The sequence below is a fragment of the Lycium barbarum genome, chromosome 10, assembly GCF_019175385.1.
Source record: "Lycium barbarum isolate Lr01 chromosome 10, ASM1917538v2, whole genome shotgun sequence".
Taxonomy (NCBI): Eukaryota; Viridiplantae; Streptophyta; class Magnoliopsida; order Solanales; family Solanaceae; genus Lycium; species Lycium barbarum.
The window spans coordinates 106,444,693-106,505,640 of record NC_083346.1 but is presented as its reverse complement, the minus strand read 5'-3'; the positions used below and the strand labels follow the sequence as shown (position 1 = coordinate 106,505,640).

At 35.5% G+C, this 60,948-nt stretch overlaps 1 protein-coding gene across 2 annotated transcripts; it reads right to left on the bottom strand.

The window, feature by feature from the left end:
- Positions 1-605: 605 nt before the first annotated feature.
- On the bottom strand, positions 606-20,968 carry LOC132613794 (DExH-box ATP-dependent RNA helicase DExH5, mitochondrial). 2 transcript variants are annotated; one of them, XM_060328024.1, is made up of 19 exons: positions 20,460-20,968; positions 16,764-16,918; positions 16,593-16,680; positions 16,123-16,344; positions 14,432-14,527; positions 13,000-13,188; positions 12,744-12,903; positions 12,538-12,668; positions 6,108-6,275; positions 5,761-6,033; positions 5,130-5,324; positions 3,734-3,937; positions 3,486-3,555; positions 3,248-3,396; positions 2,819-3,124; positions 2,326-2,385; positions 2,094-2,246; positions 1,852-1,962; positions 606-1,665 (listed from the first exon to the last, which is right to left on the bottom strand). In XM_060328024.1, exons 1-19 carry the CDS (start codon positions 20,790-20,792, stop codon positions 1,210-1,212), a joined length of 3,519 nt encoding a protein of 1,172 aa, XP_060184007.1. In that variant the 5' UTR covers positions 20,793-20,968; the 3' UTR covers positions 606-1,209. The 2 variants fall into 2 exon arrangements, with proteins under 2 accessions (XP_060184007.1, XP_060184008.1); XM_060328025.1 differs by having other exon boundaries at positions 20,456-20,583.
- Positions 20,969-60,948: the final 39,980 nt, after the last annotated feature.

The window sequence follows — 60,948 nt, the reverse complement described above, 5'->3', positions numbered from 1 at the left end:
GAACTGAAAAGTCAATCCCAGAAAAGATCCCTTCCCCTCACATTCAAATATGATGAAATATGAAGTCGAATTAAATCCCCTTTGTCAAAATGTTACCATGTAAATAATGTTAAAATGATTTTTTTGATTATGTATAAAGTTTGCATAACCTTGACAAAAATAAAGATTCAAGTGCAGCTGTAAAGGGGGGTTACAATTGCTTCAGATCACAAGTTCTAATACAAAGTGTGACATACTATTAATTTTTAACATTCTCTTTGCTTAAATTCCTTGGTTACGCTCCTGGTGGATGTGGTACCTGACTAAAAGAATGAAGCTGAACTCTTTGGAAATGCTAACAGTGGGAACTGCAAATCGTAATAACTTGAACGTGCAAAACAACCACTTGCACTACAGGTTCGCGCAAGTACAAGAATTTTAAGCACATAGCCTATTGGCAGGACTGGAATAAGATACTACGCTGGATGCTCTCGACTCATTGGCTCCAGCTTGAAATTTGTGCGCACGCGCACACATTAAAACAGTTCTAAACTATGAACATAATTATTCTAGATTCACAGCTATTGCAGTAAGGGAATAATAAATGTAGTCACATACTCCGCGGATATTGCTCAAGGCTCTTGATTCGCCTCTGCAGGCAGATCTTGAGCAATCAAATAGTCCCAGATGTGTAACCAAACAGGGAATCCAGATCACTGAAGTTACAAAGTACTAAGAGCGGCCATTAATAGCAAAATAGAGTTTTTTTTTTTTAAACCATTAATATATACAAAGGACAAAGATAACTTAATCGTTAAGTGCAACAATACCAGAGCATTTGATCTGCTTCGCAAAAAAATGAAGCATTTCTTCATCGCAAAGATATTGTAATTTCAGGTGCATTGGCTGGATGAGCAGACTGAACAGCTGCAAAGGCAAAATCGGGACAGGTCAAAAGAAGCCAAGCCCATCCAAACTTGTTCCCCTCCCTCGGATTTAGCTTTATTTCCAGATTTCAGAGGCAGTTTATTTTGCTGCTGAGCCTACTGCGTTCATGAGACTCAAGAATCAGCCGTTCATGGGTTCCAGGATATCATGTTCACATACAACTGTAAAGCTGACAAAACGGATGCTCCTATGAACTCATCCCAAGCGAAACCCAGGACACGAGGCTGTCCCAAGCAACACTGGATGCCAATTTTGTGATGTCCACTTTAACTCCCAACTCATCTATGCTTTCTTGCTCTTTTTCAGTAACTGTGACATCTGCTCGATGTAATTAGGACCTGCACGGTGCCCTTCCAACAACCAGTTCAGAGCCTCAGCTGCTGCATCTTTTTCAGCTTGCTTTTTGTTGTTGCAAGGTCGTCCCATTATCTGCACTCCATTGAACTCCACAGTTGCTCGAAACTGACTGTTATTAAGTTGCACTGTCTTGTAGGTTGGTGTTGCATATCCTGCTCGATTCAGCAACGTCTGTAGCTGAGACTTAGCATTGTCACCTCCTGGACCACTTTCTGTCCTTGACATTTGAGCTGGCGGTAGTGCTCCAGCACCTGGCTTGGAAGGAAGTAAAATCTGACGACTAAAAACGAATCTGCCATCGCATTGATCCTCTGAGATAAGCAACCGCACTGCTGACAGAAGTTCATGATAACTATGTACATCCATCCTAGGATTCAGGAGCTGTATATGTCGATTGCCAACTTCAGTTAAATATTATTTCAAAAAATGTTAACAAAATCTGTGTTTCTTCAGATTTGACAAGGCACAAATGAAAATGGCATTCGATGTGTAATGAACCAATTCTTTAGCAGAATTGACGATAAAGTGAGGTAGTACGATAAAGTGAGGTAGTAAACTATCACTTACTTTAGTCTGAATTAACTCGTCAAGCTCTCTTCTTAGACTTGTGTACATTTCTGCTATAGTAGGGCTCATAAAGAACTCTAAGTATCCACCCAACATTTTCAAGTGACCGTCCTGTAAAATGGAAGTAAATGATTTCAATCAACCCCGAGGATATGTAGCAGGTTAATTTACACTTGGCATTAACCTGTACACAATTTCTCCTTCAGGTTCTAGGATCAACAAAGGAAAGATGAGGAGCTCACCACTTCCCCTTTTGAGATGGCTCCTCCAAATAGAAGCAGCACTGAGTCGGAGATAGCTGTAGAATCCCGGAGAAAAACAGAGTTTACTTTTATCTTTTCATTGAAAACGAGCCATGGATATGGTATCCTGGAGTCCCGGGCATTAACAGAGTTCTTTGCACAACACCAGAAAGAGAGTAAGTTCAATGTGACTTTTATCAAGGAAAACCAAATACGCAGGTCGCATACTCACCGAGTGTAAAAACACCTGACCATCTTCCATTGTTTTCAAGGAAAACGACTTTTCATTATGCTGCAAAAAGCAATAATATCAGTAACACCATTGGAAGCAAGGACACTGCAAGGATTCTTCATTTGGGGTTTTACTGAAGTTAAAAATCATCCATGAGGGCACTTTCACTAATATGGACTTATACATTTATAATTATGGATAAACGCTAGTGTCCAGGTTATTTCAAAATGGATAAAAAGGCAGAGACTAAGATGGGCAAAGGGCAGCCCGGTGCACTAAGCTCCCGCTATGCGCGGGGTCCGGGGAAGGGCCGGACCACAAGGGTCTATTGTACGCAGCCTTACCTTGCATTTCTGCAAGAGACTGTTTCCACGGCTCGAACCCGTGACCTCCTGGTCACATGGCAGCAACTTTACCAGTTATGCCAAGGTAAATACAAATAAGATCTCTAGATACAATACTGAAACAAAGAAAGAAAGACACCAGGTTTTACCAGTACAGAACAGATTCCAGGATACAACCCGTAGCAGATAATCGCTCGAAGGAGATGCTCGTCATAACTCCAAGAATTATATATGGTAATGTTGCTGTCAACAAGACCAGTCTCATTCAGCAAAGAGTAAAACTCCCCGCGAAGGGAATCAATAGCTTTCATAGACTGTGCAGACAGGAAATTTTTCCAGCAGTACTCATATCCAGCTAGGTCTCTTTCAGCATCCCTCCAACCCTCATATGCTCGAACAAGAGCAAGATGGTCACTAAAATCACGTGAAAAATGAGCCTTAGCAGCCTCTGCAAGCTGAAAAAAATAGCTAGCATGTCTCAAAACCATTACTAGTCTCTCAAGGGAAGTTACGTCCGAACCAACTAGTGGAGACGAAGCAAATAACGATTTAACAGCAAAGCGGAAGTTTTGACTTACATCTTTCTTGTCAAGCGGTGTCAAGAAGGGATCTCGGACACTAAGACCAGCAACGATAGTTAATATCGGGTCCAAACAATTCAAAATAGCCCCAAGTATAAGCATTTTTCCGAGTTTAGGCTCCATTGGAAGCATTGTTAAGTAACGTCCTGTCATTGAACCACAACAAAGAAAACTCAGAGTACTAAAAGGTTAGACTTGAATACGATCATAATTCAATGACCGTCAAATTTCATACCTAGAACAGTCAAATTTTCACTCTCATCTAAAGCCCCAATGATTTTCAGATACTCAATGGCATTTTGAACCTACCAGCAAAACAAAAAGAATACTTCACCAACCGCAACAAGCAAAGGATGAACTTTGTACCATTCACAAGATGGTCTGAACTTATGTCAGAGGCCAGTAAACTGTAATACTGAATAAGAAAATTGCTACATATTCATTAACACACAAGTAACAGCAATAAATCTGACTGAACATTACCGCTAATAACTCAGGGGACTGCAAAGCCCTCGAGAGGAACTCAGAAATGCTACCGAGTTTTAAACTTTTGATTTGCAAACAAAGGGATTGCAAAGGAGTCCTCAGAATTTCTGGTAATTGATAATCTGCAAAAGCATCATATACACATCTGGGATAAAGATGATAGCATTCTCCAGGCTGAACACGTCCGGCTCGTCCCCTTCTCTATCAGTTCCATAAGTAAACAAACATAATACGATTAAAACTCTGTCGGTAGTACCCAAAAGATTATTAGCATGAAAGGGATAACTTCCTATTAGAGAAACAGAAAATTCTTGTGCCAAGCACATGGCATAACACAGTAAAACTTGTGATGAACAACAAAACTGGAGAGAAAAAGAAGTGAAATAATTAAATAAAATCCTTGCACCCTTACCTATAACCTACAATCTGACCAGGAATACCATGAGTTAAGATGCATAATACACCAAAGGAGCAAAGCTTCACCGAAAACCATTATACTCCAAACAATTTTCTTTACCTTTTTTTATGTCTGTGGTGTCAGAGCCAACTTGCGCTCACCTCTACTATCCCACTGGTTACCTGCTACCTCCCACCAGCACAGGTACAGAGTAAACATGCCCACCAAGGCTTAGGATATGGGGAGCAATCACCTAGTGTTTTTTGCCTCCACTGAGATATGAACCTGAGACTTTATGGTTCTCCCCTCTCACTTCATTGACCACTAGGCCACCCCTTTGGATGGAACATTTTTCTCTAGCTTAGGTTGAAGAAACATGCGTCTTTTATAAGCCTCACAGGACTCATTCTTAAAGGGCTATTACCAAACATAAACTACGAAGATTGACTCTAAGACAAGCAGGATTTCAAATAAAACTGACAAATACTAATGCCTTGGGTAGAGATCCAGCAAGCAGATCCTCATACAGTGAATTTTGCATAAGTCAAAAATTATCAGACTCCCTTGAATCGAAGGACTTCCTGAAATGAAGTAAACCTAAGGTTGAAGAAGAACTGGTCAAGTCTGAACTTCAAATTGAAATGTGCTTCAAAGGACAGAGCTATCATCAAAGAAAAGGTTCAAGTGTGAGGATTCAGAAATGTGTTATTCATATAATATTTCAACAATTTGTAGATTCACAAAGCATCTGATGATGCATTCTCATAATCACTGGTCAATAGATTATTGGATGAATTGAAGGGTTACGTGGGTCTCATTATTGCTCAGCTAGTGAATCTCTCTGTTCACAGTTATTAGGTGTTCTCCTTCCCCTCCCACACTATTACACTGAACACAAAAACTCTAACCATCAAATTACACAATTTATTATAAAGACATTCATAAACGTATCTTCCAAGCAGCTTCAGAAACAAATGGACCAGAAAAGTATCTTACCTGTTGAGCTGAAACCTTTGAAATCCAAGAAGGAAGCAAACGAGGAGTATTATTAAGTGCATCATACGATGTCTCTTTTGCCTTCCCACAGTCGATAACAAAAACTACATCATCAATTGTGATACTGGTTTCGGCAATATTTGTAGCCAACACAATCTTCCTCACTCCAGCTTCAGGCTTGTCAAATATTAACCTCTACATGGAAGCAAAACAATTGATGTGTAAGCAGTACATAAAGAACTTAGATAATAAACTGCACAATTAAATCTTGAACTCCTTTTTGTTTAGATAATAAACTGCAGAATTAAGATCTTGAACTCCTTTTTGTTTTCTGATAAGTAGGAATTAGTGAATTATAGAACCCGCTCAATCTAACAAGTCAAACGGTAAGAGAAGTCATCATTTTGATAGATTAGAGAAGCAGCAAGTGCAAGTCACCAGTTAATGGGCAGAACACCTATACCAATGACCAAACGTACAAGCAGAACAGAAACATGAATTGACTAGTAATGCTTATACTGTAATTTTAGAGTAGTAGCAGAAAACATATCCTTGAGAATTGCTTGTAACAAAGATACAGTTTACATGTAAGGCAAATGCAAGGTAAAAGCATTAATGCAAATTTCTTCACCTGCTCTGTACTAGCCATAGAACCATGGCATGCCAGCAACAAAACACGGCTTGTATTCCCCAAGATAGGATGACATTGTAGCTTATCCTTCAAAGAACTTATGTCGTCCCAGCCAGTCATAAAAACTAAAACAGCACCAGGCCTTTCATTTTCACAAATATGGCATAGAATATATTCTATAAAATTGAAGCCTATACAATCTGGATTCCAACAAGACAAAGACTCCTGTGTCTCAGGGCTAAATTCTTGGAAATCAGCAGCTCTGAGGGTGTCCTGACGACAAAGAAAATATTAGCAGAGGAGTTGTAGCAAATGAAAATTGTGGAAGTTACTTTTAAATTAGAAACCTCAACAGCAGACGCAATCTGGCTCTTCCTTTTTCTTGGAGCTTGCTTGTTCATTTTCCACACTCTCTCCTGACCATAATCATCAATCTGATTGTCCGGCGTTAACCTGTACCCCGACATCTCCAGAATATCTTCCAGGAAATGAGTACGAACTGGATGTGTAAATCCCTAATGCAGACCATGGAAAAACTTCACAACTTAGAGCGCTCCAACTATTCATGAGTTTCCTCGTCTTAAGGATAGGAAAAAGAGAAATTTCATTGATGAAGAGAACAAAATTTTGGACAAAACATCACCACTAGCACATAATACTACTGACATGTACTTAACCAAAATAACCAAAAAATAATGTGGAAAGAATGGAAGTATGGATCAAACTGCATCCAGGAAAAAAAGGGATGAATCAGGATTCATTGCTTGGTGCCTTAACCAAAAAATAGCAAACAGGAATGAAACACCAATGCTCTACCCAATAAGAGAAGAAATCAACTATGAGCCCGTTTGGATTGGCTTATAAGTTGCTGAAAACAGCTTATAAGCTGTTTCCAGCTTTTTTGAGTGTTTGGCTGGCCAGCTTATAAGCCATTTTGTGCTTAAAATAAGCCCAAAAAAATAATTGGGCCCGTTTGACTTAGCTTATCTAAAGCAGCTTATAAGCCAAAAAAAAAAAAGTTGGCAACCCCAATTTTTTTTTTTTTTTGGCTTATAAGCTGCTTATTTTAAGCCCATCCAAACAGGCTCTATATCACGCATTTCACATAGTTAGAAAAAGCCACATCCTAAACAGGAAAATTTTGATTCCTTTTAGCAACAGGAAGGTCTGTGATTCTCTAAATTTAATAAGCACCACAACATAAGATGCTGAAAGAGTCAAATCTCAACTGATATTGTCAAAAAACTTTCATGCAAGTAACCATTCTAGATTCTTTTTTTTGGATAAGGTTCATGCAAGTATCCCTTATTTCTTTTTGGTGCACCACGAGGTTCCTATATGTATAGAAAATTGGTGTTGTTAGTAGAAAATCACATCTTTTTGTAAAGTTTTCTAATTTTTGCTATATGACTTGTATACGGGTGCTTGTTGCCCTTCATTAAAAAATGAGTTTTAAGTTTTGTCCACTGTCAGTGTATCATTTATTTACACCATCAGGTAATATTAACTTGCAATAGTAGGTTACCTGCTTTTTTTTAATCCTTTTTTAATTTAATTTAAACATTGGTTTTTCTTTTTTGTAGTCTTTTTCATCTCTTTCCTTCAAATCCTGCGTCTTTCCCAGTCTGTCAAACTACCCATCCAATTTCTCTTTTCTTCTACCATGTATGCCTCTCTTTCTCCTTCAAACCCTCCGTCCCCTCCTTCTCTATCTTTTGGGTTCTATTATTTCCATGGTAGCCTCTAGGTAAAGAGGATTTCGTTATTCTTAGTTGGAAGCAACAAGGACGGTGAGAACTTAGTTGATTAGGTATATCTGCATGTTTGTTGTTTGAAACCAAATTTCTTAGTCTTAGATTACTTTATTTCGACAAATTAGTACATTTTCATACACATAAATCCAGGCTATACCAATTCAATCGTGCAATAAATGGTGAGAAACTGAGAATTATGATCGATGAATTAACAGATCCAACTTGAAAGGAAATCTGATGCCCAGCAAAAATGCTATGCTTAAAGGTGTTATGGAGAGTATTCTTAAGAATTCGCCATGAAGGACTAATTTAGTGATTTTGACGATGACGGTGAGATAGAATCATGAAAAACTAGAATTTAGGTAACTAACTTGGAAAGAAAATAATTTTGGTTACCTCTACAACGAGGATTCTAACTTGTCTTTAATTGTTTTATGTCTTCAAGAATAATTAAAAGAAAAGGTAAAAGTCTGTGGATACCTATAAAATGACTTGATAGTGTAAAAAGTTTGTACAATGAGTCAATGACAGTGCACAAAACGTTAACTCTTAAACAATTTATTGCTCTATCAAGAATAAAAGGTTCATGCTAGTAATCATTCTATATTTATACCCTCCTGACTTCTCATCGGAAAAATACTCTTACAATCTAACACAAATTTGATTTATAGCAGCATAACAAGAAGCCTAAAAGCAAGAATGCATACTACAAATAAACAGGGAGATAAATAAATGAAGAAAAACTATAGAAGCTCACCAAGCAACATAAACTTCAAACGGGAATAGAAGAATCCTTCAGCAAGAACTAAACATCCAAATGAAGGACTAACAATTATCTATGGTTGCTAAATTATCTATACATGGTGTTCATGTCAAAAGCATATGATAGAGTATCAAGATAAGTCCTTTCATGGGTGTTGGAGAGGAAAGCTATTCATATTAAATATATGAATGCCATAAATGACATGTATGAAGAAGTCTATCACTAACGTGAGAACAATGATAGGAGATACAAAAGGAGTTTCCTACAACCGTGGGTTTAAACCAGGGATTGGCAATCCTGTACTTGTTTACCCTAGTTATAAATGAGCGAAACCAACGCAGTACAACATGAAGTCCCATGGCGTATCATTACCTTTATATCAAATGGCTTAATACATAGTTACCACCTGACCTTGTAGCCAAATCCCCTTTACACACCCCTCCTTCACGGGGAACGTTTTACAGACCCAGTCTTTTTTAAAGTGTCTTTTACACACCTTTTTGGTTACGGGGCACACGCATGTTTTACACGTAAATAGGCGAGAGAGTGTAAAATTTGTATATCTGAAGCATCTTCTTTCTTTTTTTTTTTTTTTTTGATGACATGGGAACCCGCAGCCGCTACAGGATAAACCCAACTCCTGTGCAATAGCTCGCAAACCACATAGGAGAGTTAACCCGCACTAGGCAAGCCCGGTGCGACGAGCTCAACCCAGAAGCATCTTCTAAACGCCACATGTCCAGCTTTTTTCCCTTTTAAATATTTTAATCATTTTTTTTTTGTTAAAAAGATTTCGGTTTAAAAATAGTCATCTTCCCCATACACTTCCCATTTTTTGTAACCCACCATTGCGAAAACCCATCACCACTGGAATTAAGCAACGATTTCGTGGACTAGCTTTGACAACGGAAGTGATGAAGAGACGAGAACGGAAGACACGGATTGCCACCGGTGGTTCTCTATGAGCCGGTGATGGTGAATTACTGACTTTTGGCCATGGAGGAAGGAGATTAAAGAAGATGATGGAGTCCAAATTGCTGGTAGAGACAAAAGAGAGGAGGAGAGGTGAGGTTAGGGATTTTTAGTAGTAACCGGAGCAACAGTTGCCAGACCGACAAGTTCTTTGCTTTCTGGGATTTTTTTGAGATGAGGATTAGTTATTTTAAAAAATAAAAAAAATAAAAATAACACGTGTCACGTTATTTTGGTGTGTGACATCACTTGCTGAGATTAAAGTGGTCAACTGTCAAAGTGGGGTGTAAAAGACAGACTTTGAAAAAGTTGGGTGTGTAAAATGTTCCCCGTGAAAGGGGGGGGGGGGTGTAAAGAGGATTTAGCTACAAGGTCAGGAGGTAAACTATGTATTAAGCCAAAAAAATCCTATGATATATGCTATTTTGATGACAATATTGTGCTAATTTACGAAACTAACGAGTGTGTTAACCAAAAGCTTCAAAGATTGAAAAGCAATATAGAGAAATACGGGTTTTAGGAAAAAGTGGAAGATGATTGAATATATCTGCAGCAAATTTAGCCAGCATAAAAAGATTGAAGTTAAGGTGTGAGATTAGACGGGATTGTGGTGCTGGGGCCTAAGTGGCAAATAATTTGAAACCTAAACTCGTTATAGGCGAATGGAATGATAGATGAAGATGTTACATATAGAATCAAAATCGGATGGTTGAAAGAAGCTACATTGCTCAGACTCTTCAAAATTGTCCCCGGGTGCGTGTCGGATCCTCCAAAATTGCACTACTTTTGCAGGATCCGACACTGGTGCGACAAAATTTTTGGGGAGTCCAAGCAACATAGGAAAGAAGTGCTACCGGAGTGTTATGTGATAAAAGGATAATTACCACAGTGAAAGGTAAGTTCTAGAGAACAGTCAGAGGACCAGCAGTGTTATATGGGAGTAAATTTTGGCTGCTAAAGTCCAACACATCCAAAAGATGAGTATCGCAGAAATGCAGATACTAAAATGAATGTGCGGTTATACAAGATAAAAAATGACCACATCTGCTTGAGATGGTTTGGTCATGTCATGCAGCGACCCCCCAGATGCACATGTAGATGGGGGTGAAACTATGGTGAGTGTAGGTGGTTACAAGGGGGCAAGGTAGGGCTAAAATAAATGGAAAAATGTTATCTCGCAAGAGATACAATCTCTTAGAATCAATGCAAACTTAGAGAAAGATAGGACACAAGGGAAGAAACAGATATATATATAGGCAATAGCGCGATACCAGTTAGTAGGGAATATGTTTTACTCATGTTAGTACGTTCACTTTACATCGTATACCTTCTAGGAGTCTTTTAGCCCCACTAGAGCTTTTTCTGCCAGTAGAATTAACAGAGAACTTCTAGTGGTTTGTTTTGTAATTGGCCTGAGATAAATTTAAATGGAGAAACATGGTCACTAAGAATTCATATAGCCTTAACGATCTTGTTAGGGACTCAGGTGTAGTAGTATTTCTGGCCTGCTAAATTAATCAAACATCCACATAATTTCCCATAAATTATTTCATCAAACAAATTCCCATAAAATATCTTTGACTCATTGCTTTTCTTGAGCAGCAAATGTGCAGATTGAAAAGGAGAGAGACAATTGAGGGTTGTACGAGTCGAGGACTTGATGCACCCATCAAGTGACTAAGAGGACATGCAAGAAGACCAGAGGAGGAGATCAGGGAGATGATAAAGTTGCCTGTAAAGTAGAGAGGCAAAGAGGTGATCAGATGTTTATTGTTCGATAGTTTTCTTTAACCTGTTCGGTTACTAATACTAAATTGCACCAATCCAAGCTATTTGAAGAGATTATTTGGCCTATCCTATTTTGACCTACCTACAGACGTGTTGAAACAACCAACCTGTTAGCTCCAGAAAGTTACTTGCTTGATAGGTCAAAATTCCCAGCACAACCTCACCAAGAGTTAAAAGAATCTATTTCAGGATTGAGATTTTGACATCAATAACCCTAACCTAATTGTGATCTTCAATGCTCAACTAGCAGCAAAAAGAGCATAAACCTTGACCCTTATGAAAATAAAAACAGTTCCTCAGCAAAAGAAGTGTCGTCAATAGTGACTACCATTAGCACAAGTTGTTGCCCTCTGTCTCAATTCTCAAGTTATGCACTGCACTTACTATTTTCAAGATGTCCTTGAAATATTTTCATTCTTTTACAATGATTTGTCCTAATGTCTAATTTTATATGAGGGTAGATTGCATAGACATGGAGTTTAATATGTTCTTGACTGTTAGTGGTAATAGTGGAAGAGAATATTAAAGTAATGGTGAAAAGTTAGTTCTATATAGACATATCGAAGTTCAAAATTTGAATAATTTGAAGTATTTGAATTCATGAAAGCTGTGAGTTTATAAAAATGGAATCGTGTCAACATCTCGGATGTCTAAAATTAGAAAGTGTGTTACATAAATTGGGCCTTATGAAAAGAAAGGAATGTCAGGTGTTTTGAAGGAAGATACAGCTCAATTCATAAGATCTAGATGGTTTTTTTTTAATGACCCTGGTGTTCGAGCCAGCTCGCATGCACCTCGACTAATTTCACGGGGTACGTACTACAGAAGACTAAGATGAATTGCTTACTGTTACTTCAGATGTAAATTATGCTAACTCTTTACTAGACATCATAGGATCCTTGTAAGATGAACAAGAACATATGTTTGCTTTTCAGGGATCAGTAACGGCTACCAGCTTAGCCTATGCACTGATTATTATACAATGTTACCTTTCTCAAAGAAAAAAAAAAAGTCACATAAATTGGGGCAAAGGGTGAAAGTTAATTGATAAGAAGGAGAAATCCCACATAGAAAATACATAAACAGAAGTAGCACATCTCAGATAAAAAACATCTCCACAAAGAGAAACACGTTACTATAATATTTTTCTGACAACTTATGCAAACTTCAATAATTCACATTATTCAAATTTAAACATTTATGATCCTTTCCCTACTCTACTATTTATTTAACAACTGTCTTAATTTTTTTTTTATATAAGCTATTATATATATATATATATATATATATATATATATATATATAATTTGTTTTAATGTTTTCTTCTACAACTGCCAAAAGAATATACATGAGAAATTAACATTAAACTCTCTGCATAGTCGAACTAGGCCGTATCACATAAATTCGGATTCAGGTAGCAACAGAACAAGATGGGGGACCATTGGCATAATGAATGTTGAACATCAATTAAAAACACAACTACTTAACCAACTTACTCACCGGAATGTGGACCAGTGGAGCCCCATCAAAGTATGAAGAGAAAAGCTCTGAATCTAAGGTGGCACTCATCAAAATCAACCTCAACTCTGGCCGGCGAGGGAGTAAATCCTTTAGAACTATTAGCAGAAAGTCTGGTATAATACATACTCAATTGTTAAAAAGTGGATTCCATGAACTCCAAAATCTCTATAAAGACAACAATATACCTTCATTCATTCCACGTTCATGAATCTCGTCCACAATTACATGTGTGATGCCCTTCAGATTTCTATCAACTAGTAGTCTTCTCAACAAGATACCAGTGGTACAAAAGAGGAGGTGAGTGTCCCTTCCTTTAACACCTTCTAGCCTAACTTTATATCCAACCTGCAAAGACATCAAAGAAGAGATGATACTTATTCCTAATATTAAGTCATGTGTGATAGAATGTATGCCAGTTAATTTGCTAGTACAGAAACTCACCGTTTCACCCAAAACCTCCCCTCTCTCAGCAGCAACTCTTTCAGATACTGCCATAACAGATATTCTTCTTGGCTGAGTACATATGATACTGCACATGTCTCCACGAACGGACTCAATTTCAGACTCTAAAATAAACTGGGGAATCTGTGTGGTCTTCCCACAGCCAGTTTCACCTGAGATAATAACCACCTGTGCATATGGAAAAGTTTTTCCTAATATCAGCATCATCAGGAGAAGTTTCAAAAAGATCAAGCTTTCCCAAGGCGTTTAGCTATGTCATGTTTTTTTTAGACATTCCATTCTGAACTTTATTAGTCCTAAATAAAATTAGAAAAACAAAAAACCACCAAACTAAGAGGGGACCATAACACTCTTCAATTGGCAGAGAGGTAATTTGCAGACAAAGCTAACACCCAGTGATAGTCAGAAAATTAGTACCAGAATGCTAGACGAATTTGATAGAGCTTTAAAGGGCTCCAAGAGCTTCATTTTGCTATCTTATTCAATCATCATGCTTCGCCAGGAGTAAATCTTTTCATTTTGCACTTGTTCACTTAAGCCACATCGCGTAAATCCCCAAGCGAAAAGAAGAGATTCACAATGCTGGGACATACTTCCAAACAGACTCCTTTTATGTACCATCTTATTTTATTTTCTCGCCCTCATTTGCGTTATGCTTCGCCAAGGCATCTATATATCTCACGTGGAATACATGGAAACACTTGTGAAGGTTCATTTGGTGTCAGATAAGGAACTGAATAAACAATCAACCGTGACTGGACTAATTTGGGATTGCTAATCCATGGTATTATTACATCCAAGGGATTGAGTAGTTATGTGGAGTAAACTATCCTAGGATTAGGTCTCAAGAGATCATCTTGACATTCACCTATAAATAGGAAAACACCAAACCCTGGCCCATCTTTCTTTCTTCTGTCATCTCAATCTTCCTCTCTTTCTCCCTCACTCCACTATGGAGCAACCTCCCATCCCCACCCTCTCTCCAGTGACTCTCGCTCCATACCTCTTCCCCTTCACCCTCCCTTCAGCGTTCGTCTTTCAACCCTATGCCTTTCTGTTCCCCTTCCTACCATTGTCCTAATAAACCTAACATTAGACAAAAGAAAGTAATACTACATTTAGTTTCCTGATTACAGTCCAACATGCCTGGATTCTAATCATGGGGTGTCTTGCTTGCCTACCAACCGCCCATAATGAATGTTGATTGTTAAATATATGAGAAAGACATATTTATCTTTTAGAATATAGTTAGATGATAGTTTCACAACCACATATTTTATGATCTTACTCAAAAGTATCATAAAAAAAAACAAATTTTACCAGTGACAAAATGTGCATGGCACATGTCACAGCTCAAATACAGCTAAGACGGGGCAACTAGCGAGGATAGATGTCTCAAGATCTGACACACCTGGTTCTGTGAAATGGCACTTAACATTGCGTCTTTTTCCTTATATGCAGGTAGGCTACTACGAAATTCCAGCATCTTCTTACCCTCAGCTGATTCCTGTAATAAACAAGAAAGTTATTGCATGAATCCGTCTTCCACAAGGAAATGACAAAACAAAAAGAAACTGATAAAATTTTGCAGCATTTATATAAAACAAATAAACAGGACTTTTAGCTTATGTAGTCGTCGGCCTTCCTACACGCATGCGGACAAACTAAAAACGAAAACTATAAAAGTTACAAACAGTGGAGAAACAGCATTTAGAACATGTAGTGCAGGAAAGATCTAGTTAGAAAGGATCAAAGAATGAAGTCATGGCAGACTGTTTACTCACTCTAGCATATACTGTTCTCCCTACAGACAGTTGATATTGGGTTTCCTTTACACAGATTTTTCAGAAATTCATTTCTAAAAAGTTTCCAATATTGGTTGCCAAAGTTGTCAAACATATATTAGATTTGAATTTATTCTTCTCCTATGAATACAGGTACTATAGGTTTGCATAAAACATCACTTAATACCAGAGAATTCCACCTTTGTTTATGCAATTTAATTGAAGACTACGGGGCTTTTTGCTTGATGCCTTGAACAAGGACCTCTCTTCAGATTTGTGCTTAGTTATGTAAGCTTTGACATGAAGTCATGAACTAAAGCATTTTACAACTCGCAAGCTCCAGCTAACGCCAATGTTTATGTCAAATATTAGACCACCTAATGTGTGCTTTTACTCTTGCTAAATTGAGACTCGAAACCAAACGTTTATCATGTCTTATCAGCTAAAACCAGAGCCCTCAATAATTATAGATAGGTCCATGAGTATGATCAATACTTTCCCAATCCGGGCATCCATTTCACCAAAAATCAAAAGATGACAAATATTCTTCTTATCTGAATGCCCAAATATTTCTGGTAAAACGAAAAAACTGAAGTACAGTCTAAAATAACAAAGTGTGAGCTCCTCAAGAGTCCAGAGAACAATAGAGAAACAGTGGAGAAAGAATGAGAGGATACCTACTTATCAAAAGTAAGGGCATCTTGGAGAAGAAGGATGAAGGCAAAAGCAAGGTCACCATGTGTTATATCCTACAACTGTTACTATTTTGTGAACTAACTGGGAATGTTATGTATAAACATTTTTTTTTTTTGACAATGTTAACATAATGTTATGTATAAACATTTGGGAATAACACAAAAAGCATTTCAGAATAAACAACACTTATAACTTTTGACTTAGTCTGTTGCGTCCTTATCTTTTACAAACATACCACAGATAACTTCTACAATTTATAAGAGTTGTTTTGGCACTATAATTAAGTTCACAAATCTCCTATCTCTCACCATAAGCAGCTTAGAGGTAAACAGCAAGTGAACAACAGTTTTTTTCTTTCTTAAGAAGTTATAGAAAGACAATAATTATTTTCCAACAAAGATGTGCGGAAAAAAGAAGGAAAAAAACAAGTACTAGCTAATTATGTGGTTGAGTTTTAAGGACTGTCCCAGCAACACTAAAATCAATTGCTCCTGCTTAAGGAAGCATTAGAAGATAAAAGTCTTTACTGCGTTTTGCCCCTGCAATACAAGGTTGGAAGAGGGAGATAATTCTTAATTTGCACAAATGTCAATGTGCTTTAAAATTTTCGAGGTGATTGAACCTGCCAAGTTTGCTGCTTTGTTTGCATTTGCATACTCCTTTCCCAAAGGATTTTCTTCATGGCAGTCTTACTCTGAGGGAGTGCCTCTAACTGCTCAAATAGACCCTCGTCAGTAGCTATACTGCCATTACTGCTTGATCGTGACATGCTCGTTGGCTTAAGAGACAAGTATTGTCCAAGAAAAACATCTACTCGTCTTGGTAAACCCGGAGGCAGGATGACCTGACAATTGTTTAAAGGTTGCAGTCTTATCATTGATGAAATAAAGAACAGGAAAGAAAGGTAGAAGGGGAGAAGAGGGAATACAGGAACGAGGCATGAATTAAAACCAATAAAGCCTGACCAAGTAGGAAGCAACAGGAACGTAAATCCAGAAAAAGACCATCAATAAGAGAAAATAGAAGTGGAAACTTTCGTTGAGTCAGAAATTAAATTACTGACTAAGAATATCTAACAGGTCAAGAACATACCTCTCTCTGAGGACGCTTATCATCCAAATCAAATCTGTAGTTAGGTAATGGAAGCTTGCTGACAACTACTACTTTTGAATATAGCTTGCTGCATAGATGGTGGCATTTTAAAGTCCTGTAACAAAACAAATGTAGAAACAAGAGACTTCCTGATCAAAGTCTCAAAGATACCTATATAAACCCATTTTGCTTGCTAAAGCTGCTATTTGCTCATAATCCCGCCTATCCTTTTTCTCCCTTGAGATCACCTCTTGTTTATCATTGTTGTGTAACAGAGCAGTGAGCTTCCATTTCCATGCTTCAGCATTGTCAGATGGGGCAGCACCCTGGAATCCATTTAATGTTATACATGCAGATTGGAACAATTAGCTGTGAATGCATGGACGCTTTACCATGGATATGATTGTCTATGCAAGTGAACGTAGCTGGACATAAGCAGTTATTTTCCATGACAAAGCAAACATTTACTGACACACATGAAAACCTCATCATCAGATCAAAAAAGAAAGTCTAAAAACCTCAGCCGTGCCAGGAATGCTTCACATAAAAAAGAAGCCAGTCAAGCCTAAACCTATGGGTTAAGGTTGAGTCCTTCAGATTAATGGTCAAGTTCAAGTCTCCACTATGCGTGCCTATCATCTGAGTGTACGTTGATTCATTCACCATATGTCCAGATCAGTGATTCCATCATTTCAGCAACAGAGAAATGCTGACAACATAAATGTGTAGTTAAGTTGACGCATATAATTTTAGGGGGCACAAGAACTCTCTAGTTCAGATGCAACTTACTGGAGAGGTGCAAACTAATACCATAGTTAAGTTTAAACAAGTCGTAGCTATTTTCATTTATTATTATTATTATTTTCTTTGGATAACCATGGTTTCCAGACCAGCTAGCCCGCACCTTGGCTAATTCCACGAGGTGCCTGCTCCCTTCCACCACCACAACAAATAGTTACTAGAGCAAAGGTACCTGGTAACTCATATCACCAAAGCTATGACAAATCAGAAGAAATCGGCTAGTATTTTTGCCTCTGCCGGGATTTGAACTTGAGACCTCTTCTCACTTCTCGACCTACTTCCTTGACCACTAGGCCACACTCTTGGGTGCAGCATTTTTCAGTTAATTGTTTTTAACTACATATATCTGAACAAGTATATAACTGCAGCAAATTCCATCATTAAAACAATCTATTAACTCCAGAAAACACACTAGTGTAACCACTGATCAGCATATTACTTGATAATTTGGCAGGTTCCAGGACAAGTAACGTAAGAGCATATTATGAAGACTATCAAAAAGAAGCACTTAATCCCTGTCCAATATCACCAGATAGGATAGGATAGGATAGGATGAAACATTGAATATCTAATTCCGCATGAAGAATGGTTTATATTTTCCTGTATATGTGGGATAAGGAGTTACATTACAATCCATTTTTATGCAAAAGGTGTATGCATCAAGTTAACAAACTAAAATTATCTCATCCTATCATATCTTACCTAAAAAAACACGGCACCAATAATAAAAATAAAGACAGATAAATGTGGACAAGCACTGACCATCGAAGAAAGATGTTGAGGAGGAGCAAGATAGATGAAAACTTGCAAAAGAAATGAGAAGAGTTAGAAGGTCCAAGAAGAAAACGATGAAGAGACATACTAGGGCAGAAAGGTCATTGAACCCAAAAAAAAAAAATACTCCGTAGCTCAGAGTAGAGTGAGGAAAAGGGATGGACAGAATTTAATTTGTCTGTTTTGTTGATAATACTTGTTTAATTCACGTCAACTCATAACACTCTATACACCAATTATAGTTGTAGGTACTGACAACGGAAACTTTATTATTCATTAAATTAATTACAGTAGTTTAATTCCAGACCCCACGTTGTGCGATTCACTGGGTATGTTGTTGTTGTTGTTGTATATTTTTTTTTATTTTTTTTTATTAGCACCGGGTGTCCGAGTCTCTTTGAGCCCCGACTAATCCCGGCGGTGCACAGGCCCTCGGCAAGGAGTTGTTGTATATTAATAACAGTAGTTTGGAAATCTTAAACAAACTTTCTTGTTATGCATATCTTGCTACATGCCTGAACACCAAAGGCCTAAGGCATACGAAAACAACAATGCCTAACCCAAGTTAACATGCAAGTGATGCTTGCCAATGCACTTCAGTGCTTAGACACATATATGATCCTTGAGTACATCTTTACGCACATAGGGTCACATCATAGATTTAAAACTCAATTTCAGCCATATGATTTGGTTATCTAGCTCATCAAAATATATGGGCAAGTTAAAAACGAAGACTAAAGTCAAAGATTCAAGAGAATACAAAGATACAATGTCCACGGAATTGTAGATAAACATGTCAGTATATCACCAATAAACCAAAACCAAGTGACAATATTATCTAGTTCTTAGATTGCGTAATTACTCAAGTAAGCTTACATAATACTATCATAACCCAATTTGAGTTTCAAATCCACTTTGACATACCAATTATTTCATCAAAAAAAAAAAAAAAAATCCACTTTGACATACCATTGAAACTTAAAAGCACCATTTTGAGTTAACTTTCTCAGAAATCGAGTTTTAATCGAAATTAGGCAATAATTGAGTTCTGTATGAAATTAGGCATCATCTTTTTTTCCATAAAAACTAGGTCATCATTGAGATTTCCTAAGACCAATTAACTTGTTCCTACTAAGTCAAATTGAATCATCACACATTAATTCAAATATAACCCAATAAAGGGGCAAAAAACTGATAGGTGTTGCGCAGAAAGAATCCACTAAATTAATTGTATAAACAGCAATAGTAAGCATTCCAAATACTGAATTTGGACCCCAAGATTCTTACAAACTAATTCCGATACTTAATTACTCAAGTCCTCAAGCTAATCGGTATATTAAATATCTATCAGACCTCAATTCCAAACTAATTAAGGTCAATAACATGAATCCTTTATATACATTCTGCTCTATTCAGGTCATTTCGTTGGGAACCTTTTGTCTATTTAACACTTAAGTTGGGTACCAATCAAATGCATGCCTAGAGGAGCACGTCCCAGAAAACATTTTCTTTCTTTTTTTTTCTTTTTCTTTTTTGATTAAACTTCTAAGGTACTCCCTCCGTCCCAAAATGAGTATCGTTTTAGCTCTTTTCACATCCATTAAGACAATAATTAGTAATTGTTTCCAACTATACCCTTATATTAAAGAACTACTTCTTCTTAATAGTGTTCAATTTTCTAGAAACATCTACTCCCTCCCTCCCAATTTATGCGACACATTTCGTTTTTCTAGATTCAAACTGTGTGAACTTTGACGAACAATTTAAAATATATTTTTTCATCATACAAACAACGACAACAACAACATACCTAGTGTAGTGTACACAGAGAAAAGAATTGCATCTTATAGTACTTCTTATACAGTTTCAAAATATCTAAATTTTTATTTTAAAATATTGAGTTCCTCTAATCCAATTTAGCTTCGAAAATTAATCAAATTTACTCTCAAAAAGCCAAAAATGCCACATAAATTGTGACAAAGGGAGTAATAAATAGGAGCAACTTAGTAAATGATACTCCGTACGCCCCAATTTAAGTATCTTACTTTCCTTTTTGTGGTTTTTCCCACAAAAGAGCAACTCTTTCTATATTTAATAAGTTGACAATTCAAACATCATACATGGAGCACGTTTAAAACCACAAGATTCAAAAGACACTTTTTATTCCTTAAACTTGGTGCCTAATCAAACTAAGATACTTAAATTGGGACGAAGGGAGTAGAGTCAATAAAAGATAACCTCAGCATTACTAAGAAACCATATTCAGTAGTACTAAGAGGTGGGCTCACCTACCTGATAAGGTGTAAGGTGAATATCCTCATCAAATCGAGAACTTCTTTTATTCTGCAATCTCACTTGTTGCTGCTGAGGTGGCGGCAAGTAAGGGTAAGACTTGATACTATTAGAATTATTATTATTATTATTAGGTTTTTGATCAATTGCTGTAATAGGACGTAAGCCACCAGGTTGTGGAGAAGCTGTGATTACTGAACGGAGGCGTTGGTGTGGAGGTACGTAAACGGCGCCACCACATGACGATAACGGCCGTTCCTTCATCGGAATGGTGTAGGGTTTATTATAATGTGAATTGTATGAGAGAAACTGGAGTGGATAATATAGGCTCATAAACTGTTTAAGCTAACGGAGTTGAGGTCGGAAGTTGAGAGTGGGGATGGAAAGTGAAGATGATGAGGTGTAAATTAAGGGAGGACATTTTGATCGCGTGATGTGCACGTGAGTGTATGTTTGAAACTGTAGGGGGGAACACGTAGCTTCTGTCGGAGGATGTGGAATACACAACTGTTGAGCGATCATTTAAAAAAAAAACGTTTATATATATTATTCTTTGAATAACATGTGTTCTCACACCCCAAGCCGAAAGGGTGAGACGGGCACCGGCCTCGCTGGCCGGGCACCATCGTACATTACATTTGTGAATTCGCAATTTTTATAGGATAAAAAAAAAAAGTTGAATCAAACTAATATAAAAAAATATATATAAATAAGTTTCACGCATTAATTTAGTACGTGAAAGGATCAAACTACAAAAATAAAAATTTGGCCCTTCACGCACGAATTTCGTGCGTGAATGAGGCGTACAAAAACTCTTGCATAGTGTACTAAATTAGGCCTACTTATGTGTTCTCTGTATCTATAAACATTAGGATGGTGACTCCTTTCTTTTCTCTAACACATTAAAGACACACAATTCCTGTGAAAGACAACATATGATTTGAAGTGTGATTTAATCTGAACAATTTATCATTTTTTTAATTACAAAAACATTGTATTTATGAAATGTAAAAAGATCAACAGCTTCCCTTTTCTCGAGTCCGGAACTAAAATGCCCCCAAAAAAATCATTTTGAATCAAAATACCTCAATAAAAAAAAAGTTACAAAACTACTTTTAGCGCAGTAATTTACTGCGCTAAAGCAGTTCACGGAGACAGAGCCGTTAACTGCTTTAGCGCAGTAAAATACTGCGTTATAGAAATAGTACCAAATTTTTTTTTCTATAACGCAGTAAAATACTGCGTTATAGAAATAGTACCAAAAAAAAAAAAATTGGCCAACTTTATTTTTTGCAACACTTGGTGTTTTTTTCATACTTTGACCAATGATTAGTCGTGTGTCAAGACTCCGAAACGTCAATATTTTATATAGAACCTGATATTTTTTTCTGCGTACAATAATGTAGGCGTAATACATCAAGGATACGTAGACGTTCGGATCGTCATTTTAGGGGTTGAAAAGGTGCCCGAAGTAAGTTTTGTTTGAAAAAACTTAGTGTTTTTACCATACTTTGACCAACGATTAGTCGTGTGTCAAGACTCCGAAATGTCAATATTTTATATAGAACCTAATATTTTTTTCTGCCTACAATAATGTAGGCCCAATACATCAAGGATACGTAAATGTTCGGATCGTCATTTTAGGGGTTGAAAAGGTACCCGAAGTAAGTTTTGTTTGGAAAAACTTAGTGTTTTTTCTATACGTAAATGTTGAACTTGCTTATTTTTTCGAGATCTATGCGGACAAACTACCGCAAGGCAAAATATAAAGTTGGCCAATTTTTTTTTTTTGGTACTATTTCTATGACGCAGTATTTTACTGTGTTATAGGAATTTTTTTTTTTTTTGTACTATTTCTATAACGTAATATTTTACTGCGCTAAAGCAGTTAACGACTCCGTCTCCGTGAACTGCTTTAGCGCACTAAATTACTGCACTAAAGATAGTTTTATAACCTTTTTTTTTTTGGGGTATTTTGATTCAAAGTGATTTTTTTGGGGCATTTTGGTTCCGAACTCGAGAAAAGGGAAGTTGTTGATCTTTTTACATTTCATAAATACAATGGTTTTGTAATTAAAAAAATGATAAATTGTGCAGATTAAATCACACTTCAAATCATATGTTGTCTTTCACAGGAATTGTGTGTCTTTAATTTGTGAGAGAAAAGAGAGGACAGAGAACACATAAGTAGGCCTAATTTAGTACTATGCAAGAGTTTTTGTACGCCTCATTCACGCACGAATTTCGTGCGTGAAAAGCCAAACTTTTATTTTTGCAGTTTGATCCTTTCACGCACTAAATTAGTGTGTGAAACCTATTTATATTTTTTTTTTTGTGTTAGTTTGGTTCAACTTTTTTTTTTATTCTAAAAAAGTTGCGGATTCTTACATTTACTCAACTCTAACGAGTCATGGCCGACAAGGCCGTCACATGTTAATCAAATGAAAAATGGACTCACCTGCAAACAACAAAATCCAGAGAAACATATATATAAAAATCCAGAGAAACATATATATATATAAGGCCGATGAGGCCACTATGAAACCTATATGTCAGAACACAAGGCCGCACACACTATTAAATACAGAACACATGTCTACAAGCATCTACGGGTAGCATGACAGTAAGAAGGTTGGGGCATGGCGCCATACCGCAATTCAAATGTATATACACACATACACACACTCAAGAGTCACCTAGCATCCGACATCTACAGCAACTCCGGGAAGAGCGGAGTGTGACCATCAACGTTGAGCTGGGGCCGCCTACCGAGCAGATTCTTCTGTCTAGCTACTTGGACCTACGGGCATGAAACACAACGTCCCAACAATAGAATATCAGTACGGATAAATGTACCAAGTATGTAAAGCAGGAATATATATATATATATAAAGAGAAGTAACCTGAAACTCTAAGTACTATTGAGAACATGTGACATGCATGCATTAGTTTGAATGTACATACATATACATAAGCCACATCATCGTCAAGCCGTTCTTTGTGGATAATATCATCGTCACGTAACCAACTGCAGTAGTGTGCACAATAGGTGCCATATCTGGACGACGACAGCGCGGCTCGGTGTAGTAAAATAGATACATACATATATATATATATATAGACTCGTGGAATGACATTCTGAATTTTCGGAGTGACGTAAGGTCAGTAACTTCAAAATGCATAATGTAACTATCAATAGCAACATGTAACTCAATGGAAACTCAAGAGCAACGATAACATGAATCAAAGTAACATATTGAGAAAAAACAAAGACCATGATCCTTATATCTTTTAGGATGGAGTTCCTCTTTATGGGGGACATGTACGTTAGCTTTGATCGGGTTCCTGCCAAAAGAAAGGAAGAGAAAAGTTTACATACCTTGTTGGCTTCCTTGACAACTCAATTGACGTAGCTCGTATAGTGTCTCGACCTATAATAATGATAACACTTCTCGATAGGCTAAGGAAGTACTTGGTATATCATGTATATCAAAGATAGGCCGATTCTATAGTGAATCGGACATCACCTCCCCTATTTCTTCTACTTCACCATAATTAACTTGGAACAACCTCCATACAGACAATACCAAACCAATAATTATACAAATGACGATTAACGAAATTAGTACCCAACACGATGACTCGGTTTACAACCAATAACCACCCCTTTTCCCCTATCTTCTTCCCTAATTTTTTGACACTACAATAACAACAACATGGCCAATATATATATAACATATTTATATGATTCCTATCCTTATATTCATCACAAGAACCATCCTTATTCATCACAAGAACCACACCAAACAGCCCATACTACTATAACAACACCTTTTTATTATTTTCCGCTATTAATTCCGTATTTCTCATCTCACAATTTAGCTACGACCTGAACGAGTTTAAATATATCTACGAGAGGAGAATTCTTACCTTACATGACAAGAACTACTCTTCTTTCACCTGACTTCTCTTCGAAGAAAGCCCGCAATTCACAACTCGGCAAAACGTAACAACGAGATTGAATTAGAGAGCAAAACTCGTAAGTTGTCCTTCAGAAAAATTATACCTTGCTCCCTTAGAATTGCAAGTCACGTTGCAAATATATCAATTTAAAGTTGTGTTGTTGCTATATAAATGGAAATCACGTTAATGTTCCTCCAAAATTGAAATATATAACTGCACATATATTCTTTGTTGCTGCTAGGGGTGGGCATAATTACCGAAAACCGAAAAACCGGACCGAACCGAATTAATTCGGTTTTTCGGTGTTCGGTTTTTCGGGTTTTCGGTTCGGGTTCGGTTTTAATTTTCAAAATTTTCGGGATTCGGTTCGGTGTTCGGGGTTTATTATTCGGTTTTTCGGGTTTTCGGTTTAAACCGAAATATTATGTATTAGCCCAAAAATATTAAATAGTTAGGCCCATGTCCATTAAATTTAAGCCCAAAATAAATAAAACCCAAGCCCACTTTCATTATTTTGTATCAAATATCAATCATCAGAGGTTACATAAGTACTAAAAAAAAAAAAAACCCCACTTTCATTTCATTATTTTGTATCAAATAACCTAACCTAACGTATCCATCTTCCATTCTTCCATCTTCACTCTTCAGTTCTTCACACATCTGAGTTTTTTTGGACCAACAATTAGTCGACCCCATATCGTGAGTTTTTTTTTTTTTTTGCTTTTTCTTGACATGTTTTCTTGTTCCTTAATGTTGCTAATTAACATTTCTTTCTTTTTACTGCTAATTTAGATTTTTGACTTGTTTATAAGGGTTTTGTACTGCTGAATTAAAATGTTGGGATAAGCTGAGAAATTTTGTAGTTTTAGGTTCCTTTCTTCTCAACGTTGTTCAAGAATTGCTTATGTGATCACCTGTTCCTTTTTTTTTTTTTTTTTTTTAAGGGATCTTACTTTCCCCTTATCTTTTGGACTTGATCGTTTATACATAAATTTAAGCAAGCAGTGAGGGTTTTGTCTCATTGAAGGATATGGGTTAGTATTAATAAAACCAACCAGTTATCTCTCATATGGAAATAATATTTCTCTATTTTAAATAATATTTCTCTATTTTATAAAATATACTTCTCAAGAGGTGTGTACTTTTGATCTTCAAGTACTTTTGTGCACCTTGTCTCTCAGACTCTTGGCTAAATCCTACACATAAGACTGTTGATAACTTGATACAATAAAAAGGCAAACTTTGTGGTAATTGCGGAAAGCCTGTTTTGTGGAGAACTGCAAAAGCTGAAGTGTTAGTTTCCCAGACTTATTGTTAACCTTTTGATTGATTGAGAGTTCTTCTTTTTTGGTCATTTGAATATTGGATTGGTTAACACTGCTTTCATCCAAATAACAAATGACATGCTATCAAATTAGTCCTCAGTTCTCTCATATTGTTGCTCCCTTTCCCTTCTTTTTCCATCACTTCGTTCATCATTTTTGTCTCCTCTTTTTCTTGTGATGAATTGTTAGCCAGTAGACACTGACATGGGTTCTCCTCTTCTAGCTCTCTTCGGTTTATCCTTATTAAAAGTATTTGATGACGTTGCTGCGTTTATAAGGACTTGGCTACCAAATCATAATAATTATCGAAATGAAATAATTTGATTGCTGAATTTGCAAGGATTTTATAGATGATTACAGTTCAGCAGCTGCCGCAATTTCAGTAACTGTGCTGCTGCTGAAACTGGTGAACTGCTGCTGCTGCTGTTAAAAATGTTGAACTGCTGCTGCTGCTGAAACTGCTGAACCGAAAACTGAAAATTGCTGAACTGAAAACTGCTGTTGAATTGAAAACTGCTGAACTGAATTGAAAACTGAAAATTACTGCTCAATTGAAAACTGTCTACTGCTGTCTACTGCTGAACTGCTGCTGCTGCTGCTGAAACTGCTGAACTGAAAACTGAAAATTGCTGAACTGAAAACTGAAAACTGCTGCTGAAATGAAAACTGAAAATTGCTGCTCAATTGAAAACTGTCTGCTGCTGTCTACTGCTGAACTGCTGCTGCTGCTGAAACTGAACTGTGCTGCTGCCGCTGAAAACACCGAATTGAAAAAACTGAAACCGAACCGAACCAAACTTCAAAAAACCGAAACCAAAAGAACCGAACCGAATTAGTTTGGTTCGGTGTTTGGTGTTCACTTTCAAAACACCGAAACCGAAATAGCTAAACCGAAGTATGAGAAAACCGAACCGAAGAACCGAACGCCCACCCCTAGTTGCTGCCTCCCTTTACATTGCAAAAAATGAGGTACGGAGGTTCCTTTAAAATAGTTAACTGTGGGTCCCACTATATGGATATTACTTTTACTTTCTAAAAGAGTCTCCTAAACATGTCACTTAGCTATCTACTAGTGTCACTTGGTCCGGGCTTAGCCGACATTAAAAATTCAATTTGTAGGCATTTTTAAAAAAAAAAAATCTGCTTTTGGTTCGTTACTCTTGTAACATCAGTTTGACATATTCGAAAGACTTTTAAAATATTAAAGTCTAAAAACGTATGTTAAAGGAAAACATTTTATTTAGTTTATATATTGGATTTTTTTTTTGGAAAAATCGATAATTGAAAGCTCTTCTACTTTAATTTTTTGAGATTCAATCCCGGATGATCCAAATTGAGTTTTTCATATGTTTAATTAATTTCAGTTAAGTTCTTTGAATTGAACTCATATTAACTAACTTATTTTTCACCAAGTATATTTTGCAAAACAACGGATAATTAATATGTTATATAATTTAAGAAAATAGTTAAGTTCAATATGAAAAAAATTATTACTCCTAAATTATATAAAATATATTGTCCGGTTTTTTATAAATATTTTAATAGTAAAAAAAGTTTAAAAAAATATACTTTTTGCAATTATCTAGTATTATTACTGTATCGAGATCAAATTATATTTCTTTAAATACAATGTTTTTCAATCATTTTTAGAATATATATAAATAATATCTTATAGTTCCTCTTTTAATACAGTAATTTATTAGATAATTCAATGTTAAAAGTGCGCTCACGTAAAATTTGATTTATTAACTACCATACTTGGGAATTCATTTTTCGATTGAGATAGAAGTGTTATTATTTGCATTTTTGATAAATTTTAAAAGTATTTAACAATGATATATTGAAACGAGTTTAATAATATTTTCAAATAAAAGACTCAAATATGTATGAGTATGCTTTGTGGGGACCATTACAACATTTTCCATGACATCATCTTTTTTAGTGACATAAAAAAAGCCCTAAAGTCCTTAAATTTTACCAAAATGTATGCACAATTTATAAAGTCATAAAAATTTCAAGTAGGGGTGGAAAAGGATAAAAAACATTCATGTGAGGACTACAAAAAATGGGAATTCTCCCTTATATATAGTAGTAATTTTACATAGTCATTGTTAGGCTTTATTAAATCAGCCACCTTGCTGCCACGTGGGGATGATATCCCCATTAATTGCTTATCCATAATCCCTAATTAGTTCACTAATCTCCCACTAAAATGCAATATTTAATCGATTACCTACATAATTAATTCCTTGATCTCAATCCACTTAAGTAGTAATCATTTTTAACACCCTTTATATACTCATTATCATACTCATGTGGTATAACTCTAGTCCATAGTCTTTTTATCCACATACCAAATATTATTTCCAGTCATCGTCGTCACACTTTTCTGTCTTAAATCATCTTGGGACGTTATCCTTCTATACACCGAGCTCTTGATTTGCATGCTTGAATATGACCAAATCCTCCGGGCTCGGGTAAATTTGCTCATGTTGGATGGTTCAATTTCCTAGTTCAAAAATTTGGGAGTATTATAGCTTGGACCGTATTTCATTTAAATAAATGTTTAACCTCGACGAAACTTTTTTTATTCGATTCGTTTAGCTTCTAATCCTTACGACATATCCGTACTACCATACTAACCACCTATAAGCTTGGGGATAACCTCATTTTCTCTACTTATGTCGTCTAATTTGAACGCATTCTAACGCACGAAAACACGGGATGTAACATCCTTTCCCCCCTCCCCCACCCCCCCAATTCGTCCTCGAATGTAGAGGTGCATTAGGGGAGAACTAATTCTTATAAATTTTTCCAAATTTTATGACAGACTCGCCTTTATAATTGGGCACTATCCAAAACCTACAAACAACCCAAATCCAACCTACGTGTTCCATGAGGCCCTATAAATATCATACAGACACATATCGAACCTCATGGCATCGTCATACATAAAAACAAATTAAGCTATCATTTACTTGATGAGTTATGTCCTGCTCCCGTCTTCTCTTGCAATATTTCGTCTTGGTGCAACCTTCGGTTGGGAATAGACAAGGGTGCTTAGAGTTCTTTTTCCTCCACGTCATGTTCGTGACATTGTTATTGATAAATAATGTAAATATGTAGTAATAGAATATTTTGTAAATCTTCTAATTTAGGTTAGTATATTTTGTATCCTAATAGGACATTGTAACTATGGTATATTTACCAATCCCATCAATGAGAATAATCACAGAATTAATCTCTTTCATGGTATCAGATACTAGGGTTTCTTTTCCTTCTCTTCCGCTGCCCTAATTCTCCGACGTCCTATCCCATTTTTCCGACGTCTTCTTCTTCTTCTTCTTCTTCTTCTTCTTCTTCTTCTTCTTCTTCTTCGATTTCCGTCCATTTTCTTGCCTTCCATCAATGGCAGACACCAAGTTCCATCCTGCCTTGGCTGTCTCCAACATCAAGAATCACATCCCAATCATTCTTGAGATGGAAACGGATCATTATTCGGCTTGGGCCGAATTATTCAAACTTCATGCCCGGTCTCACCGTGTCCTTTCCCACATTCTGCCAACCGGAAAGGAGAAGGCTCCTACCACCGACGACGAAAAGGAGTTGTGGTCCACTTTGGATGCCACGGTACTTCAATGGGTATATGCAACCATCTCCACGGACTTATTGCATACGATCATCGAAGAAGACCTATCGGCAAAAGAGGACTGGGATCGCCTCCGTAATATTTTTCAAGACAACAAAAACTCCCGTTCTGTTGCTTTGGAACATGATTTCTCTCATGTCAAGATGCTGGATTTTCCAAACGCTTCGGCGTATTGCCAACGTCTCAAGACCTTGGCCGATCAACTTAAGAGTGTGGGGGCTCCGGTGACCGACAACCGCCTCGTTCTCCAACTGGTGGCTGGACTCCCCGAGGCATACAAGAATTTGGGTACCTACATCCGCCAAAGTAAGCCTCTTCCACCATTCTCCGAAGCTCGGTCAAGTTTGTGCCTTGAGGAAAAGGCGTTGGCTGAGATGCACGATGACTCGCCCGCGGCTATGGTGGCTAATTTCAAACGTGATTTTGATGATTCTTCTCATCTGGAAAATTCTGGTCGTGCTCACCATCATCGGGGCAAAAATAACAACAAAAACCGCGGCTCTAGCGGCGGGAATAATAACGGCGGTGGCCGTGGTTCGGGCGGCGGCAGTGGCAGTCGACGCCGTGGAGGACGCCCCTCGGGTGACCAGCAGCAGTGGCAACAACCCTCCTCACAGTGGCAGAGGGGTTGGATGCCGCAATGGGCTCCCCCTTGCCCTTATCCGACCATGCAGTGGGATCGGCCACAGCAGCAGTGGCAACCGCCATCTTCTTCGTCTGGCCCGAGGTCGCTGGCCCAGCCTGGCATTTTGGGTTCGCGACCACAGCAGCAGGCATATGCAACCGCGGGCCCCCCGACGCAATGGACTCCGACGGATATTGAATCGGCCATGCACACGATGACGTTGAACCAACCCGATTCGAATTAGTTTATGGATACCGGCGCCACGTCCCATATGACATCCACAAAAGGTACTCTCTCGTCTTATTTTAATTTGAGCAATCGTAATACTGGCATTGTTGTTGGTAATGGTAATTCAATTCTAATTCGAGGTTGTGGTCATGCTAAATTGCCTCCCCCGAACCCTCCTTTATTGTTAAACAATGTCCTTCATGCGCCAAAACTCATAAAGAATTTGATATCGGTTCGTAAATTTACTACTGATAACTATGTGAGTGTTGAATTTGATCCTTATGGGTTTTCTGTGAAGGATTTCCGGACGGGGATGGCTCTCATGAGGTGTAATAGTAGGGGTGCTCTCTATCCATTGTCCACCTTCAAATATTCCACCAATTCATCGTCGACTTTTGCTGCCTTGTCTTCAACCCGTTGGCATGATCGTTTGGGCCACCCGGGAGCTTCTATTTTGGATTTTCTTAGGCGTAATAAAAACATTGAATGTAATAGTTCTAGTTCATCTAGTATTTGTCATTCTTGCGTTCTTGGTAAACAGGTTAAGTTGCCATTTGCTAGTTCTATGTCCGAAACTTTGTTTCCGTTTGACATTATTCATAGTGATTTGTGGACTTCTCCGATTTTGAGTTCTATGGGCCATCGTTATTATGTTCTGTTTTTGGATGATTTTACCAACTATTTGTGGACTTTCCCTTTGGCTAGAAAATCTGATGTTTACTCAAAATTCTTAGATTTTAGGACCCATATTCTTACTCAATTTGAACGTCCTATCAAGAATGTCCAATGTGATAATGGGAGGGAATATACTAATAGCCAATTCGGAAAGGTTTGTGCATCCAATGGGATGTCTTTCCGTCTTTCGTGTCCTCATACATCCTCTCAAAATGGGAAAGCAGAAAGAAAAATTCGTTCACTAAATAATGTCATCCGGACTCTTCTTGCTCATGCTTCCATTCCTCCATCTTTTTGGCATCATGCATTGCAAATGGTGACGTATCTCCTTAATATTTTACCAAGTAAGCTATTGGGTCACAAATCACCTTTAGAGGTCCTTTACCAACGGAAACCATCTTATTCTCATCTCCGAGTCTTTGGGTGTTTATGTTATCCCCTTTTTCCGTTTACTACTATTCACAAGTTGCACCCTCGGTCAACTCCATGTGTCTTTTTGGGATATCCACCAAACCATCGTGGCTACAAATGTTTTGATTTATCTTCAAATAAAATCATTATCTGTCGTCACGTTTTATTTGATGAGACTCAATTTCCGTTTTCCAAAATCCATACTCCGGCTCCCACCGCTTATAACTTCTTTGATGATGGCCTCTCTCCTTACTTGATCCATCATATAGCCGCCAGCCCTCCATCGCTGCCCGCGACACAGCACCATGGCGACACCTCCCAAACTGGGCAGCAGCCTCCGTCATCCTCTATGCCGGACCAGTCTGCCTCTCTCCCCCACCAGCTTGCCACCAGCCCGCCATCTTCGTCCATTCCTACTCCTGTCCAGCCCAATACCCGCACTCACATGGTCACTCGTAGTCAACGCGGGATTTTCAAACCCAAGCACCCATTTAATCTACATGCGACGGTTACCAAGTCCCCCATACCTCGTAACCCGTTGGATGCGCTATGTGACCCGAATTGGAAATTGGCCATGGATGATGAATATGATGCTCTTATTAAAAATAAGACGTGGGATTTGGTACCCCGTCCACCTAATGTGAATGTTATTCGGTCTATGTGGATTTTTACTCATAAAGAAAAGTCTATGGTGATTTTGAGAGGCATAAAGCCCGTCTTGTAGGTGATGGCAAAACACAGTAGGTTGGCATTAATCGTGGTGAGACGTTCAGTCCGGTCGTAAAGCCAACAACGATCCGCACTGTCTTAAGCCTAGCTCTATCTAAGCATTGGCCCATTCATCAGTTGGATGTCAAAAATGCATTTCTTCATGGCGAGCTCAAGGAGACGGTTTATATGCATCAGCCTATGGGTTTTAGAGACCCATCTCGTCCCGATTATGTGTGTTTGTTGCGCAAGTCCTTATATGGGCTTAAACAGGCACCGAGAGCTTGGTATAAAAGATTTGCTGACTTTGTTTCTTCCATTGATTTTGCTAATAGCAGGTCTGACCACTCCTTGTTCATCTATCGCAAAGGCCACCACTTGGCTTACATTTTACTATATGTGGATGATATTATTCTTACTGCTTCGTTAGATGCTCTCCGCTGTTCTATTATGGACCTTCTTGGCTCAGAATTTGCTATGAAGGACTTAGGTCCTTTGAACTATTTTCTTGGCATTGCGGTGACCCGTCACAAGGGTGGTATGTTTCTATCACAACGTAGTTATGCGGCGGACATTATTGAACGTGCAGGAATGTCCTCGTGTAAGCCTTCTTCCACTCCGGTTGACACTAAACCGAAGGTCAGTACCTCTTCTGGCGATCTGTGTGACGATCCCACTCATTTCCGGAGCCTTGCAGGTGCTCTTCAGTATCTTACCTTCACCAGACCGGATATTTCTTATGCTGTACAGCAGATTTGTCTTCATATGCATGCTCCACGAGATACGCCTATGCTTGCTCTTAAGCGGATTATTCAGTATATTCAGGGTACACTTGATCATGGTTTGCATCTCTACTCATCGTCAGTTACTGATTTGGTTTCATACACTGATGCTGATTGGGGGGGATGTCCAGACACCAGACGCTCCACGTCGGGTTATTGCGTGTTTTTGGGAGATAATTTGATATCCTGGTCATCTAAGCGCCAACCTACTCTTTCCCGCTCTAGTGCGGAAGCAGAATATAGGGGGGTCGCTAATGTTGTTTCTGAATCATGCTGGATACGTAATCTTCTCTTGGAACTACATTGTCCGATCCCTAAGGCTACTTTAGTTTATTATGATAATGTCAGTGCCATTTACCTGTCTGGAAATCCAGTCCAACATCAGCGCACCAAGCACATTGAAATGGATATACATTTTGTTCGTGAAAAGGTGGCGCGCGGCCACGTCCGTGTCCTTCATGTTCCATCCCGATATCAGCTCGCTGATATTTTCACTAAAGGACTGCCACAGGTCTTATTTGAGGATTTTCGGGACAGTCTCAACGTTCGTAAACCTCCCGTTTCGACTGCGGGGGTGTGATAAATAATGTAAATATGTAGTCATAGAATATTTTGTAAATCTTCTAATTTAGGTTAGTATATTTTGTATCCTAATAAGACATTGTAACTATGGTATATTTACCAATTCCATCAATGAGAATAATCACGGAATTAATCTCTTTCAGTTATTCCTCTTTGATGCTTTACAAAGACCTTAACCTTGTCCTTATTCTATATACTTGCCAATCTAAAATAGCCACCCGAACCCCTGTGACAGGCTTTCCACGATCTGTACATGACACACTTTCGTAACCTAGAGATATGGAAATTGGACTCTAATTCTAATAGTAACTCCAACTCATAAAATACTTGGCTTGTCAAATGATTCTGTAGGGCCTAATACCTATCGGGTTGAATTTGCCTCCTTCCTGAAACCTCATCATGCCTTTCATCAGCTAAACTCACAAGAAGACCCAATCATTAATCGCATGTCTAAATATAACCTTGATGGCTCTGAGCTATCAATACCCACTTTCACTTTCTCTGCGGCTCGGTGAACTAAATCGAGCCTAAATAACTCTGACTAGTCTGCTTCGAACCACTTGACAGGGAATCCATGCTTTCCTCCATATAAAGCCCCATAAGGTGCAATTTTGATGCCCATAATACTCTCGAGTGTCCGTTTGGTGCGTCCCATTTGGTCATTTGTCTATGGGTGAAAGATTAAACTAAGCTGTGATGCACACACTATTCTGGGATCCTCATTTGGTTTTTCCCAAACTCATACTTCGGTCTTTGGTCGATAAGATTTCTGTTACATCCCGTATTTTTGAACGTCGGATTATTTGTAAGCTGAGGTGGGGCCCACACGTCAAGATTTTTTTTTTTTTGGGACATGTGACAAATTATATGAATCACATATGTGAAGTTAAACACAACTCAAGAAGGACCCTTGGGCCAAATCAAAGTGGAAATCCTCCAAACGAATATTTTTAAGAAAACGTTTTCGGGTGACCTGACTTTGGGGGGCAAAAACGGTATTATATGTTTGGAATTTGGAAAAATACCAAGAATTAGAAGTTGTAGATAATTGAATTATCTTTCCAACCATAGGTCGTGGGTTCCCAGGTGACGTCGGTACAAGGAGATATGGACGTTTTAAGGTCGAAAGGTCAGTGGGCTAGGCCCAACTCGTGACCAACCGGGTTGGCCCAAAAAAAAAGATAAAAGGAGAGAAAATTTAGGCCCAAAAGAGGGGTGGCCGGCCATATGGCCCAAGCCCATGGTAATTCATTAATCCATGTATTAAATGAGACATTAGACCACAATTCTTTCATTTTCAAGAATCTTCAAGAACAAAATTGAGAGAAAAAGAAGAGCAAAAACTTGAAGGACCACACGGCCAAGACCTTGGAAAATTAGCTCCTCAAAATCTTCCTCCAAAAATTATTAGCTTGTGGTTTTCCTACTCAATTAAGGGTCCTTTACAACTTGGTGTAGTTGTTTTGGAAGAAGGAGCACTTATTTCTTCAAGTTGACAACTTGTTCAAGTGAAGAAATTTGTAGAAAAAGGTAAGAATCAATTCCTTTTTCTTATGTTATGAAGGTTTGTTTATGTTGTAGTATGTAGAAATGAGTGGAAATTATGGAAATATGGAAGTTTGCAAAGTGGGTATGTATGTGTGTAGAAGGATGAACCAATTTTATTTGTTATGTTAATTGTGTTGTTGAAGCCTTGTAATGGAAATGGAAGGAAATGGTTCAAGTTGGTATGGAAAATTGTTGAAAATGGTTATAGGAAATTATGTGATTTTAATGTAGTTTTTATGAAATTATGGAAGTTGAATGAAAATTGGATGAAATTGGAAAGAAGCCATGTTGGCCGTGTGGTATATGTTGTTGAGATAATGTTGGATTTATTTTGTTTAACATGTTAGTTGTGTTATTGTGATCTTCACAATGCAAAGGAAGATTATATGAGTGAAGTTGACATGAAAATGGAATGTAGAGAATTATGACACATTAATGTGATTTTATGATATTAAGATAATGAAGTTGTTAAAGTGTAGATTGTTGTTGGAGATGAATTAGTAAGTAGAAAATGTGTTGGAATGGTTTTGTTGCATATATAAGAATTTTGGATTGAATATGGAAGTTGATGGAATTGTTGAATATTGAATATATAGCTTGGAATACTTTTGGTTTATGTTTGAATGGTCTTATATTAGTATGTGAATATGAAAATATTGATATCGGGTTGTAAGTGCAAAGTTGGATTTGGAATTGTCGCATTATTTGGAAAATAAGACTATTTACGCTAGAATGCGTTCCTAGTCGATTATTGATGTTGTATATATTGTTGTTGGTATGGTTGTTGTTGTTTTAGCCGAGTTTTAACCTCGGGGATGATATATATATAGGGGAGATGCTGCTCAAATTTTTATAGACAAGAATTGGTTAAGGTTGAAATTTTAAGTCTTATGAATAGTAAATTGGTAAATGTGACCATTTGTAGGTTTTGGACGAAACGGGATTTGAGTTTTGGCAAGCGTAAAGGGCAAGAAAGGTATGTAAAGCTATCCCGATTCTTCTCTTGGCATGTCCTAGATGTACTAGGCTTGGATTTACGCCTCGGGGAATATTCTGTCCATCGGAATCCGCGTTTGAAATCGTCGCTTTTTCATTCAATAGAATTGAATTCCTTAAGTATGCTTTGATGAAAAATTATGAAATTTTTTCCCAAATTGCTTACGAAGTTATGGAATGTCCTAGAACCTTTGTAGGTGACCCCATAAGCTTAAAAATACGTAATTTGAGCCCACCGCTTCATTGGTTCCGAGGTGGGCCCACTATTTCCAATTTTACCCTTTATGTGTCTATGACTTGTCTTCGAGCGTTTTCGTTAGAGATACTCTAACTACTCCTTTATCTACTAAATAAAAATTATTTTAAATATTTCATTAAGTCTTATAAATTGTTTTGAATCTTGAAAATGATCTCGGATAGATTATGCCTCTGTAACCCGTTATGACATCTAAATTTACTTACTATGTTTCCGTCCGATTTCATTGATTTGATTTGACATTCGATATGCCTCATTGAGTCTCTGGAAATATATATATGGTATTTTTAGTGCATTTAGTTTCTCACTACTCCGTTCGTGGATGCCTCAATGTTTCCCCCACTGAGCCCGGGCCAGGATATGTTGTCAAGCGTGATCCTTTGCATTGTTCGCCGTGCCTCGATGTGAGGGGGCAGGTATACGCGTACATGGGTTTGTGGAGTATGCTGTGCCATGTACGCTTGTTCTGATATGATTTGTTATGGCCATCTGATATGACATATTATGTTACGGGGTTATGCCCCTGTTCTGATTCTTCTGTGTTGTGGCACCAGCGTCGGGAGGGTGGCCACGTTCTGTCTGCCGAGTCCCTTGGCAGGGGCCGAATTTGATGTGACATATGTTTCTGTACACACTCTGCATGTTTTGAAAATATGTATCTGATACTTTGGGTTTTCTATTTACTTTTTGTACGTTCTGTACCAGTTATGATTTTGTTTCTGTAATTCAGGCTTTGCATATTCAGTACATATTTCGTACTGACCCCCTTTCTTCGGGGGCTGCGTTTTCATGCCGCGCAGGTACCGACGACAGGTTTGCTGATCCGTCCGCTTAGGATCTTATTCTCCTATTTTGGAGTGCCCTCTTATCCAGAGCCCATCTTTTGGTATAGTCTGTCACTACTGTATATATATATTCTCGTTCATGGGTACAGCGGGGCCCTGTCCCGTCATATGATTCTGTCGGTCTGTTTAGAGGTCTGTGGACATGTTTGTGGGTTGGGGTCTTTCTGTACAGATGCGTGTATATGTTATGTTTGGGTGATCTCATTCGCCGCGGCGGCCGGTCCGCATATGTTTAAATGTTGCTTCGTTGGCCCGGTGTGGTCTTTTGTTGGAATTTCTGTGCGCAGGGTTATTTTGGATAGCCTGTAAAACAAAGGAAACTCTGCCGAAATTTTTCTGGAAATTATCTAACTTTGAAATATAGCCTTGTCGGCTTCCGCTATATACTTAAATGCGTTTGATAAAATTTGAGATATCATTTGATAGATGTGTTCGGGTGCTCAGATCGGGCACTAGTCACGGCCTATGGGGGTTGGGTCGTGACAATTTCATCTTAAGGGTCGTTCCACATTCCTATAGTAACAATCCAAATGTTACCTACTCGTTTCCTTAAAGCTTGAGAACCGTAGGTCCATAAGTTGGATACAATTCACCGTAAGTGATTCTAGGATGTGTCTGCTAAACCAATCCTCACTTGATAATCATGCCACTCATAGAATTTATCTTAAACGAGGGCTATACACTTACAATGATCATCTAAGAACTATCCATAGGATCTATCTTCGTAATGTCATGGCACATCTTGGTTGACCCTGGATGACTAGGATAATGAAAGTAATGTATCCTTGCCATGATTTAACGTCGTGATTCTGCTACATCTACAACACATAATCAGCTTTGATATCTTAAAACCCCATCCTTTTCCACTTCACAGACTGTTACCTTATTCTATCGGACTTCCTCTTCAAACTATAAACACGACAGGATCTTCTTATTGCCGCCTTCTTATTTTGTGTTACAGAGAATGGTGTCGTATTTCTGAATGATAACACTTTCCATCTCCTGAGTCCAGCAACCCAATTCCTTAAGTAGTTAGCTGGCATAACTAGGCTAACTTCCCTTCTTCGGGCCCAGGTATGATAGGATGGTCATAAATTTGCGACTAAGTGTGTCGGTTACAACGTTAGATTGTTCAGACGACACAAGATATCAATGTTATAATTCTTTAATAACTCGAGCTACCTCCTCCCTCATTTACGCTTAGAAGGGCTTTCTTGGTCGTGCTAACTTGTGAGCTTCCCGTAGCACCTCAGGTGAGTTAAACCAGTTATGATCACCTCCAGCTGCTTTCACCTTCTCCCTTATTCTAATAGTGTTTCCTTAACCATAACCTTTAAATGCTTGCCTTGTATCTTAAGCTCAACAGTCCCTTCTGTATTTGAAGCACGCATATTGAACTTTAGCAGCCATCACTTTTGTTAAAGTGCTCTTTGGGATTGCAACCGTGTCTTGCAAAACTGAAGCCTCATGCACTCGAATCCTTTATGTAGTCCTGTATGGTCTAGAGACTCGTCTGACCTCTTGTCTGGCCACACTTAGGCCCTTCACAAGTCAATTATTGGTTGTTCGGGTTGCGCTATCTTCCAAACATTAATTTTCGAAGAACTCTTCTTGAGCCTTATCTTTTTGGCTTCGCTTACACTTCATATAAATCTTCAAGTTCTCAATCCCTGACTATACTTACTATCGATCGGTATCCCTGCTAAGTTTATTACCATCTCTTTTAGCGTTTGTACTTACATATCGTTCTAAAGCCATGGAATTTTGGTAAGGCTTAAACTAATACAATCTCATCCGCTTCTCACCTTTAGCTGCAATTCTTCTTGCCACTTTGTCATTAAGATTTTTTATAATTCTATCTTGATGTTTTTCCATAATATCTCCCCCTTTGGAATAATAGCTAATACCTCATGCCCAAACATTCCATCCCTATAGCATCACATTGCTACCTTTCCGATTTTACTAATTCTTCATGCGCCTTGTTCTTGTCGCTTCCTTTACTATAATCTTCCGCTTATGGGGAACGACTGAATCACCTATGTGCAGAGAGTGTCATTTATTTGCAGCTAGCGAGCTCGATCATAACGAGCTTAACTCCAACTGATGACGCGTGTCTTAGGGTGACGACTTTAAATAATTTTCAAAGATCGCTCTACTGTTGTATGCCCTTTCGCTGCCTGATTGCTTCCTGGAAAAGGTTGCAATGCCCATTACTACCAAAGTTCCACGAGATCTTGACTTGCATTCGGTTTAGCTTTACCCAATACTGGTATCTCCTAAGTTCAGGAGCTAAATCAGTTTGCTGATAACCCCCTACTGGAGTGATCCGTTCACATTTCATAATGGAAGTATAACCTCGTGACTTATAACCTTTTTATAGTCCTACCCTTGTCTCTTCTTGCCCCTTTTTTTACCTGACCAAGAGTCCTATCGCACTGCCATGCCTACTTCATGACATTTATTCGTTTCTTATATCTATCCTGGCGCTTCACTTATCCCACCAACCTCTGGCTAACCTCACCATCTCATTGTATTCTGGAAAATTTCAGTAAAATGTCCTTTTGTTTCTAGTCCTCTTCCTTTTAGTTTCTCAATATCTCTTCTTCATCACGAATACAAGTTACATCGAGGTGAGTACTGATTCCATAAACAAAGATCAAATACCTAGCCCCTGCATCTTTTAAACACTCCAGTAGTCGTACCTGACTATACAATCCCTAGATACGCTACACCTATACATCTCCTAAAGAGGAACTACAAACATCTTCATAATATCCTTCAGTACTACCGTCCAATCCTAACAATCGGTCCAAACACTAATGATTACTCTAACCCTTACTAGATCCTGAAATCCCACTCTTTCCTAAAAGCACGTCTGTTGAAGCCTATAGGTCGCAAGCTGGAACGAGTGCTGCTAACTATGCTTTTATCATTGTTGAAAGCGGAACCAACTGAACTGTCGTTAATTACAATCCCCCTCCTCTTAAATACCTCATGCCTTCTCCACATTACCCCTCTACCTTTAAACTCCTTACTTTCTTCCTGCTACGGCATGAACCCTTTCCCCCGCAGGGATAAACATTGTTCATACCTTAACGTTTTGACATCACCCTCGAATATCTAGCGTGGGCATGATCTGACAGAGGCTTTACCTTTATTTCGTGATAAACATGAGTCAAGATCGAGTTCCTATTCCCTTATTTTCTTCTGTAGCCACATCGAATTCCTTACTAGTCGTCCTCTGGTAGTCATAGGTATCGCCGTATGTACTATGAAGGTTAGGAATGAACTTCTTACGATTCAGCTCTATCACACGATCTAAAACAAGAAATAAAGGAAACAATCCTAAATGCCCCCTAGCCTTCTGCTTATAACTGTGGCGCGCTATACACCCATAAACAAGACTCTACTAGACACGGCTTAGAGACATCCCTAGGACAAACCTGCTTTGATACCAAGTTTGTCATACCCCAAGCCAAAGGGGTGAGACCGGCACCGACCTTGCTCACTACAAAAAAAGGGTAATTTGCGGAGGTTGAAAGTTATAATTCGTGGGGGGTTTTAGCCTCAACTAATTGTTTGAGGAGGCTAAAACCCTCGCAAATTGCATCTTTTAACCTCCGCAAATTACCCTTTTTTTGTAGTGGCTGGCCGGGCACCAATGTATATTACATGTTACTCAACTCAAACAAGTCATGGGCTGATAAGGCCGTCACATGTCAGTCAAATGAAAGGTGGACTTACCAGGCCCCGCTATACCTGTAATACAAATACACACACACACACACACACATATATATATATATATATATATATATATATATATATATATATATATATATATATATATATATATATATATATATTATATATATATAAGTCACCTATCATACCGACATCTACAACAACTCCGGGAAGAGCGGAGTGTGACCATCAACGCCCCATGGACAGTCTCAATCTTGAAATTGCGAGCAAATTTCATTTAGATACTCAAATTAGAGCGTGTTTCAATTGAGTATCTTAACAGATGATAAAGTGTTCATGTTAGACCGCAATAATATATACCATGACAAGCAAGAAATTGGAGGATATTCAAGCAAGCAACTGTAAATAAAGAATTTATCATAGCACAGATACAAAATGAGATTAGAGAAAGATTAGGCATGTTGAATTGTTCAAAAAGAGCACATAGATGTCAAGGTTTAATTCATCAATTTTGTAATTAATGGCTCACACTCTGGCCAAGCAAGAATGCAAAGAAGCCACTTCAACACTATAGTTTCTGATGGAAGCACCACCTTGGATAACTCCTACTCTTCAACATGACAAGAATAACTCCTTTAGTACTAAGTCTGTTAGTCTTATGGTTTGTAATAATTTAGCAAAACTTGGTAACCTTAATGTTTTGCACTCTGATGTAGTAACCAGTAGTAGCTCCGTTTTAAATCACTCTAGTACTAGCACTAGTTTCAGTCCTGGCTTAGGAATCATAGCTGGTAGGAACCAGCATGTAACTCCTTAATATATATAAATAAAGTATCTTGTTTAAACAAAAAAAAAAAAAAAAAAAAAAAAAAGGTTCTGCTTTTGCTTGATATCCAGTAGTTTAAGGCACCCTTCATTGGTTGTGGTATTTGTGTTGGTTGTTATGGTAATATTTTACATTGGTTACTGAAAAAAATATGGAGTGCTACTCTCCATGTTTTAATTTATTTGTCTTACTTTTTTTTTTTAGTCCATCTAAAAAAATGTTTTTTTTTTTTTTTGTCAACTCTTTAATTCAAACTTTTAACTAGGGGTGTACATGGACCGGATTGGTTCGGATTTTTTAAACACCAAACCAAACCAATTGCGTTGGGTTTTAAATTTATACACCAAACCAAACCAATAAAATTCGGGTTTTTCAACCTCGAATTTTCTCGGGTTTTTTGGAATAGTCTTGATACAAAACATATACACTTTTACTTCAAATATTTCTTTAGTCTTAGTAAGATATAACTATATAATTAAGGTGTTTCTTAAGAAAATAACATAAAATATGAGAAGAGTGATGACATTGTATTAAAATATACAACAAAAGATAATAAAATCGGTTAAAATAAATATTGCTAATTAATAAGCCATAAAGAAAATGACCATAATCTAAAAATACTAAGACATCCTAAAATAAGTACGGCTAATAAGTATTAGTTACATGACAAAGAAAAAAAATTTAAGTTATGTATTTTCACTCTCTAAACCAATTATGCAAAACTAAAAAATAGATATCCAACAGTATTGTCATTCTTAGTGATAAATTGAATTTCTTTTATTAGCATTAGTGTTGAGTTGGTTTTGGTTTGGACCTTGTTTGAGTTACTAACATCTATAGGATATAAAACTTATTGACATTCAAAATTCTAAGTTCAAGCTTGAATAATATGATAATAGATAAAAACTACGAAAAAATTTAAGAAATATTTATAAATTACATTACAAATAAATATTTTTCTGTATAAAATATTTTAAAAATTGAATACATGTAATGTTGGATTGGTTTAGTTCGGTTTGATTTTTTTTTAGCTAAAACCAAATCAAACCAATTATGATCGATTTTTTTTTTTCAACACCAAACCAAGTCAAACCAAACCACTAGTCGGATTTTTTTCTCGGTTTGACTCAGTTTATCAATTTGGTGCAATTTGTCGGTTTACTTTGTACTCCCCTACTTTTTAACATAGCATGTTTAATACTACAATATTAAAGGACATTTTAGTACATTCTCAATAATTTAAGACAACAAGATCAAAAAAATCCTCTCACTTTCTTAAACTCCGAGCTTAAGTTAAAATTAGACAAGCAAATTGAAACAGAGATAGTATAATTGAACTATTACTGTTATTTCCGTGAAGTTCCGTCAATAGTGGAATAATCAAATATTCAGTAAATTTTCTTTATATTCTTCGCTTTCTTAAAATATTTGTTACATCTTTTACAAGTAACTGGCGACATCGATTTTTTAAACTTTGAGCTTTGAAATAATATTTTTCATGGTTGAATAATTGAAAACTTGACTTTTGATTATTGTTGGTTAAAGAGCTTAAACTAAGGAAAACAACTACTGCTTGGGATTATTTTAGTGGAGAAATCAGAGATTCACCATCTTTGAGCTTGAGTTACTTAAATCTGAAATTAGAAATTTATTGTCTGATTCGAAGTGGCTGTTACAAAACACTATTTCTGGTACCTTTTGGGATGTTTGTACTTCAGTTTTGATTGCATTTGGAGCTAATTTGAGGTACCTGGCATATGATTTTTGAAAATCCACTATTGAGCTTGAAGAATTGTCAGGGAACTATATTTTCTCTAAAACGGGTATAAGAGTAATTATTTAATGGATATTAATTGATACTCCCTTTGTCCCATAATAAGTGTATCTTAGCAAAAAAAAAATTATTCCATAATAAGTGTCACCTTAGAAAATTAAGATATAAATTAACTAGTTGTTTTCAATTCTACTCTTAGAGAATAAAGTAACTAGGGCTGAGCATAAATACCGAAAATAAAAAAATTGGACCGAAACGAACCGAACTTCAAAAAACCGAAACTGAAAGAACCTAACCGAACTAGTTTGGTTCGGTAACCGAAACCGAAATAGCCGAACCGAAGTTTGATAAAACCGAACCGAATGCCCACCGAAATTTAATACATTACCCAAAAAAAAAAAATAGTCAACCCCATTAAGTTTAAGCCCAAAAAAAGTCAATTGTAATAAGACCTCATTTGCTTTTGTATCCCTAATTTTTCACTTCAGTTGAGAAAATCAAATATCCTTAACAAAGAAAGGTCTAAGATGTGTCTTTAGGATTAATGTATGTCCTTTATGTGTTTTCTTATTTATTCTTACTGTATGTATATAACACCTAGTAATCCTATATCATGGTTATGGTTTTCTGTTCTTGTGTATCCTGTTTGTTTGATTTTGATTTCAATTTATCAGTTTTATGTTTTATTGCTTTTGAGAATATGAATTAGTGTAAATGGAATCGCATCTAATATCATATAAAAAAAACCAAATTAAAAAAACCGAAACCGAACTTCAAAAAAACGAAACTGAAAGAACCAAACCGAACTAGCTTAGTTCAGTGTTCGGTGTCCACCTTCAAAACACCGAAACCGAAATAGCCGAACCGAAGTTTGATAAAACCGAACCAAAGAACCGAACGCCCACTCCTAAAAGTAACATTTAAATGATGATTGAAAAAACCACATAGTAACTTGGTATTGTTGGATTCGCAATGTCAAAAGGTTTATTTCTTGTGCATGATCTACTCAAAAGGTAAAAGTAATTTATTTTTATTATATAAGGATAATTTGGTAAACTTCACATTGCATTATTGATTTCTTAATATGCGTGTTTTTGGCTAAGGTGACACTTATTATGGGACGGAGGGAGTAATATTTATTGTTGGATAGAAAATCCTGTAAAAGTCCCAATGGGCCAAGTCCAATTGCAATTAAAGAGCAAAGAAAGGAGAACAAAAAAATTGTTGGGCTTCCACCATATCTTCTTATCTGAGACCCCAACTATATTTATAAAATGAGGTGGGTTGGTAATTTTTGGGCATATATTAAATATTTTGCGACCGTTTGAAATGTAATTAAAATAGAGGAAATTTCACAAAGCACTATAGTTTGTAGGTTTTACAATGCGCAGCTAATGTTTGACGAATTACAATTCGTAGCTATTGTTCAATTGTTACCTGTATTACTTGTATTCATTCGCTCTAATTTTACTTGTATTCATTCGATCTACTGTATCAATTATTAACAATTTGTATTCATTTATAGCTACTAGTCAATTGCTACCAGCTTGTATAGATTGTATACGTTCACTTAATGTATCTTTATTAATTATTGATACATGATCGATATGGTTGAACTCATGAATAAAGTACTATGTTTTTTATATTGGATGTATACATCCTTTTGTTTGGCTGGAGTATGGCTGACCTCATGAATATAAGTATGTTTTTGAGTGTATACAGTCTTCTCCACAAGATCGTCGATGCCAGTCGTGATTTCTAGTTGAACTCCGACCAGTAACGCCGGCGAGAAGCAGTAGATGGATTAGATCTGGTGAATTGCCTCATATGGTCATATGGAAATTTATTGAATTGATATCTATGTACGTAGGATGAGGAGCCTAAATAATGTAGTTGTCACATTTTTCTTAGATAGTAATTCTTTCTGACGGTTCAACATTCTTGATCTTTCTGGTGGCACTATGGCATATGTAGATATTGAATTTTGTGCCTGCTCTTGGTTTTAATTAGCGGTAGAGCCGTATGTATTCAAGGGTGTTAATTGACACTTCTTCGTCGGAAAATAAACTGTGTAGCAAGACAAAAATTTCCTTTTTATGTATATATACTATTGACCCCCCTTAGCTCTTCTTAAGTTTAGTTCTTTATATTTTGACACCCCTTAGCGAGTCAATATATAGTACAATACTAGTACTATATATTTTGACACCCCTCTATCTGAGAATTATACGGATTCTTTTCTCTTGATTGTCAAGATACCACCAGTTGCAGACAGCTTAATACTTGTTTGTCAATATGCCAACTGGAAAAGTCATGGCACTTATTCTAATTCTATTGGATATTACATGACAGTTGACACCATTTTCCTATTTTCATGAGTATATGGCAGGTTCTTCTTTCAGTACTGACTAACTTTTTGTGTGAATATGCAATAGAAGAAAACAAATCTAGCTGGGGCACAAGCTTTTTTAGCCTTTCGCATTCTTGGACACAGGCACATAGCTATCTGTTATGTGGAGATTAACGTATTAGTTAGAGCCCGTTTGGATTGGCTTATAAGTTGCTTATAAGCTGTTTTCAGTTTTTTTGAGTATTTGACTGGCCAGCTTAAAGTTATTTTGTGCTTAAAATAAGCTCAAAAAAATAATTGGGTCCGTTTGACTTAACTTATCTAAAGCAGCTTAAAATAAGACCATTCAAACAGGCTCTTAGTCATGCACAATACAAGAAAAAACACAGATTTTGTGACAATGCCAAATATTTATGACGGACAAGTTCGTCACAAAATTATGACAGATTTTGTGACGGTTTTTGTTAGAATTCATCGTGACGGATTAATTACGGTTTTATTCTTCCATAATGTACTTCTTTCTTTAGGAGCTTTGCCTTTCTTGTCTTATATGGAATATGTTTATCAGGTAGGTCTGAATTTGAAGAGATGAGGTGCATGAATCTGTCAATTTCCACTCTTGATTACTCATTTATTAAGTTTTGTCATGACCAGAAAGCAACCAAATTTGCAATAATCAATCTCAATCTTTCTGAATTTTTTTCTTCCAATTGTTCACATCAAAACAGGAATCAGCCATGAAAAACAGGTAAAGTTGTCTGGATGTATAGGTACGGATTTGAGTCGTGAAATCACTAATACTTGTATCAGGTAGGCTGCCTACGTTACAATCCTTAGAGTTGCGGCTCTTCTCCGGACCCTGCAAAAATGTGGATACTTCGTGTACTAGATTACCAATTTTTTGTTCTCATTGAAAATGAAAAAGGCAAATACCCATTAACTAAAAATCTAATAAGTGTAGCAAATTATTATTGAAATGAACTCTAAGTGTGAATTAGTTTTATTATATTCCATTGAAAGGTTTTGAACACCAAATTTATTGACCAAGTCTATAGCTGCTTGGGACCATTAGAGGTATATGTATCTTATCCTATAGATAGGTGTCTGCTGAAAGTGCCCTGTTGAAACCTTTAAAACATTTGGAGATTCATGAGTTGCATTCTTATAATTAAAATCACTTACTGTTATTGATATTGGCTGCTGCAGTCCAATTGATCATCTGTGAGTGGTACCATTTCTTTCATTCAGTACTTTTTTTGTTCTCCCTTGTGGAGAATAGTCTATGTATATTTAAAGCAGCAAGTTCGAGTGCACACAATATTTTTTGACTCGACGCACAGATAGTAAGAACTTCACGGGATATTCTATTTGGACGCGCTATTTAATTTGTACTCAATTTTTGTATGTCTACCCACTTTGAAATAATTTTAGATATGTTGTGCCTGAAATTAAGCTTGATGAATAAGATGTCTGAAGTTTTCTATGACTACCTTTTTGCGTGAATTTCCGACAAAAATAGTTGAACTCCAGCCATATGTGCAATGACTTCAAGCAAAATTGACTGAACTTCAGCTTTTACTACAATATTCTTTCACTAGCATTTTGAAATCTTGGAAAAGATCTGAATAACTTGACTAGTGGGCGCAATTATTGCAGAGGAATTAGAGGACCAGCATTTGAGAAGTGTTTTCCATATTCCCCTAGCTACTCTCGTGTAACAATTACATTATGAAAAAATATAATTCAAAACTTCTAATTCAGGTGCTGTAATATACAAGGTTTTTAATATTCTGAACACACATATCAGGATATTTTCAGTCTGGAAGGTAGCAAAAAGTTCAACAAAATCCAAAACTGACTTGCCAAATGATAGTGGTACTGTTGTCTTTTACTTTAATTTATCTTATATTATATGCTTTACATATCATTTTACACTTTTCATAGCGCTTTTGGCCGGGGAAGTTATAGACCCTTGTGGTCGGGATATTTCGTTGATTATTTTCATAGTCAAGAGTGAGTACAATTATTCTACTTACCAATCTTTGACTTCCTCTTAGAGGAAAACTTAACAAAGATACCTTCAATTAATAACCTTATCCCAAGTATGACTTTGCTTATTTTCTCGGTCTTAATTGTTAATTTTATTTTCAGTTTCAAATGCATGGAATACAAAAAGGAACTATCTTTCTTTCGGAGTAATAGCTAGATCAGAGAGTTTCCTCTTTCAAGCTTCCTTACCGGCAGAAAAACTAGCAAAAGTACAAATAACCTGATGATCAAGCCAGTGAGCAAGTATGTCTGCTTTCGATTCAATATCTTTCTTTTAATATAAGTCGAGATTAATAGAATTAGAAATAAAATAAACGTGAAAGAAAATACTAGAGCTCCAGGAAGAAGAGTCTATATAGATCATGACCTGCATGAAGATTGTCTTGTTGAAGAATAAATCGCAATATCTGAAGCACAAAAAAATAAAAAAAATTGCAATGTCATTTGTAAATTACTATTACTGTCGGCTGTTGTTGTCCTATCATTTTCACTATCATCAATAAATGTATTATATCTAGATTGTTCTGGATAACCTCATACACCTTTCATTATTAACAATCGATCTGATTATATAAATTTCTGATTATTTAAAAGGCCAAGTGGAAATAAAGAGTGATTAGGAATTTAGGACTGTACCAAAAGAAAAAGGACATTAAAGTGTCTTTTCTGATTATGTTATCAATTTTTACCGAAACTGAAAAGAAAAAATTGGAATACTTTACATGTTCTTTTCAAGTTAGGTATAAGCTTTTTCCTTCTAATTAAGTTGCTTGATCAAAGTATCTCAATTTTATCACATTAAAAAATATAAGATTTTCCTTCGTCTCGTGAACTCTTACCTGTTTTAGGAGTTTCTAGAGATAATTGTTTGTTAATTCAAAGTATGGTTTGCTGTCCCCTACACCAATATTTTTTAACACAATTAAACTACGGAAAAGGATCAAAATTACCCCTGAACTTTGGAAAATAGTTCATCAATACCCTTCATTGTACTTTAGGGTCAATTATACCCTTACTGTTGTACTATGAGGTCAATTATACCCTTATGTCTAACAGCTGCCACGTGGCATCATCTCAGCCCTTCAAAATTATTTTTCCCTCAAATAATTTTTTACCCACTAAAATAATCCAAACCGACCCGAATTTTTTTTTCCAGCCAAAGTGATACGGACCCAACCCATTACCCCTGGGCTGGAAAAAAAAATCGGGTCGGGTTGGGTTATTTTAGTGGGTAAAAAATTATTTGAGGGGAAAATAAGGGTTGGGATGATGGCACGTGGCAGCTGTTAGACATAAGGATATAATTAACCCATAGTATAACGGTAAGAGTATAATTGGTCCTAAAATATAACGAAGGGTATGAATAAACTATTTCTCAAAGTTTAAGGGTAATTTTGGCCCTTTTCCGATTAAACTATGTTACTATTAGGTTCGTAGTAGACCCATTAAAGAAAATTAAACTTACTTTAGGACCACTAGTCATGGTCGAAAGTGAAATGATATACTACATCAATGAATAACTTTGCTTTTCTCACAAACCAAGAAAAAGACAAAGGAATCAAATTGCCATTTTGGTTATTTCATGCTATTTAATTTACGGACATTCATACCAAATTATCTGTAGGGAAATTACTTCTACAGCTGGCAGGTTAACGAATTCAACTATCTTTTATTAATCTTTCGATTAGAATTTAATTGATCCTTGCCGAATTGTCATGAAGTGGAACAAGATGTAACAGTCAAACCCATGGCATGTATATTATCCTTTTTGATCGCACAAATCTCACGGACTTATAGGTACGGATTTGAGTCGTGAAATCACTGATACTTATATCGGTAGGCTGCCTACATTACGCTCCTTAAAGTTGAGGCCCTTCTCCGGACCTTGCGAAAACGTGAATACTTTGTGTGCTAGATTACCAATTTTTTGTTCTCATCGAAAATGAAAAAGGCAAATACCCATTTAACTAAACATCTAATAAGTGTAGCGGATTATTATTGAAATGAACTCTATGTATGAATTAGTTTTATTATATTCCATGGAAAGGTTTTGAAGACCAAATTTATGGACCAAGGTCTATTGCAGCTTGGGACCATTAGAGGGACATCTTATCCTATAGATAAGTGTCAGCTGAAAATGCCCCGTTAACACTTAAAAACATTTGGAGATTCATGAGTTGCATTCATATGAAATCACTGTGTTTCTATATTGACTGCTGGAGTCCAACTGATCATCAGTCAGTGGTACCACTTCTTTCATTCATTACTTTTGTTTGTTCTCCCTTGTGGACAATAGTCTATTTAAAGCAGCAAGTTCGCCTGCACACACTATTTTTTGACTCGACACACACAGTAAGTGACGGGATATCCTATTTGGACACGCTATTTAATTTGTACTCAATTTTTGCGTGTCTATTTTGTAAATATTTTAGATATGCAGTGTAATGTCTGAAATTTCATATGGTTTGAAATTCAGACATTTCTGCTTGAAGTTCCAACAGAAATAGTTAAACTTCAAGCAAAATTGACTAAACTTCAGCTTTTACTATAGTGTTCTTTCACTAGCATTTTAAAATCTTGGAAAAGATTTGAACAAATTGACTATACTGGGCGCAATTATTGCAGAGGACTTGAGAGGAATTAGAGGACCAATATTTGAGAAGTGTTGTCCATATTCCCCAACTCTCGTGTAACAATTACATTATGAAAAAGATATATAATTCAAAACTTCTAATTCAGGTGCTGTAATATACAAGGTTTTTAAAATTTTCTGAACGCACATATCAGGATATTTTCAGTCCGGAAGGTAGCAAAAAGTTCAACAAAGTCCAAATCTGCCTTGCCAAGTGATAGTGGTACTGATGTCTTTCCCTTTATTTTATCTTATATTATATGCTTTACATGTCATTTTACACTTTTATAGCGCTTTTGGCCGGTGAAGTTATAGACCCTTTTGGTAGGCACATTTCGTTGATTATTTTCATAGTCAAGAGTAAGTACAATTATTCTACTTACCAATCTTTGACTTTCTCTTAGTGGAAAACTTAACAAAGATATCTTCAATTAACAATCTTATCCCAAGTATGATTTTGCTTATTTTCTCGGTCTTAATTCTTATTTTTATTTTCAGTTTCAAATGTGTGGAATAAAAAAAAAAAAAGACTATCTTTCTTTCGGAGTAATAGCTAGATCAGAGAATTCCCTCTTTCAAGCTTCCCTACTGGCAGAAAGATTAACAAAAGTACAAACAACCTGATGATCAAGCCAAGTATGTCCACTTTCCATTCAATATCTTTCTTTTAATATAAGTCGAGATTAATAGAATTAGAAATAAAATAAACGTCAAAGAAAATACTAGAGCTCCGAGAAGAAGAGTCTGTATAAATCATGACCTGCGTGAAGATTGTCTTGTTAAAGATGCCTGCTAGTGTGAAATGAGAGAATTATCATCCTAATAGAATTGCAAGAAGTAAATGGACATTAGTTATGGTACAATGTGTGTGCACATGTGGACCATTACAAGATTTGTCTACTAATTAACTAAACCTTTGAACAGTCTAATTCAAACTGTTATTGTGTTGATGAAGACTCGCTTGAAACTTGCGATATATAACATAAATAAAGGAAAGTTGTATCAAAATTTTAAAAGTTGTGTAGAAATCAATTCATATTTAAAACAAGTACATTTCTACTTGGTTCGGCTCGTTTATTTACCATTTTATTTCAACAGGAAGCAACACTATAATTGTTTCTTAGGTTGTCTTAAATTGATCGATGTCCTAATTTGACTTGGATAAGCAAATTCACTTCTTTCGCTGTCTAATTTTTCAAAATTAGTCATACTTTAAGAGAATATGAAATGGAGGTGATCGACCAAATTGTTTCTGTTTTACGGGCTTCACCCAAAAAAAAAAAAAAGGATCTTTAAGAAAGAGGTGGGGTGACAAAAAGAAGCACATTTGTGCTTTTCATTACAGAAATTTAATTATTAACCGGATCATTAAATGTTGAAAAGGATTTATATATTGGAGAATAAATTGCAAAATCTGAACTCTGAAGCGCAAAAAATTAAAAATAATTGCAATGTCATTTGTAAATCACTGTTACTGTCGGCTGTGTTGTACTATCATTTTCATTATCATCAATAACTGTATTATATCTGGATTGTTCTGGATAATCTCATACACCTTCATATTTAACAACAATTGATCTTATTAAATAAATTTCTGATTATTTAAAAGGCCAAGTGGAAATAAAGAGCGATTAGGAATTTAGGACTGTACCAAAAGAAAAAGCACAATAAAGTGTCTTATTCTGATTATGTTGTCAATTTTTACCGAAACTGAAAAGAAATAGTTGGAATACTTTACATGTTATTTTCAAGTTAGTATATGCTTTTTCCTTCTAATTAAGTTGCTTGAACAAAGTATCTCAATTTTATCACATTAAAAAATATATGATTTTCCTTCGTTCTTGTGAACTCTTACCTGTTCTAGGAGTTTCTAGAGATAATTGTTTGTTAATTCTATGTATGGTTTGCTGTTCCCTACAGCAATATTTTTTAACACAATTAAACTATGTTACTATTAGGTACGTAGTAGACTCATTAAAGAAAGTTAAACTTAATTATTTTAGGACCACTAGTTTATTCCGAAACCTCTAATTTATTACAGTTTGATGCTACATTAATTTCTTTTGTTAATGATTTAATAAGATAATCACATGGATGATGACATGTTTACAAGAAAGAGAAAACATTACATGCATGCATTAATTAGTTCATTTTGAAGCTGGCATGGCAGGGACAACCATCACAGCAGAAAATATAAAAACCATACAAACACCTACAAAATACCTAGTGTAATCTCACAAGTGGCTTCTGGGAAGGGTAGTGTGTATGCAGACTTTATCACTATCTTGAGAGGTAGAGAGGTGTTTCCAATAGACCCTCGGCTCAAGAAAAATAACTCAAAACAGTTAAAAAAAAGAAATAACAGAAGTGAAGAAGCCATGTCAAATCATTTTGAAAAAAATTCGAACCAAAACTATTGTGGTTTTTGCCTTTTTTTTTTTTAATTAAAAAAAGTTATTCTGTAGGTCAAGTAGAGAGTTTTTGGGCCATTAAATGTGTGGGTCGGTGGATATGCAAATCTTCTCAGACGGTGACGATTTTTTTGTTGTTTTTTTTTTTTTTTTTGCCCATTCAATAACGATTCATCTCATGTTTCTTTAATTGATTACAATAATTATTCCTTTTTTTTAATTCTGTTTATTCAGTTTCAGACAATTGATTTATTCGAGTATAAATTCTTAAGTATAGTATAATCTTGCAACTTGCATTCGAAGATTACAGCAAATCTTGTTTTAAGTCAGATGGTCGCTTTCTGAAGGGCCTAATCATTCACCGCCCAAACGCGTTTTAATATTAATCTCTTACTAATTATTAGTAAGCTAAACGTGGAGTGTTGCTGAATTTGGTCTTTTCAAAGTAATGTCAAATATTTGTAAACTCTAGTCGCTATGGTGATTAGAAGAAACGCGTGGCTTTTAAACTCATTGAGATAATTCAAGAATTTCGCTATGGAGTATTTTGTTTTGTTAGTCTAAAAGTAATGGTTAAACTATTAAAGACATCCACTATCAAAGACGTTATACTAATATTCATAAAATCTATGCCGAGATTAAATTAAAAAAAATTGAAAAATAGAAGTGCTAATGCTATTGTCAGTCCATAAATTATTAAATTTCTATAAAAGCTAAATTAAGTGGTTAATTTAATGAATATTACTAAAGTTTTACTTTATTACACAAAAGTCATCAAGCTATTGTATTGCGAAAGATTTATTCAACTTGCTGAGTTGAATGACAATTATCCCGTCTTATACGAGCTATACAAGGTCTATGGCGATGACAATTTGTGAGCTGAAATTGTTGAAGAGAATCTTATGTCTTAGGAGTGGTCTAAATTAATGTTAGTGCATTACCTTCTAAAGATATGATCACTAAATTGGCTAAACAAAATGAGTAGCACATTTTGCAGAACTTGTACACATTTTCCTTGCATTGTAAGCTAATTTGCTCCATTAAGATATAATCCGATTTTATTGTGATAGTCAACAAGCACAACATAATAGCTAGGAATTCAGTTTATTTTTTATGAACTGACCAAAATTTTTTTTTTTTTTGAAACTTCAGGGAAACCCGCAGCAGTTACCCTTTGGGTGCGTACTGAATAATCTGCTCGCTGTGTAATAGCTCGCAAATTACATGGAAGATGTAAAGTCCGGTGCGACGAGCTTTGACTGAGAAGGTTTGTTCTGAGATAGCTGGTGACACTATTCATCTCGGTTATGTTTCTTCTTATGAACAAACTGTTTATATCTTTACAAAAGATATTGAGAACATTACAGTATGATTTATTACTTTCTTTGACAAGTTGGGCATTCAAAATCTTAATGCACCAACTGGAGGGGTTATTGAGTGCAAATATCATCAGTGGCGGACCCAGGATTTTGAGTTCGGGGGTGCTGGACCCAGGAATTTTGAGTTTGGGGGTGCTCTATTAACTATTTATATCTGTTTCCTTTATATTTTCTATACAGTTATACACTCCTTGACTGAATTTAATGGGTGCTGGAGCACCCAAAAATTGTACATGGGTCCGCCACTGAATATCATAGATACGGAAAATTTTATAGTAAATACATAGATTCTTAGCCCCTATTTAGCGTGTATTTTTTTAGCAGCTTCTAGTGACTTGATGAAATTTAACCTGTAGATATCCTCTATTACGTTTTTTTTCCCCTCAAAAATCTTTCGTCATGAGACTGATCATGATTGCTACGATTGAGTAGCAGTGTACTCTTCTCAAAGAAAGAATGATATAACATTGCCAAGCAGCTGTATTTGATGTTAAAACTTTTTCTGAATGTACAGCTAAAAGTTTGACTAGTGGAACATATAATTGAAGTATCGAGTGGCTTGCAGCTTGTTTATTAGATGCAATCCTTGCATGGCTCTCATCATTGCATGTGTTGTGTTGTCAGAGGCTTATATAAGATGCAGAATTATAGTACGTAATACTACCTCCATCCCATAATAAGTATTATCTTAGCCAAAAACATTAAGAACCCAATAATACAATGTGAAAAAAAAATAAAAAAATAATGTAATGTGAAGTTTACTAAATTATCCCTATATAATAAAAATAAATTACTTTTTTCTCTTGATTAGAGCATGCACAAGTAGTAACTTTTTTGACATTGGGAATCCAACAATATCAAGTTACTATGTGGCTCTTCCAATCATCATTTAGATGTTACTTTAACTTGTTAGTTTTTGTCTAAGGGTAGAGTTGAAAAAAATCTAGCCAATTTATATCTTGGTTTCATGAAGTGACGGAGGGAGTAGCATGTTACGTTCCGTAGAAAGTAGGAATGGTCACGCTCACAAGGATAGATGTAGAACACGAATATGTATTAAGGCATTCATAAAATTAAAAGCACGAGAAATCAGTGGCAGAAACACTCTTCCTACAAAAGTTAAAGACACTATTTATCTACCACTAAGTGGTTTAGATAAATTATTTTAACTGCATATATTTCTAATATAAACGTGGTAATCAATTAGACTTTGATTAATTGATATAAGTCGTTAGGTTTAAGAATTTTCCGAAGGTGTAAAATCTTGTACATAGTTCTTAGTTGATCCGTAATCGAATGATCTAATCGTAAACAAGTTGAAGATAGCTCTAACAAGTTCGTCAATATTTGACTGAGCACGGAATTTAAGAAAAAAAAGGATTTTAAAATTTGTGATCTAAAAAGACCAAAGCCATTTGAGTGGCTATAATATCATGTCATCTGGAGTAAAATTGAAAATTCAAATTTAAATTATTTTCAAATATTTAAAAATTTATAGGGATCTAGTAGCTCAGTTGGTTGGCTATCTGAACTCTCACCTTATCGGTGAAGGTTCGAATCCCCACATTGTAATCCCCTTCCCCTACCCCCTATGTAATAAAAACAATTTTTTTTTAAAAAAAAATATTTGAAAATTTTAATTTTTTGGGGAGAAAAATTAGAAAAGGAAGTGCACATAAAATTAGACAAAGAAAGTGGGGGATATTTATGTAACAGGTTCTTGAAAACAATTCAAAGTAAAGCATTAATTGAGTCAAAATATAAAGCTTTTAAACCTCGACAGCCTCGCATCTACCTAAATTAAATAACATATCCAAGTTGGTTAATTTTTCTTTTTTTTTTTTCTTAAATCTTTTTATTGATAATACCAGGAGAGGAGCGGGAAAAGGGTAACAAAATATTATGCCAGTGATGAGATTTGAAATTTCCACCTTAACTACTTCTGTTTTTTTAATGTATGTGTGTTACCACTTTTCTTTTCAGTTTATTTATATATTTCACATTACTGTTTCATTATACATGATTTTAATTTAAAATCACAAAATTCAAAAAACTTTCTACTTAAACTCATGTTCAACTAAATTAAGACAGATAAATCAAAATAGAGAAAATATAAAAGACGAAAAGTTCTACAAGTGAGTTGTTGTAAACACTCCCCCATGTAGAATCAGTCTTTGCTCTAATAATCTCCTATTCGATTAAAATTTCTTCTACGCAGTGCTAAACTATTGTATCCTCTGTCACTAATTTTTTCTCATTAACTCCATTCTAAAATATTAAAATATGTTGTTTGATATTTATATGTTGTCTCTAGATTCAAGATTTAAACTTTATAGGTTTATCTTTAAAGTTTTTAATCTTAAATTCATTATATTTTAATGTTATAAGTTCATATCTATTATGTAATTGTTTTAAATTTAGTGAATCCTGAAATTTAGTGAATTCTTACTCATAATTTTATTTATTAACTATCTGGATTAATAATTTTTCAATTTTCGCATATTGGTTTTATTCTCTGTGGGGACGTCTTTGGAAGAAGAGAATCTGAGCCGTATATTTATTAGAGTGACACATGTCACAAATCAAAAGGAGCACTGGGAAATGGAGGGGAAGGGCACAGGAGAGGAGCTGCTTCCAATTGAAATTACACAAATCTGCATAAAATTTGCGTATATGACAAGTTCACAACTAGCAATTCAAAGATAAGCACTACGTGTAATGTGTACCCTATGATAAACAAGGAAGAGATATTGTTACTTAGAGAATCTAATAGTACTATGTGGCAAACGCCGCAAGTGTCCACTTATGGAACTTCTAATAGAGATCATTGCTGACATTACATATGATTCTCTGCCTTTCGCCTTTTGCGGCCGTTAGCCTTTGCCTGGGTAAATATTTATCCGCACCTTACGCTAAATTAATGCTACTTCTGTGGTCCCAATTTATATGAGTGTTATCGATTTAGAGGGTAGACAAATTTTTCTTTTACTCAATATAAGATTCTTTTAATATTTTATAATAAAATTTACATATTTAAAAACTATATAAAAAGGTACTATAAATTTGCATAATTAATAATTATTATGAAAAGAGTTGAAAAATATCATAGTCAAAGAAATAGTTGTTTGACTTCAAATAAATCAATCCTCATATAAATTGGAACGAAGGGAGTATAATTTATAATGATTAAGTGATTTAATGAAATAAAATATAATTAATTAATTATAATTAAATAAAAAATTATATATCTAAACACATAACATGTATATATTTGATTTAATATAAGTAGTGATACCTCCCTTTGCAAGGTTTCCTCTTAGGAAAGGGATCCCTTAGGATCTTTTCTTCTTTGTCTTATTTGAATTGGCAGTATATAGTTTCTGGATACAGGACGTACGTCGGCATTATACTTTGAGGCATTAATATTAATAATTAATAGTACAGTAATAAAGTGTTTTTCTTTCCAAGACCATTGTATGATCATCAATTTAATTGAGGTTATTGTTTATTACCTTCATTTTAAAACAAAAAAAATATGGTCAATGGAAATGCATATGACAGATTTCAAATTTTTAGAATTGCAACGTACTATTATTATGGTATTGTTCACTCTGTTATGGAAGTTAAATCAGTACTTGATCAAGGTTAAGTTGTAGCTTCGCTCCAAAAAAAATTATGATATGAACTATGTGTCAAACTAGATAATGAAGTTTTGCAGCTAGTTAAACATCAATTAAATATTTCCTCTTCCATTCTTCATATTTTGTTTACATAACTAATAAAGCAACGGCTATTTTTAGCAAGTTCAAGCCCTTCAAATAGGGATAGAGGTTCCGATTTTCTTCAAGACTTCGAAGTTCGAAGCCTAGGAACCGAGTCCGGAGCCAAAATGACATATTTTTACAGCAATTAGACCAAAATAGGCTGTCTTTTTTTTTTTATACCCAAATGGGTATTTCGTTGATCATTCAACGAAATACCCCAGTTACTGTTCATAGCAGCAACTCTTTTTTTTTTTTTTTTTTTTTTTTTTGCTATTTCGTGGATTGTTCCACGAAATAGCTTTTTTTTAAATTTTTTTTTGCATTTCGTGGAACAATCCACGAAATAGTTTTTTTTTTTTTTTTTTTAATTTCGTGAAAAAAATGATTTTTTTTTTTACATATCATGACACAATCCACGAAATAGATGTTTTTTTATTTTATTTCGTGAATAAAAAAAGAAATAGGAAATTATAATTTTTTTTTTTGTTTTTGCATTTCGTGTATTAAAAAACGAAATAGGATAATTTTTTTTCTAATTTCGTTCGTATAAAAAGGAAGTTGGAAAATATATATATATATATATATATATATATATTATTTCGTGTATTGATTTGTTTTTTTATTTTTTTTGCATTTCGTAATCTAATGAACGAAATAGGTTTTTTTTTTTTTTTGTATTTAGTGAATAAAAAAACGAAATAGGAAATTATATACATATATATATATATATATATATATATATATATTGCATTTCGTGTATTAAAAAACGAAATAGGAAAATAAAAAATAGGAATATATATATATATATATATATATATATATATATATATATATATATATATATATATATATATATATATATATATATATATTTCATTCATGTACCAATGAAATAGGATGAATATATATATATTTTTGTGTTTCATTTATAAAAACATTTATATATTCACGAAATAAAAAAAAAAATCTTATTTCGTTTTTTAATAAATGAAAAAAAAAATAGTTGTAAAGTCAAGACATAACTTTATTTTAAATATAAATATAATTCTAAAAAATATAGGGAGAAAAACTAGTTGTAAAGTCGTCAAACTTTAGATGGTCATAACTTTGCGCTCGGACGTCCGATTTACGCTATTTTTTTTTTATTTTGGGTATTTTTCCGAGATCTATGCACACAAACCGCCACAAGGCGGTTTGGCCGAGCCGATTTTTAAAAAAACGCCTTTTATCACATTCAATTTCAATTTTTCCCCAAATTGGCATGAAATTTTCAGTTTTATTTACTTATAAGATGATGATACGCAATAGATTTCAACGTAAAAATCCAGGGATAATGTATCTGTGAATGTCAATTTCACTTCTGCGGTTTCAATTTTTGAAAATAAAGCTGACTAATTTTCTCGATATATAAAGTTGACTAAAATAACCTTACAGTTAAACACTAAGTTTTTTGAAAAATATATTTTAAAAAAATTAAAAAATGGCTTTTAATCAATTTGGAATATATATATATATATAAGATCAATTTCAAAAATATATAAAAAAAACTGTTTTTTTTTTATATTTCGTGGATTGTTCCACGAAATGCAAAATAAAAAAAAATAAAAAACAGTTTTAAATTAAAAAATAAAACAATTTCGTTAATATAAATAAAACTGTTTTTTTTTTTTTGCATTTCGTGGAACAATCCACGAAATATGTTTTTTTTATTTTTTTATTTTGCATTTCGTGGAACAATCCACGAAATATTTCATTGGTACATGAATGAAATATATATATATATATTCCTATTTCATTTTTATATAAACGAAATGAAAATAAAATTATTTTCCTATTTCGTTTTTTAATACACGAAATGCAAAATATATATATATATATGTGTATATAATTTCCTATTTCGTTTTTTTATTCACTAAATACAAAAAAAAAAAACCTATTTCGTTCATTAGATTACGAAATGCAAAAAAAATAAAAAAACAAATCAATTTCCTTCATTAATACACGAAATAATATATATATATATATATATTTTCCAATTTCCTTTTTATACGAACGAAATTAGAAAAAAATTTATCCTATTTCGTTTTTTAATACACGAAATGCAAAAACAAAAAAAAATTATAATTTCCTATTTCTTTTTTTATTCACGAAATAAAATAAAAAAACATCTATTTCGTGGATTGTGTCATGATATGTAAAAAAAAAATCATTTTTTTCACGAAATTAAAAAAAAAAAAAAAAAAAAAACTATTTCGTGGATTGTTCCACGAAATGCAAAAAACAAATTAAAAAAAAAGCTATTTCGTGGAACAATCCACGAAATAGCAAAAAAAAAAAAAAAAAAAAAAAAAAAAAAAAAGCTATTTCGTGAATTGTTCCACGAAATGCAAAAAAAAAAAATTAAAAAAAAGCTATTTCGTGGAACAATCCACGAAATAGCAAAAAAAAAAAAAAAAAGAGTTGCTGCTATGAACAGTAACTGGGGTATTTCGTTGAATGATCAACGAAATACCCATTTGGGTATAAAAAAAAAAGACAGCCTATTTTGGTGTAATTGCTGTAAAAATATGCCATTTTGGCTCCGGACTCCCTAGGAACCATGACAGGCTAAGCAGTGAAATCATTTAGTCCCAACAGTTCACTTTCCATTTCGCAAAGACTAAATGATTATTTTTTTTCAGAAAGAAAAAGAAAAAAGATGTGAATGGGGCAAAAATTATCTTATAAACGAAAAAGGAAAAAAGATCTAGTTAGATCAAAGAATAATAAAAACTGACCTCAGAATATTGCACTATAATCATAAGTTACTTACAAATGTGTAGCTAAGCCAATGTGCTACAAAAAATGGAGTTACGATTTAATAGTTAAAACTTGATTGTAATAATTCTACTCCTCGAATATTATGTTCCAATTAATTTATGATTTAAGACTCTGTATAAATGTACGTTCATGGTTAAAACTGAGACTCGGGGGCTTGGGAATATTTCAGCACATGTTGAATTGAAA

Bases quoted from the DNA above. Each gene is read 5' to 3' on its own strand.
- LOC132613794 (XM_060328024.1), bottom strand. From the start codon at position 20,792: ATGAGCCTATATTATCCACTCCAGTTTCTCTCATACAATTCACATTAT. The intron at 6,034-6,107 runs GTTTCTAATTTA...CTTTGTCGTCAG, and splicing joins AGATTGCGTCTGCTGTTGAG to GACACCCTCAGAGCTGCTGA. The intron at 3,397-3,485 runs GTATGAAATTTG...GTTCAATGACAG, and splicing joins TGAAAATTTGACTGTTCTAG to GACGTTACTTAACAATGCTT.